General features: G+C 38.1%; 2 protein-coding genes across 10 annotated transcripts; one reads left to right on the top strand and one right to left on the bottom strand.

Annotated features, from left to right (window-relative positions):
* Positions 1–28,664: 28,664 nt before the first annotated feature.
* Positions 28,665–49,440, top strand: LOC116166503 (fat-like cadherin-related tumor suppressor homolog). 7 transcript variants are annotated; one of them, XM_031481469.1, is made up of 14 exons: positions 28,665–28,800; positions 32,858–33,170; positions 33,219–33,758; positions 33,807–34,223; positions 34,272–34,873; positions 39,668–39,949; positions 40,001–41,401; positions 43,680–44,940; positions 46,363–46,518; positions 46,566–46,673; positions 46,721–47,026; positions 47,284–47,307; positions 48,437–48,625; positions 48,674–49,440. In XM_031481469.1, the coding sequence occupies exons 2-14, from the start codon at positions 32,876–32,878 to the stop codon at positions 48,808–48,810; spliced, it is 5,718 nt and encodes a 1,905-aa protein (XP_031337329.1). In that variant the 5' UTR covers positions 28,665–28,800; positions 32,858–32,875; the 3' UTR covers positions 48,811–49,440. The 7 variants fall into 7 exon arrangements, with proteins under 7 accessions (XP_031337329.1, XP_031337328.1, XP_031337330.1 ...); XM_031481468.1 differs by having other exon boundaries at positions 46,566–46,676; XM_031481470.1 differs by having other exon boundaries at positions 46,566–46,676; positions 46,730–47,026; positions 48,674–49,439.
* Positions 49,441–56,738: 7,298 nt separating this feature from the next.
* Positions 56,739–59,501, bottom strand: LOC116166888 (heat shock protein beta-1). Of its 3 annotated transcripts, XM_031482079.1 has the most exons (4): positions 59,177–59,501; positions 57,890–57,940; positions 57,209–57,410; positions 56,739–57,159 (listed from the first exon to the last, which is right to left on the bottom strand). In XM_031482079.1, exons 1-4 carry the CDS (start codon positions 59,356–59,358, stop codon positions 56,968–56,970), a joined length of 627 nt encoding a protein of 208 aa, XP_031337939.1. In that variant the 5' UTR covers positions 59,359–59,501; the 3' UTR covers positions 56,739–56,967. The 3 variants fall into 3 exon arrangements, with proteins under 3 accessions (XP_031337939.1, XP_031337941.1, XP_031337940.1); XM_031482081.1 differs by lacking the exon at positions 57,890–57,940 and having other exon boundaries at positions 57,209–57,407; positions 59,177–59,500; XM_031482080.1 differs by lacking the exon at positions 57,890–57,940 and having other exon boundaries at positions 59,177–59,494.
* Between the last annotated feature and the right edge of the window lie 12,588 nt (positions 59,502–72,089).

Below are 72,089 nucleotides of genomic sequence, written 5' to 3'. Positions count from 1 at the left end.
CAGTTCTATAACTATAATCAATATCAAATTGCGAATTCAACGTGTATCGTTAAGATTAATTGTTCAAATAGGACAAGGATACAAGACGCTCCTGGAAAACACTTCAATTGTCACAAAAATTACTGTTTTCAACTAAATGAAAATAAATTAGCAATGTTCTTTTGCAAGACTATATGGACAATTAGATAACTCGTTATCAGGTATAATTAACGATTTTCCTTGTCATTTGCTCAAGGTGAATGCCCAATGGAAAACCCTAATATAAATTGATGTTTTCATGGACCTCCGTGAATTTGAGTTTCAAATTGTATTGTTCGACTAGTATTCCATAAGGGCAAGGTAGCTTTAAGGTTTAAAACATAATTCTAGTTAAATGCACTCAGTCAAATACTGAGTGGCAACACAAGAGGGTGTTATTTAAAATTATATCACGCCGCATCTGACTAAACTAAAACAACTAAGGCACAATTTAGTAGACGAGTATGTTTCGAACAAGCGCCAAAATTAACAAAACAAAATCACCGCGTAAAAGCAGACTTACTGTTCAGGAACTGGAGTTGTTTGCGCATAAATCGCAATTGTATGTATGAAAGGCATAACTTTCAAAGAAAATCAAAAGAATAAACTTATGACACGGACGAAAAACGAAAATTCTAAACAAGAATCGATGGATTTCTAACAAAATGTCCTTTACGTTTTTTAGTAGCTACAAACTGCCTCCACAATCAACGTATGCTTTTTTTGTAAATTTTGATAAGACGTGCTCATCTTTTATTGTGTTTATTTGTTGTTTTTGTTGCAGTTGTTTTTTACTTCAACATAGGTGCCTTGATTCCAATTACGTTCTAAGCATTATTCAATGGTTCTAAGCATTGAATAAAAACACTATAAGAAGCCTAACCCCGCGGAAATAAAGCGCGACAGAGATTGAACTGAGAATATAATGGGAACACTGTCAATAGTGTCGATTCTTGAACTGAGAAGAATGAGAATTTGCTTTCCTCCTATTTACCGCAAAGAGAGGTGGTCACAACCAATGCGGGTGCAAGGGGATTTGTCGCGCTTTCTTCCATAAGCGTTAGGCTTCTTATAGTGTTTTTATTCAATGGTTCTAAGTCACTTTGAGAGGTTTTAACTCACTCATACAATGGAATTAAGTTACAATTGAATTAATGTGTTGGGAATTTTATGCAATTGCATGTGCTCCATAATTCAAGAATGGAAAATGTGAAAACGTATGCAATGTCAATCAGTGTCAATCTTTGACGCGGGAATGCGTCCAAATTTATACGTCGGTCGCTTTGATTTTCGGAAATTTGATTGACCCAATGAATCTAAACGTGGCTGGTGCACAGTCACTACTTACTTGTTGAAAAAAAAATGTCTGCCCAGACATCGTTTGCCAAGTAAGCCTTTTTTCTTACAAGTCTCTGACGGCCCAAATGTTACTCAAATTGCAGTCGTAAACAGGTTAAGCCAACTGCGGTGCTAGTAAGAGGTTATGGTAACATTCGTGGGATGTATCGTGGTGCATCTCATCAATAATGTGACATGAATATCAATGTTGGCCAGTGATTATACTTCCTATCGACATTAATTCATATTGACTGACAACGTCTTCATTACCTATTTTGTTGTATAACACTGTAAAACTTATTGATTACAATGTTTTTTACCAGTTTCCACTCTAATTCCTAAACCCATATTTTTTTCACTATTTTTGTCACGGCAAGCAGAGATAAATGATTCAGAAAATTGAGTAAAGACTTTGATTAACTTACCTACCATCGTCACCTGCTTGCAACATCGCGATTCTTCACCTACATGTACCTGCTATAGTCATGGTCTTCTAATCCTAGTATATGGGAGGAGTTGGTAGATTTGATTACGTCCGATATTCTCATTACTTCTACAGGCTTAGTAGTTGGTAGTTTCATAGGGTTGCGCTTTATATTAATTAAATTGCACTAAACCACTATTAGAAATAAAATTACAAGACCATGTTTGTATATTTCATCACCCTCAGTATTCAAGCCTGCGTACAATATAATATACAATATAAACGTAAATTATACAAATTTTAATACAACGTTCACTACACTGCACAGAAAATTACAAAATTGTGTACTACACTAACAACACATATCACAGTACTTACTTAAAGTAACTAGGATAAAGTTTTTTTTTATAAAATTAACATGTTGCGTTTGTCCATATAAATTTAACTGACATTAAACTCTACACACAGGTTGAAACTGCACATTTCGATGTACAAGCTGTACAGTATCATTAAAGAAACTCTAAGGTACTATAGCAGTAGTAGTAGTATATAATATGATTTTATAATATGTATACGTTTCATTTTACGAAATATGATTACACACAAATTATTCGCTAATATATATGGAGACAGGTATTCAATTCCTTGTAACTGTTTAATTGATTCAATTTACGCATCAAACTCATGTGGATCAGACAGTGTACTATACAAGGAATATTTTGCATTAACCTATCCCATCGTTTGTTAAAGCCTGGACCGCGCATAAAAAGCTGTTATCTAAAAACAGCTTTAATACTAAATTGTTACTCAAACTATATTTACGACAAACAAATTACATATAGACACACTTAGTGACAGACAATCTAAATCTATAAATAATATTTTGATTGAAATGCTATAATTCTATTTCATATAAATTTTTTAACCAGTGTTATATGAAAACGCCAATAAAATTTCTATCATTCTTAATTAACATTCTCTCACGCCCTTAGGAAAGGGCATAGTGTTCCCAAATCAACCCTGTGTTCTTGACCTTCAATTTTCGCATATTATGCATAATGAACTGATTGTAAAAGCATGTTTTTAATAAAGTGAAGTTTTAAATCACCGATACTGATACAAATTTTGGGGCACTTTCTTTCACTTGGTCATTCCAATGTTGCAAAGAATTCTTAATGCACTTTTAACAACTAGTATATTGGAAGCTTCGTTTGTACAACCATGATTCTATCACCCTAGAATTGATTACACGAAATTGTTCCCCATTTACTAACAGATCTACATGCGTCTACTTATTAAATACAATTTTATAGTAACCCGTGTTGCGAACCTCTGTGTTAAACATTGTTTGTATATTTGATCATAAAGTCGCTTGGTTACCTCGCTAAGCGGCGTGTTAAACGAATACTGTTTTTCAAGTAGTGCAATTTCTGAATTTCCATTGTCACATTCCAACGTCAACTCTTCCATTCGTGATATGAGAATGAATTAAAACAGCATTTGTTCTTGTTCAGGTCCCCGTTTTTCAGTGCACGTTAAGATAACATATCTGTGCCTTAAATACAGTTATTATTAATTGACATTTTCGACTTACGTTTACTAAGAAACGGGATAGGTATTGGTGTTTTTTGCTACTTGCTAGCATACATTACGAAAATTCTAAGTATTGTCGCTTGATAAAACTTACCAGCGGTGTTCACATACTCGTACTGATTTTCGATTTTAAAGTAAGCAAATACTTGAAATGTATGGAACCGTTATATTTTGCTTTCGTCAATCGAAAGCACTACCACCCCTATAGTAAGTAAATTCGCGGAAAGGGCTTAAATCCATAGATAAACGTATAATATCGAAAATAAATAAAACCAGAGAGAACCATATTGACTAAAATAATATCTAGTGTACTCGCCCCTCCGTTTTCATTTCGGTAGGTACTGATTTGATATTTCACTACTCTGGCAATGTTAATCGTCTTATGTCTTACTTTTAAATTAATTTTCTGGAAGCAATCAACACGTAAAGCGTCTTAACGATTTAAATTTACATGTTTACAAAATATATTATAGCACAAAGCGGAATATTGAGACCACTGCATTTAGTAGTAAGTTCGAGGTACATCCCACAATTCAAAATAATTCGGGGTATTTTGCTATTTATAAGTGTTTGGTCCGAGCCACGGGCTTCCAAATAGTTGACAGCCCGCTAGTGTTATTATCAAAACGAACATTAAACCAATCACCGAATATAGTACGCACAAATGCACTAAAGAAAACACGTACAATGTACGATGACACCACCGATTCGGTTCAAATAGGGTCGGTGAATAATCGGGCCACTTGATCCTTAGTATCCAGTAGTTTCCAAGAGCAAACCAGGCAATCAGAAATATTGTAAGACCGAGTGAGGCAACTTTCGATCCTATAGAGCCGGCGTTCAAAGCACTCTCTTCCACGCGTCGTATCCGTAGCTGTCTCCAAAGAATCCAAGCCATTTTTATACAGCCGACACTACCGCCCACCACCATATACACGGGAATGCGTGGCTCTCGTGGACAATCTCGCAGAAATTGGATACCTAAGCTCAGAACATTGAAATAAAACGTGAAATATGAAATGCTTACACGTGTCCAGATATTGTATGCATGCAAAGAAGCGCAGAACAAAGAATTTGCTTAACAAATAGGCAATGAAATAATAATACAAACGTGCATGAACATTCAAAACGAATCCGAATACCACGAGCCATTTTGCGATGTCTTATGAATTTTATGTTTTAATGTCATATCTAATGTGTCTCTAAAGACGCAAAGAATTGACATGAAAGGTATATTCTTCCCTTCCCTTTTGAAATATTAAACCGTTCTTCAGTTGAGAACTTTTTGCGTTCTCATAGGAAACGTTACACTAAATAAGTTTTCCTTCATATCTGCAGGAGTTACAGATACAAGGGACTAGGTTACACGATACAGCTACATTTGACGTTTAGAATACCTACAAAAATACCGGCTAACGGTTTTTGTCCAGTGCTTTCACAATTTCGTTTACTATTTACAATTACTTTGACTTCTATGTTTTATGCATTCATAATCTGATATACAGGGCGCCGCGAGTTTAAAGTGTAACGTGTTGATTAATTTTTTTGGTGTAACACTGCATATTTTAGCAATTCTAGGATAATTCTGAATAGTTCTGTATGACAAGCATACGCTCAAAGTCGTTGGTTTCCAAATATGACGTAATATACTTATGAAACGTACTATATGAAAACATTGTAACGGGTTGTCGCTATAGAAATAGTTATTTGTACAATTAGTTTTGAAAGTCATACTTTCTTTCATGAATTTTCCGAAGCAAATTCATAAAATAAGACACTTTCAACACGCGTTGTACACGCCTTTTTTTGCATAGGGATCCTTAATAACCCATAATTGAATAATACCATTGACATTAGTGATATGTGTCACTCAAAATCTGAGCTATTGCTCATAGGCAGGACTAAACGCTGTGGAGATGCAAAGTAAAAATCGCGAAAAAAAGTACCACTTTCCATACGATTTTTTGACAAAAATTTTTTTCCAACATAGGAAAATGTACACTTCTACCTCTTCATAGCAAACGTGAACGAAAGTATGTCTGGCGATAACAAGAAACGTATTGCAGAAAGCGAGCGCGAATTCCACGATTTTTTCGGACCGAAAAGTGTTTTGCCTTCTGTGAAAAGCCGAGCACATGAGGGAAATGCGGTTTTTCTATTCGTTTACGCGAGTTGAAATTGTTTCATTTAGAAAATTGGTCCCGCTTCAGAGGTTCTAACGGGCAAGATTTAAATAGCCATTTGAAATCTGTCGTATTTAAAACGCAACCGGCGAACATAGAGGAACTAAGACAGAGAATAATTCAAGAATGTCGAAATATTGCAAAACCAACATTTGAGAAGGTTCGCCAAGAGTTTGAGAATAGATTATGCTACTGTCTTACCAATAACGGAAACCATTTTGAACATTTATTGAAATAAAAGCCAACTTTAGAAAACGTATCATATTAGTTTATTTTTTGATTTGCACGATAATTACTAACCTAAATGTAATGCTATTTGGTATGGTTGGAAAGCATTTTTTCAGAGCTTTCCAACGACGTATCACACATGGGGGGTCACTATTTAAGATTTAAAAGTTGGGGTGGCTGGGGCGCAGGGGGTTGGAGGGCGTGCGTCGCCAACTATGTCATTGTGATTCCCCCTCCGAATTACCGAAACGGATTTTGATTTTTTTAAATATCTCGTTTATTTACTAAAACATGGGGGGTGGTAAGTTTTCAAATTGTCACCCTGTATATATACCACAGGTGACTCGTCCGTAACCTCGGTCCGTAAGCTCGTCCGCTATTTTGGAGCCCGCCCACAAACAATTAACGCTTGCAAAATGTTGCATGTCCTGCATGTATTGTCTTATCATTTAAAGAAAAACTATTGATTTTTTGAACGTTTATTAATGCATACAGATATTTAAGGTAAAATTTTACACACTGAACAGTTTTACCGTGCACAAATTTGGACTGTCAGTAGGCTTCAAAATGACAGACGAGTCTGCTACCTTAATCAGGTACTGTATGTCCATGTATAACGTCATATAAGCTGTTTCAAGAATATAGAGTTTGTTCCATCACGTATTAATTAACTGAATTGCCTTTGCGCTCCTCTGAACAATCGTTTATGTCGTTGGTAAGATGTTGGGGTAAACATAATTCAATTTATCATTGGAGTATTCGTCCAAAATGTTGTGTATTAAATTCGAGATAGCTTTTTCAGCCACGATTCGGAAGTTACATTGAATTCTTTAATTTGTTTAATAACGTTTGCATCATAAATAAATCAGACTATGTATTACCTGCATTTGACAGTATTTCTTGATTTAAAGGTATAATCTAGGTAACGTATCGATTTTGATCTTGATGGGATATATAAATTTGGCGCTTTATCTGAGCACAATCGCCCAAATTAAGTTTTGGATACACCAATACCACATTATTTATTAGCCATATAAGATATAACAGATATTTACATAGGCAAAGCAGAAAAGTTTTATACGAGTTTATAACATAAGCAACTACAAGTCAACGAGTTAATAAGTAAAATCAACAAACAGTGGCGTACCGATGCGGAGGTAACATTTTCTACTCTATACAGCGTGAAACATCACATCCTCGAAGTCTAAGAGTTTTGAACAAAGAGCCACCACTCCTTCTTCCAAAAAAATGTTCGTAACGGTAAAGTTCCTAGTAAAGAAAAGTCGTATGCTTTACGGTAAACAACGTGGCAAACGACAAAGGTTGGTTAATACTGATACTGTGAGTACACAAGGTCTCAACACCCAAAGTCGCCTCTGAATTAGAAAGACACAATGTAGACATAGCGGTTTATTAGATACCAAAAAGAAGCAGATATAGAGGCAATTACAAGTCACGCCAATATATACAACAGAATCATGATCAGTAAAAAACTTAAACGCAACATAAGAGATACAGTAGGTAACAGAAAGGAGCTGTTGGAGTTATGAGCCATTTTAACTATGGAACAGGAATTGCCAAAGGCGAGATTCTGGAGAGGTTTGATGAAGATAAACGAAACGACTGCGGAGAAAGGCTTATAGACACACGTCTCGTGTAGCTAAAAGATATGAATTGGAGTCACAAATATGCCTGAACTCAATAATAGATTATGTCGTGACCAAAAAGCGCATAGACTAATACTTGAAGATGCAAAGGTATACACGGGAGCTGAATGTGGCTCGGCGTGGCAGACTCTCCAGTATGATATCGAGAGTCCTATATGTCTCTTGTCTTTTGTTTTATACACTTATAAATGTTTTATATACTTATATGTTACGTTTGTCACTAACTAATTGTTTGTATACGATTTACTCTCCTGACGACCCTATATTACTAATGTAATCTGAAAGGGAAATAAATAAATATGAATATGAATATCCCCATCGGTGAAGAACAAAGGTCTATTTTCCATATAACATTGAAAACAAAACCGGCGCACTGTGAAAGAGTAGAAGTTTCTATCGAGTCAAAAATGGAATCCCACAGAGGATGATTGATACAACAATATAATAAATCCCTGCAGCGATATAGGTAATAGGTTATGCGAAATTATGAGCTGCTTGCTTAGGATTAATATTTTTCCAAAAAATTTTAAGGTTGGGACTTCCTACATTTTCCCATTGAAATTAGCAATAAGTAACGATTTTGAAATATTCTTATCTTATTTTGGAGAATAGATCATCCTTCAAAATAAAAGAAATATGTATTTGAACTCTCAACCAAAAGGCCGATTTTACCACACCCATATTGTTATAGGCTGTCAGTGAAATATTTTTGACCTTTGACCTTTTTGACACCGTATGAGACATGCGATCGCGCTCTAAATGGGAGTTGTACATTCTCAATAGGCGCACCACAAGAAAGAAAAAATTGGTGGAATGATTCCCTAGCACTGAACAATTGATTTAGATCGTAGAATAGTATAATAAATTTGTAAACAGACATAGCAAACGAGCTCCTGAGTATACCGCTATAGAAAGCTCAGAACCAAATTTTAAAATTGGTGTTAGATTTGCTTTTATTCCAAACGCATATGTATCAAATTTCATTTAAATGCTTTCAGAAAGTTGGCATTGCGCATGCGTAAAACCAAATTTTAAAATTGGTGTTAGATTTTCTTTTATTTCAAGTGTCTATGTATCAAACAGACACAGCAAAATTATAAACTCGCTAGGAGCTCGTTAATAATGTGTTACAATACCTTCAGCGAGTCTCCAAATCGAGACCATCGTGGACAATAAATTGATTTCGATTGAACTCTTATTCATTTCGAACAGTACTAGTCCAGTCAAATTAGCTCCAAAAGTAGTTTAAACTGGATCTTGTCACTTCACTCAACGACACCAAGTGTATTCTATGTAAAAACAACTCCGATGAATCTGAAAATCATAGTTCTCCTGACCGAACCCCCGGAACATAAATATATATAAACAAAAAACGAGAAAATGTCCGGGAGTTTCCGACCAGGGGGACTATGATATTCGGATTCAGCGGATTTTTTTACATAGGTTACACTTTGTTATGTTGAGTTAAGTGACAACATCCAAGCCCAAACCGTATGCTAGACTATACATGTGACTGTGTTCCCCAAGGAAGCTTGATTTACAAGTTTTTATTATATAAAATAGCTATTTATATATCAAGTACATAAACTGGGTTTTTATGGACGCGCCGGTTATTTAGCAGAGCGAGCTTGCGAGCGTGGAACAAATAAACAAGACGTGTCCCCATAAAGCCTATTTATGGACGCGATATATACAAAGCTTTATGTATGACTGCAACAACCCTTAAAAATTAAAATTTCATGGAATTCAATAAACGATAAAATCTATATATCATTGACAACAGATGGCAAGCATTAGTCAAGTATTTCTAAAATACTTGAATTTACCTTGGATTGACACCTAAGTACGACTGTCACATTGACAGGCGGCCGTTTTACTACTTTATCATTATGGACTAGGCCATAATATTGCAAATTATGACCACTTATTGCGACTGTAATCACCGCATTATCAAGCAGTCGTACATAAAAACATTTATGACATTAAGTTTATATTTTAATGATGGGTAATTAACTAGACCATTTAAAAAGAGAACGATTATTTTTCAAATTCTCTAGGGCCGTCCACCTTCTATGTAGGTTAAAACTTCCTTAGTGTTGAATAAAGTTCGATTGTGAGGAGAATTTTAAATCCTTTTTTCCCAGTACAAGGCTTCCATCGAATAAATGAGTGTTCGGCAGGTAAAAAAAAGTAAGGATACAGGCGCACCAGAGAATGATAAACATACATTTGTGTTTAAAATCACTTTCTTTACGAACATACAATAAGAACAGACGCGGCTCTCGGGTTGTGCTAGCCTAACTAAATAATAAACAAGCCTGTAATTTATAATTTTCTATTAGGAACTCAAACTAATTTTTTTTTTATGAGAGATATAGGAGTTAGTTGTTATAATAATTAGTCTTTATATGCAGGACTGTAGCGGCTAACTATATAAAACTAAGATGCCTTCGACGCATACCATGGACAGAAAAATTTCTGCTATTTCATCAAATAATGAGCACCAATTTTTAGCGCATTATTTAAGTTAATGTGCTATTCTCTGCGTTTTGTCTGTCCGTCTGTTCGTCCCTGTCCTCTTCTGAGATTTTGAACTACTTTTAAGGGAAGAATTCCGAAATAGGTAGCGAATACCTTAAGGTAGGCGTACAATTAAAGCATTGGAAATGTTTATGGTTTCGTCTCGGGTTTCGTATATAGGTACAAAGTTATGAGCTTCGTTCAAAGTGAAAAGACAAGGGTGTCGCATCAAATGACGATTGTACAGTACTCGACCGTGATCGGTAGGTGAACGAAAAGTCTCGGATACTGTCGATACAGTACTTACGTAATAGTGCTTTGTTTCGCTAATTCCAATCCAAAATTCTCGCACATTTCCTTTGATACTATTACGAGCATGTTACGACACTTATTTTTCAGAAGGACGGCGACACGAGCGAGCTTGCGAGCGAGTGTAGCAAGTGATCTAATTGAATAAGAATTATTTGTGTTATACATGACGTTATATGGTTATAACATTACCAATGTCTCCGATGGTTGCATGGATTACGATATTTGTAAATGGGGGGGGGGGGGGGGGTTAATGGGGATTTATGCTGGAGGTACCCACTATAAAACGTGAATAACTTTCACATACGGTCACTGGTTTGTGCCAAATTTTGCATACGTAGGCATTTGAATTTTTTGTATTGGGGATATAGTGCGGGTGGGGGGTAAACACTCGGATCTACCCTTCCCAGTAAACTAATGAAACCTCTATATAATGGTACGATCTACCGTCCTCCTCCACGACCGCCTATTGGGATCGGTTATAATCATTCATATCTCAACAACCGCGTGGCAGACTCACAAAAAGAAAATGGAACATATAAACGACATGTAACTATTGATATGGCTCAAGTGCTTTTGCTGATAGGAACCATTATGCTGATTTAAGTACATAAATATCTTTTGCATAAATAAATAAATAATAAGGAGCAAAACAAACAAACAAACATTTTTTTAAACCGTTCGTATCGAAATGCGATTTTCGTATAGTGTTCTTAAAAATACCAAGAAATGGAGAAATCGTTACTTGGGGGTTTTTGGGGAGCGCAGCATAACCTTCACCAAACAACTCTCTGTCACATTTAATATTTCACTCCAGAAGGTCTTCCTTACAAGCACCACCTCTATAATTTTCACATATAGTTTTATAAATGAACTCATATACGAGAAGGGAACTGCCAGTTATTATAATTCGTCTTAAACATTCAAGTTAAATTAACCACGTCCACGTTAATAACAAATGAACCGAATTAAGGCAATTAAGAATAATACAGATAGCAAATAAAATTTGCATTTAAATAGCGTGCGTCAATGTTAAATTCAAATTAAGTTAATCTAGATCCGAAAAAATATACGATTGCGTCAAATAGGAAAATTCATTAAAGCTCGCATCAAGATTGTCGGAAATAAGACATTTCTCAAAGGCAAAATTTCCACTATAAAATCGATAAGATGAGATAATGGAAAAACACCCCTATCGTGCAGTAAAACGTTAACTTAAGTTTCCGACAAGTTCCACTTCTGAATCCGCGAAACTGGAAACTTTTGCATTACACATTTCAAATCTCGGACGCCTAAACTCGACGAAGTAAAGTTTCAGATTTAATCTAAACATTTGCGACACAAATTACGCATGTTCCGCGATCATGGAATTAAAATAACGATCTAAGAGAGAGAGGGGCGGCTGATTACTTAATCGGCATATCTAATAATGGCCACACGAGTTGAATGTTAAAGAAAGTAATTGAAAGTTGTGGGTCGATTTGGAAATGTTTGTTCTTTAAACCTAAATTTCATTACCAATTATTGGCGGAAGAGATTAATCGACTAAGGATAATCTGACGTTACCTATCGTTCAGGTTAATTGAATTCCTTATTTTTTTCAAGGGCGCGATGTTACGGTCACTCTATGAGTCTATTGGCTTTGCGAGAGTACCCAAAGTAAGAGATCCAACGCCATAAAGAATAGTATTGTATATGTAGTGTGTGTTGCCCCGTGCGGTTAGGCACCCATCGGGCGCGTTCCCAGGTGGCGGATAGGGGAACGCCCACGCAAGCCCTGAATGATCGTAAGGTGACAAGTGTCTCTGTGTGGGTAGTAGCGATTATAAGTTGCTCGTCGGGGCTGAAACCCAGACTGGCAGCAACGAAGGTCGCTACCGCGGACCAACCTCCCAAGTCAAGGTGTTAGCTACCGTGCTGAGGACTGCGTGACACTGGGGTGCAGTGTCGATAACGGTGCCCCTCGGATACCGGGCGACCTCCGAGTGGTATTGTAGCCAAGCCCTGCGCAAGCGGCTCTGCGCAGGTGATACCGCTCTTCCGCATTACTCGTGGGAACAATATGGATACAAGTAAACATAATTTTCCTTTACAGGGCTCCTCGTCAGGGGGGACCAATGAACCAGGGCCACAACAGGGGTCCTGTGTAGGGGCAGGCTCCTTGAAAGAGGGGACAGCCCCAAAGCAGGGCTCCACCCAAGGACCTGGACCAGCTCCGTCCCGTAAGAAGAACAGGACGGGGGCGCAAAAGGCGTTGGCCAGGAAGCGGCGGCTCGAGGGTAAAACCTCGGGTCAGGTGCTAAAATCGAAGGTTGCGACTGGGTCGGTGGCTCAGGAAGGCGAACCGACGTCTGGGACCAAGCGTCTCAGATCGGAGGGTAGCACTCCAGGGTCTGGCTCGGTGCAACCTCAAAAGAAGTCCAAAGGTCCTGGGGCACCCACGGGTGCACCGCGGACCTATGGGCAAGTCGCTGCGGCGGGCCTCAAGGTGGCTATCCTACCGGTGTCGTACCCGGAGGTGAACCTCACTGAGGCTCAGTCGAGGTGCATTATGGCTGCACTAAATGTGGCTGTAGACGAGTTGGAGGTCGGGCCTTTTCCGAGGCTGGCCGGGTTCCGCTGGAACTCGCATGGGGTCGTTGTGGCTGAGTGCGAGGACCAGTGGACTCTGGACTGGCTGGAGAGGACCGTCTCTCTAATCAAGCCTTGGGAAGGTGCGTCTCTGAAAGTACAGAGGCACGTCCCAAAGGTGGTAAAGGTGATGGCAGTGTTGCACGGGCTCCCGGATGACACGGCCATCATTTTAAAGCGCCTCCATAGGCAAAATCCTGGGCTCAGGACGAACTTATGGAGGACGTTCTTCCGCAGGGAGGAGCCTGGTAGGGTGCTTCTCGCATTTGGTGTGGATGAGGCATCCTACAGGGCACTCCAGCGGCAGAACCTTAAGGCGCACGAGGGGGTCTCCCACGTCACTTTCGTGACGAAGGCGAGTGCTCCGGCTGCGCAAGCAAAGGGAGAGGGCTCCGCCGGAGCAGCGGGACCCAGTTCCGCTGCAATGGAGGGGGTCCAACCCTTAGGTGGAGACCTCGAGGCGTTGGAATTAGAACTGGCGCCCTCGCAGGTCGACGAGCTGTTGGCTCGTGTGGCGGTCCTTGGCTCCGAGATGGGGTCAGAGCCGTCGGCATCTTTAGAGGAGGGGGGAGCCTAAGTACATCGGTGATGGACAAGGTAACCTTCTTACAGAGCAATTTGCAACACAGTAAGGGGGCGACCTGCTTAATAGGCCGCCAACTTTCTGTAAAGCAGACAGGCGTTTGCCTCATACAAGAACCTTGGGTTTACAAGGGACGAGTAAGAGGCTTAAGTCAGGTTGAGGGCTCACTTTATTATAAGAGGGACAGTCAACTGAGTACCAGGACTTGCATAATATATGTCGACAGACGCATCGAGTCTTATTTAATGGCTGATTTCTGTTTTAGGGATCTTGTGGCTCTAAGACTTCAGCTGAAAGATGGAAAGGGACGGAGCAGGCAATTAGTAGTCTGCTCAGCGTATCTACCATATGACTCGGAAGAAGCTCCACCTCCCAGGGAGCTAGCTGAGTTGATAGAGCACTGTCGGAGTGAAAGGCTCCCTCTTGTGGTTGGCTGTGATGCAAATGCACATCACGTTGTGTGGGGCAGCACGGACACGAACTCGAGGGGCGAACACATTCTGGAGTACTTGCAGACAACTGATTTGAATGTTTTAAATCAGGGAGAAACCCCCACCTTCGTTACGTCGCGGAGGCAGGAGGTCATTGATCTAACGTTGGGCTCTTTCTCTATAGCTCACATGATCTCAAACTGGAGAGTGTCTGATGAACCGTCTCTTTCGGATCACAGGCACATTCTTTTCCAACTAAACCTGTCATTCAATGGTGGGCCCTGTAGGTTTCGGAATCCCCGAACCACCAACTGGGACTGCTATGTTGAAAAACTGACAGAACGGTTGGATAAACCACCTTTGCTCTGCCGGAAAGCAGGGCAGGTGGAAGAGGCGGCGGCAATGATAAGCGACGCTATAACGGCGTCGTTTGAAGACAGCTGCAAGCTGCGAACTGTTCGGGGAATGAAGAGAACACCTTGGTGGAACTCGGACCTTGAAAAAGTTCGTAAAGAGGTTCGAAGGCTCTTTAACAGGGCCATGCGTACTAAGTTACCTGCGGACTGGGAGGATCACAAACTCGCACAGCGCAGGTATAAAGACCACATTCGACGGTCTAAACGGGGATCGTGGAGGACTTTCTGTGGCAACATGGAAGGGCTTCCCGAAGTTCAAAAACTTCGTAAGATCCTTTTGAAAGATCCAGGGCAAAAAGTGGGGACGCTGAGGCTTCCATGCGGCAGATTTACATCTAACGCGGGTGAGGCCCTCACATGTCTCCTGGAAACACACTTTCCAGGCTCTGGAGACTATGTAACTTCGGAACCGCCAGAAGGTGCTACCCGGGTCGGTGCAAGGCCGATCGACTGGAGAGTAGCTGCCGGGGTTGTTACCGAGGGATCCCTGAGATGGGCTATCAATACGTTTAGCCCATTTAAGAGCGCAGGACCTGATGGGATATTTCCGGCTCTTTTGCAAAAGGGCCTGGAACCATTACTTCTGCACTTGTTGCACCTCTTTAGGGCCTCTGTGGCTTTGGGGTACATCCCATAAGCTGGAGAAGGGTCAGAGTTGTGTATTTACCTAAGCCGGGTCGTACTAAGTACGACACAGCAAAGGATTATAGGCCCATCAGTCTATCATCGTTTCTTTTAAAAGCGGTAGAAAAACTGGTGGATGCATACATAAGAAACGGGGCGCTGGTCCTTAGACCACTACACCCGTTTCAACACGCTTACAGAGCTGGCATGTCCACGGAGACGGCTCTTCACAGTCTCGTGTGTAGACTGGAGAGGGGAATGTCTGCTGGAGGGGTAGCTCTGGGAGCCTTTTTGGACATCGAAGGTGCGTTTAACAACACCACGTTCGATTCCATTAGTGAGGCTGCTGAAAGCTTTGGCATTGACGGGTCAATCGTAAGATGGATCCGGGCCATGCTTGGAGGCAGGGTCATCATAACCTCGATCGGAACTACGGAGATGAGCTCATCGGTCACTAGAGGATGTCCGCAGGGTGGAGTACTGTCTCCACTACTGTGGTGCCTGGTGATAGACGGGCTCCTTCGTACACTAAACGAGGATGGAGCGTATACACAGGGATACGCAGACGACCTCGCAATTGTCATTGTGGGGAAGTTTCCGAGCACCGTAAAAGAGCTCATGCAGAGGGCTCTTGGACAGGTGGATAGATGGTGCAGTAGCCACGGTCTCTCTGTCAACCCGGAAAAGACCGAAATTGTTCCATTTACGAGGAGACGGAATGTGGACCTTAACGGTCTCATCCTTCGAGGACGCCAATTGTGTCTGACCAGGGCAGTTAAATATTTGGGGGTCACTATAGACTCCCGTCTGTCCTGGAAAGGGCACATTGAGCGAATTAGCAAGAAGGCCACTGCATGTCTATGGGCATGCAGGAGAGCTTTCGGCTGCACATGGGGATTAAATCCTCGATTAGTATATTGGCTTTACACTTCGGTGATAAGGCCGATAATATTGTACGGCGCACTTGTATGGTGGCCTGCAACGCGCAGGGTAACATACAAGAAGCAGCTGAGTAAGGTACAGCGACTCGCTTGTTTGGGAATCACTGGAGCCATGAAAACCACGCCAACGTTGGCTGTGGAGGCTCTTCTGGGACTTGAACCTCTACACTTATCGGTAGAGGCCGAGGCCCGGAGGGCTTCCATAAGACTAAATGATTGGGGTGAGTGGAAGGATAGAGGCAGTCTCGGACACGGGCGGATCTGGGAGGAAACTCTTAGGTCCGACCCCTTCCTCGCAAGAAGGGACGTGATTCGAGCTACCCTACTTGAACCGAAGAGGTATAAAGTCATTCTCCCGGACAGGGAGCAGTGGCTGAACCCAGATCGTCCGTTCCTCAAACCTGAGGGGCTCGTGTGGTTTACCGATGGGTCCCTAACGGAAAAGGGAACGGGCATGGGTATACACGGTGACCGGCCGAGAGTAGGCATCAGCCTCTCCCTTGGCCAGCACAGTACTGTGTTTCAGGCAGAGGTGCTAGCCATCACGACCTGTGCGCAAGAAAACCTCCGTAGAGGTTATCGTAACCAGCATATATACATATGTAGTGATAGTCAGGCGGCGTTAAAGGCTCTGTCAGCTGACAGGGTCCGCTCGAATACGATGCTTGACTGTAGGCGAACCCTAGATAGATTAGGTGAGTCTAATAGGGTAAGCTTGATATGGGTGCCGGGGCACTCTGGAATAGGGGGCAACGAAAGGGCGGACGAGTTGGCTCGCGAAGGCAGTAGTGGGGTCCTTGTCGGGCCTGAGCCCACCCTTGGAATTGCTCCCTCAGTTGTCAGGGTCAGGATTAAGAACTGGGCGACCAGTCAATTCCAGGCTCAATGGCAACAGGCAGCTGGACTCAGACAGTCCAAGACCTTTTTAACAGGGCCTCTTGGCAAATCTGAGTCTTCTAAGCTTCTAAACCTAAACAGAAGTCAGATTAGGAAGATCGTCGGTGTCTTCACGGGACACTGGATGGTCAACTATCACCTGCACAATATTGGGCTTGTGGAAGACCCTGCGTGCAGGTTTTGTGGCGAGGTAGAGGAAACTACCGAGCATGTAGTCTGTTACTGTGACGCTCTGATCAGGGACAGACATAAACTCCTCGGTGACAGTTACTTGGAACCGAGGGAGGTGAGGAAACTAAGGCTAAACAGGGTCTTATCCTTCATTGAAGGGAACGGGCTCTAAGCTTTGGTTGTTTAGAGAGGGGGTTAGCACAATGGGCCTTTGATGAGCCTAAGTGCTGCCTGTAAAGGCTCCCCTGATAGAATAGAATAGAATAGTGTGTGTTGCCTAACAAATTTTATTGCTTTTTCTCAATTTGTTGGGGCTATTTCAAGGCAACTACTTGTAGTACAGTCAACTTACGGTTTGGGCTGGATGTTGTCACTTCACTCAACGACACCAAGCGAATTCTATGTAAAAAAATTCGCTGAATCCGAAAATCATAGTCCCCCTGGCCGGAAACGCCCGGAACATATTGTTATAAACAAAAAACGAAGAAAAAATGGGAAAATGTCGTGTTTTTTCACATTTGACTGCCAATATCTCGTTAACTATTGCTCTGAGGGAAAAAATGAGTAGACATGAATTGGTTTAGAATAAAATTTTCTATAAGATACAGTCCGGAACGCTCATCTTCAACTGTTATTGTTATTGAAAAATGTAAAAAAGTAATATCGAAAATTAACACTTTGTTATTACTAAGTAAAATTCATCCGATCTTTTTGAAAATCCGTATTTAGTAACTTCTTTTGATAACAAAACAATATGACAAACCAGATCACCGTAAGTTTCATACTCATTGATTAATTAAATAAACAAGTAGAAAAAGTGATGCTTTGTCTTTCAAACTGGGGGATTACAAGAACGTTCCCAATTGTTTTATACATAGTGGAACCGTAAAACAATCTTTGTCCCAATCATTTTTGCAAATCAACGGATTGAGGAATTTTTTTAGTTAACTAACAAATCGAATAGCTTCCGAGATTTAACAAGAAAAGTCACTCTATAATCGGCCCTTGGCGTTCGGATTAATAAAAATCATTCATTTTGCTGAAATAGAAGCATGAAAAAGTTCACGCTGTAAAGAATCGATCGGTGCGACCCGATTTGCAAAATCATTTTTGGTTGTTTCGAAAACTGTCTCCAAATTCAAAAGCTGATTTCTCGTGAACTATTAATCGGATTTGGACGTATTTTTTTAAATGTACGGCTTTACTAGAGCTTTACATTCGCCTATTATTATAGAGTTATTTATTTTTGTTATATTTCGAGAGTTTCGAAAATTTTGAACACAATTCGAAGACCTACTTTGGTGGCGGTCGGAAATTATTATGAAGATATAACCACAGATTCAAACTTCTGATGTGTTTCAGTTAATCAACACCTCCGTTTGATATTTACCCACAAAACGCGATAATTGGCGGCAGTAGTTGACAGAAACCTTCTTTTTAGGGCATTTCCACAAAAATAAAAAATAAATGCGCTATTGTGGCCACTTTGTCCGTCCGTCCGTCCGTCCGTCCGCTAACTTTGCGACGCTACTAGTTTTTTATCTTAAGAGCTATTGTTCTACTTTTTTCGCTATTTGGTTCGTTATGGTGTCGAGTCTTGTACCAAGGAAGGAATTTTTTCTGTGCCGCTTACAAAAAAGTTATTGTAAAAAAAACAAAAAACCGTTTTTTACATGTTCCATAATTTTACCCTTTTGCCGTTTATTAACGATCCTAGAGATCGTTTATAATTTTGCATTGCTATCTGTCGTCTGCCTGTTGGTCTGTCCGTCTGTTCCTTTGTCTGTCTGTCCATCTATATGTCCGTGTGAACGATAACTTTGTTTAGAAATGTTCGATCGCTTTTACATCTCCGTTAGTTATGAACTGAATTGCATGAAATTCAATATGGGCATAGCTTTAACCATATAATACGCAAAGCCAAAAGTTGAATCGAATCGATTCAAAATTCACAGTGCCCTTTTCGCATCTCGACCATTTATAAACCGAATTGCAAACTTTTTTACTTATAAAAGTATTTAAATGAAATTTGATACATAGGCACTTGGAATAAAGGAAAATCAAACGCCAATTTCAAAATTTGGTTTTGCGCATGCGCAGTGCCAACTTTTTTATTTATGGAAGAATTTAAACGAAATTTGATACATAGGCACTTGGGATAAAGGAAAATCAAACGCCAATTTCAAAATTTGGTTTTGCGCATGCGCAGTGCCAACTTTTTTATTTATGGAAGAATTTAAACGAAATTTGATACATAGGCACTTGGGATAAAGGAAAATCAAACGCCAATTTCAAAATTTGGTTTTGCGCATGCGCAGTGCCAACTTTTTTATTTATGGAAGAATTTAAACGAAATTTGATACATAGGCACTTGGGATAAAGGAAAATCAAACGCCAATTTCAAAATTTGGTTTTGCGCATGCGCAGTGCCAACTTTTTTATTTATGGAAGAATTTAAACGAAATTTGATACATAGGCACTTGGGATAAAGGAAAATCAAACGCCAATTTCAAAATTTGGTTTTGCGCATGCGCAGTGCCAACTTTTTTATTTATGGAAGAATTTAAACGAAATTTGATACATAGGCACTTGGGATAAAGGAAAATCAAACGCCAATTTCAAAATTTGGTTTTGCGCATGCGCAGTGCCAACTTTTTTATTTATGGAAGAATTTAAACGAAATTTGATACATAGGCACTTGGGATAAAGGAAAATCAAACGCCAATTTCAAAATTTGGTTTTGCGCATGCGCAGTGCCAACTTTTTTATTTATGGAAGAATTTAAACGAAATTTGATACATAGGCACTTGGGATAAAGGAAAATCAAACGCCAATTTCAAAATTTGGTTTTGCGCATGCGCAGTGCCAACTTTTTTATTTATGGAAGAATTTAAACGAAATTTGATACATAGGCACTTGGGATAAAGGAAAATCAAACGCCAATTTCAAAATTTGGTTTTGCGCATGCGCAGTGCCAACTTTTTTATTTATGGAAGAATTTAAACGAAATTTGATACATAGGCACTTGGGATAAAGGAAAATCAAACGCCAATTTCAAAATTTGGTTTTGCGCATGCGCAGTGCCAACTTTTTTATTTATGGAAGAATTTAAACGAAATTTGATACATAGGCACTTGGGATAAAGGAAAATCAAACGCCAATTTCAAAATTTGGTTTTGCGCATGCGCAGTGCCAACTTTTTTATTTATGGAAGAATTTAAACGAAATTTGATACATAGGCACTTGGGATAAAGGAAAATCAAACGCCAATTTCAAAATTTGGTTTTGCGCATGCGCAGTGCCAACTTTTTTATTTATGGAAGAATTTAAACGAAATTTGATACATAGGCACTTGGGATAAAGGAAAATCAAACGCCAATTTCAAAATTTGGTTTTGCGCATGCGCAGTGCCAACTTTTTTATTTATGGAAGAATTTAAACGAAATTTGATACATAGGCACTTGGGATAAAGGAAAATCAAACGCCAATTTCAAAATTTGGTTTTGCGCATGCGCAGTGCCAACTTTTTTATTTATGGAAGAATTTAAACGAAATTTGATACATAGGCACTTGGGATAAAGGAAAATCAAACGCCAATTTCAAAATTTGGTTTTGCGCATGCGCAGTGCCAACTTTTTTATTTATGGAAGAATTTAAACGAAATTTGATACATAGGCACTTGGGATAAAGGAAAATCAAACGCCAATTTCAAAATTTGGTTTTGCGCATGCGCAGTGCCAACTTTTTTATTTATGGAAGAATTTAAACGAAATTTGATACATAGGCACTTGGGATAAAGGAAAATCAAACGCCAANCCCTGTGGGTTCGGGGATAGAATAGGCCCACTCTCGCCCTAGAGATCGTAAAAGGCGATCAATGGGCACTAAAGGTGACCAGTCCAACCACCTTTAGTACTTACCTACCCACTTTACTTTCCAACTCCCACGTCCATGTTCCCTACTTTCCTACATTATACACAACACGCAGGTGGATATTTGCTTACGCGAATATCTTGAAGAGTGACGCCTTCACGTGTTCCTAGTCACCCCATATTCTTATGAAAATGGAGTTTAAACAAAGCCTCGGAAAAATGCCGCTACCTGAGGAGCGTCAGGGCACGTCTGGAGCTATCGCTGGGCGTTGCAGCATGCGAGCCGATAGTGACGAGTTGGTGAACAGGCGGCCGCTCGTCGGGATACCCGAAACCTCTACAGCCGAAAGAAGACTACGAAGAGGACAACGACCACCTGAAGAGGACCGCCATGAAGAGACCTTTGTGCCTGCTTCTCAACCGCTTGTGGATGGGACCAGCGCAAAGGATACCTCCAAAAGACGTATGAAATGGGACGAAGGGATGAATCGCTTCATTTTCGGTACGTATCTGGAGATCACGAAGATGGAAACGGACAGGACAGCATACAGAGGTAAACTATATCACGCGTTCATTACACAATACCCACATTTAGCACACTTGACAGAACAACGCATTGCAGACCAACGTAGAGTTATCATTAAAAATACACTCCTTACATTAGACACACAGGAACAAATCAGGCACGAAATTGAAGCACTACTCAACACAAACAACACACTCATCGTACAAGATAATACACCCGTTCTAAACAACACTGAAATACAGATATTTGCGACACCCCAGCAATCGATAGATACAAATAATCACATAAACCAAACACTCACATCCCTTCAAAAAGAATTTGACAATGCATTGTTAGAATTCTCAAACACTGACCCAACACAAAGAGCACGAATACCTAAACAAAGTCACACTACAAAATTACGCACACTTTCAAAAACACTAAATGATCACATTTTACCAAATTACATTAACGATAACACAAGCTTACATCAACTACACTTTGTTGTGTATTGCGGTGCGGTTGCAGTTTCTAGATGTAACGGTTCAAGAATAACAACAAACAAAGAACACCACACAACAAAAAAGCGCTCACCCCCGGCTTGGGAAAAACGCCTGATTAATCGCATCGATGACATCAGACGTGACTTGGGTCGAATTACACAATACATACAAGGAACTCGTTCTTCAAAACTAACACGACAAGTACAACACATAACTACAAAACTAAACAATCACACCACACGAGAACAAAATACAAACTATAACGAACATAGAGATACACTGACACAAAAACTATCAATATACACAAACCGTCTAAAACGCTATAGGGAAACTGCAGATAGAAAGCGCCATAACACACAATTTAAACATAACGAAAAACTATTTTACAGATCACTAACACAAAACAGCACTAATGAAAAACTCATTCCACCATCTCTACACTCACTTCAGCAATACTGGTTTGACTTATGGACCAAAGACATTAAACACAATCCACACGCCCCGTGGATTACCACAGAAACCACACGCACTGAATACATTACCCCTATGAATAACACAAACATCACTACAACAGACATCATTCAAACTATTAATCACTTACATAACTGGAAAAGTCCAGGCATTGATAACATTCACAACTTTTGGTGGAAATATTTTACCTACACTCACTCTTACCTTGCGCAACAATTTACTGAACTTCTTAATTCACCAGATCGCACTCCTGCATTCTTTACACAAGGTATCACTTACATGCTCCCAAAAGACAACAATACACAAGACCCATCTAAATATAGACCAATTACATGCCTTCCTACAATATACAAAATCCTTACATCATGCATTACAAACAAAATATACCAACACTGTACTGATAACAACATTCTATACGAAGAACAAAAAGGGTGTACCAAGTATTCCAGAGGCTGTAAAGAGCAACTCATTATAGACTCTGTTATACTTGAACAATCCAGACATAACAAACGAAACATACACACTGCATACATTGATTACAAAAAAGCATTCGATTCAGTACCACACTCTTGGTTACAACAAGTACTCTCAATATACAAAGTCAGCAACAATATTACACAATTCCTCAATTACATAATGTCATGTTGGAACACTACGTTAACACTTACACTAAACGACACAAAACTTATTACTGACCCAATACAAATTAAAAGAGGCATTTTTCAAGGCGATTCTTTAAGTCCGCTTTGGTTTTGTCTTGCTCTTAATCCACTTTCATATTTGTTAAACACTACTAACTTTGGTTACAATATTAAGCACAACCACGAAATACATCACAACATTACACACCTGTTTTACATGGACGATCTTAAATTATACTCTTCCACAAGCATAAAACTTAATCACCTTCTACACATTACCGAAACATTCTCACGTGACATACAAATGGACTTTGGAATTGATAATGATAAATGTAAAACACAACACATCACAGCTGGTAAAAGACAACTTTTAGATTATGAGCTAGAACAGGGTAATTTAATAAATTCCATGGACGAGAATGAAACTTATAAGTATCTTGGTTTTCAGCAAAATACACATATTAAACATACGAGTATAAAACAAACACTTATCACACAATACCTACAAAGAATACGCAGTATACTTAAAACAAAATTACACGGTAGAAATACAATCAAAGCTATTAACACTTATGCCATACCAGTGCTTACATACTCTTTCGGGATTATACGTTGGACAAATACAGATTTAGAACAAATACAGAGAAACACACGTACACTATTAACAAAACACCATATACATCACCCTCACTCCTCCACTATACGACTTTACCTTCCTTGTTCGGAAGGAGGTAGAGGACTTACAGATATAAAACTATTACACCAAACACAAATACACAATTTACGACAATACTTTTATAACAAATCAGATACTTCAGTCTTACACAAAACAGTATCATATGCAGACAAATCTTACACACCACTTAACCTACACGAAACTAATGTACTCCCACCCACATCCAAACTTACATACATCACAAATAACATACAGACATGGAACCAAAAGCCTTTACATGGACGATTTCCACAAGAGGTTGGCCAGGATTGTGTTGACTCTATAGCAACGCACAGTTGGTTGTCTGAATGTGATGTCTTCCCGGAGACTGAGGGTTTCATGTTAGCAATACAAGACCAGGTCATTAACACACGCAACTATAAAAAAACACATACATAAAGATAAAACAGTGACAAATGATTCTTGTCGACTTTGTTCACAAACATCAGAAACAATCCAACATATAATATCGGCATGCACACGACTTGCACAAACTGAATACAAACATTGACACGATCAGGTAGCTAAAATCATACATCAAAAATTAGCACTTAAACACAATCTCATAACAGATACGACACCATACTACAAATACACGCCACAGATTATACTTGAAAACAACACACACAAATTATATTGGGACAGGACACTACTCACAGACAAAACTATCCACAATAATAGACCAGACATTACACTTATAGATAAAACACAAAAATCCATTTGCATTATAGACATTGCCATCCCCAACACTAACAACTTAACTAAAACACATGCAGAAAAACACCGCAAATACACCGATATAGCTATCGAGCTTAAGACGCAATGGAGAATGAAATCTACTGTTATAGGTCCCATTATTCTTAGTGCTACCGGAGTTATACCAAAGACAATACACCACAATTTACAACTATTAGGTTTGGACAAAAACACATACAAACATTTACAAAAAGCAGTCATTATCAACACATGCCATATTGTTCGTAAATTTCTAAACATAACACAAGATACTACATACACAAATGATCAACAACGTATACATGTAAACAACAGTACTCGCTCACAACACGGTACACAACATACTGTAATATCTCCACCTCTAACCCAAACAAACACACAAATACAACTTACCGAACAAACAAGTACAACAAATGATACAACATATACTACAATCAGAGATTCACTTCTGAAGCAAACCACATTATCACCACCCATTAGTATTCAACCCAGACGCAAAAGCCTAAACAGCACTTTAGACTCACAACATGACACACAACATACTGTAATATTTCTTCTTCTTCTTCTTAACTCCACCAACCACACAAACACAACTTCCTGAACAAACAAACGCAATAAATACAAGTAACGCAACACGCACTACAAAGACGCCCTCACCCACACGGCCTAGCACAGCTAAAAAACACAATACTCTTTCTTCTCAGAAACTCACCACGTTATCACAAACACAACCCACTCGTACTCAACCCAAACGCAACAACCTTAACAGCACTACAGGCTCACAAAATACTGTAATGTCTCCACCAATAACCCATGCAACAGCAGAAATACAACTTCAAGAACAAAGAAACACCATAAATACAAGTAACGCAACATGCACTACAAAGACAGGTCCATCCAATAAAGTTACACGCCCTAGCACATTTAAAAAACACAAAACCCCTTCTTCACAGAAACACACCACATTTTCACAACCCACTCGTATTCAACCGAAACGCAAAAACCTTAACAGAACTACAGGCTCACAACATACTAAAATATCTCCAGCAAAAACCCAAGCAACCTCTCAAATACAACCTCAAGAACAAAGAAACATCATAAATACAAGTAACGCAACATGCACTACAAAGACAGGTCCACCCAATAAAGTTACACGCCCTAGCACAATTAAAAAAAACATAACTCCTTCTTCACCGAATCACACCACATTATCACAACCCACTCGTATTCAACCGCAACGCAAAAACCTTAACAGAACTACAGGCTCACAACATACTAAAATATCTCCACCAAAAACCCAAGCAATTTCACAAATACAACCTCAAGAACAAAGAAACATCATAAACACAAGTAACGCAACATGTACTACAAAGACAGGTCCATCCAATAAAGTTACACGCCCTAGCACAGTTAAAAAACACAATACTCCTTCTTCTCAGAAACAACCCACTCGTATACAACCGAAACGCAAAAACCTTAACAGCACCACAGGCTCACAAAATACTGCAATATCTCCACCAAAAACCCAAGCAACCTCACAAACACGACCTCAGGAACAAAGAAACACCATAAATACAATTAAAAAACACAAAACTCCTTCTTCACAGAAACACACCACGTTATCACAACCCACTCGTATTCAACCCAAACGCAAAGCCAAAGAAACACTTACACAATAAACTCCATTTAATAAAATTACAGGAATTATTATAATGATTTTTTTTTTTTGTTTTGTTTTCCTCTTTCCTGATAGCGTTGGCTATTGTGCCCATCAATAGGTATGTTGGTAAGTACGAATTACATACTATCCCTAGATGTCCAATGTACGTGTGTGATTTTTTATTTTTTTTTTTTTTTTTAAGGACCCTACATAACTTCACCAGACACAGACACAGACACTAATCGTTACTTGATTTTAATCCGTGCGATTAGTTAACCAGGCTAGACCTGAGTTCTCACAAGAAACACCGACCATAATAATAATAATATATATTTATTCTGTAAATTGCAAAAACACAATTAAGTATAGAAACGTCAAAATAATACAGCACAATATAACATTTTTGAATAGCATATAGACACAATAGACTAGCGAGAACAGGTACAATTTGTAAATATAAAATTCTATACTGCACTCATAGAGCCCATTCCTGAAGATATCGAATGCTATGTGGGTTAGATGAGAAAAAAATCTTCTTTCGATTGGTGTAATTATAAACCCTCATAAGTTAACATGGGAAGCAACAATCTGCAAAAAATATTTGTCCCATGATAATTGCTTAAAATACGGGGTGTTCTATTTAAAAGAAACGGAAGTTTTTCTCATACTTACATTTTTTCACGATATCTATCATACTTAAGTAATTATGATCCGAGGGGGGTGCTACATCCTGTATAAAGTACATATGTACAAGGGCTATTTGCTTACTTACAATTTACAAGGGAAAAAATGGATTGAATTTGTTGTTGAATGTAATTTCCTACGATTTAACATTCCATCTCTGGTAAAAGTGCGTAAACATTCACAACGTAACGTAAATTCTCAAAGAGGCCTTCGTAATCATCCACTTTCTACAATCCATTCTGTTTTAATTGAACCTTGGTTTTGCGGTTGTTTCATTATTCGCAATAAACATCTCTTTTTATTTCCCATTAGGGTGAATCAAAAGAAATTTCTGCAACAAAGACTTGGGATTGAGGTAAAGAGAATCATAGCAGGAGCGTAACCGTGAGCGACTGTTGCAAATCCGCGAAGCAAACTGAAACAAACACATTGTTTGGCATAGTTTCATAGTGGTCAATAATTTCTTTTTTCAATAGGTGTAATATCCGTAGTCGACGAGTTAGACTTTGAGCAGCAGCAGCAATACGAACTCTTAATTCGTGCCACCGACTCAGTATCTGGAGTTTATGCCGAAGTCCCAGTATCGATTGTGGTTCAAGATGTTAACGATTGTCCCCCAGAATTTTCGGAAGAAAGCTACAATGTGTCCGTGTCCGAAGCGGCATCGTTTGGCACCACGGTACTAACGATATTTGCGAAGGATAACGACACTGGAATTAACCAAAAGATTAAATACTCAATCGAAAAAGACAGCGGAAACGCCACTGATTACTTTCACATAGACGAAGCGGATGGAAATATTTACTTGAAGCAATCTTTGGACCATGAACAATCGCGTTCGCACCACTTTGTTGTTGTGGCCACCGACCAAGGCATACCACACTTATCCAGTACAGCGCATGTGTGGCTTTCGGGTAATCATTTATTGATGAACGACCAATTTCTCACATAAACTTACAGTGCTGGACATGAACGACAACCCACCCAAGTTTGAACAACCCTCATACTCATGTGGCCTTTCTGTTCACGCGAAACGTGATCAATTTGTTACGATTGTTACCGGAAGTGATCCAGATGAAAGCGATCAGGGCCGTTTACGTTACAGTATAGTCGCGGGAAACGAGCAACAAACTTTTCACATGGACCCCAATTCCGGTATTATCACACTGTTAAATTTGGCGAACTTCGGTGGAGATCGTAGTATGATCTTGAATGTCTCAGTCTCGGACGGTGTCTACACCAATTTCGCAAGATTAAAGGTGGAATTGCTACCGGCGAACTTACATTCGCCAGTTTTCCCAGACATTCTTGTAAACGTCCACGTAGCCGAAAATAAACCAGCCGGAACCGTCGTGGTCACCGTAAAAGCGACCGATGCCGACTTTGGAGAATTTGGAACCATCACTTACTCGATTCATTCCGATTTGTTAAGTGAAACGTTTAACATTGATCGTAATTCGGGCAAGATAACCACAAAGGAGAAGTTGGACCGAGAAAAACAGAAACTTTACGAAATTCCAGTGATGGCAACGGATGGGGGTGCCAGATCTGGGTTTTTGACAGTTCGAGTATACGTGGACGACGAAAATGATAACGCACCCAAATTTCTTTTGAAGGAATATAAAGGCTGCATACACTCCAATTATAGTGTATTCGCACCGTTTCTCAAGGTACGCGCCGTTGACGCCGACGAGGGTTTGGCCGCGCAAATTGAGTTCTCGATTTATGATAAGAAATCTTCGGGCGTGAAAGATCTGTTCGCAATTAATTCGAGGAGCGGGGGCATTTCACTATTGAAAAGTGCACTACCTTGGGGTAAGTATTGACACGTGACCGTGTCGCCGGTTTTTTAATAATATAATCTCTTACAGAGGGGCAAGTGTTTCAGTTCTTTATAAGGGCGACTGATTTGGGACAACCGCCTAAACATACAGACGTGCCGATTAACATTTTAATTATGGGACCAAAAGATCAACCTCCAGTTTTTGATATCAAGGATGAGACTTATTTCATTCCTGAAAATTCACCAACAGGTAAACTTGGAGTGTTTTTGTTAATATAAATTGAATTTATTGTAATGTACAAGTAGAAAACGTTATTTCCCCATATTAAATAACGCAAAAGCATGTTAAGGACGCTCGCGCACTAGCGGACAAGTTGCGCGGCTAGGTGGCGCACGTGACTAGGCATGGGAATTTTTTTCGATATATCGATAGGTATCGATAGTTATCGATATATCGAATAACAATAGGTAGAGCTAAAAAATCGATATATCGATATGTCGATAACTATTGGTACGATAAAATTATGTTATTGTTGAAATTTCAACGAGCGCTAATTAATAAAATCCATTTTCGGGTTTACTCTCGTGTAAATTTACTATTTTTAGTTGCTCGACGTTTCGGAAACTTAACTTTGCTCCCTTTCTCAAGAGAAGCGCTACGTCACATCATCATCCATGCCAAATAAACGCAGTAATAAAATCTTTAGAAAATAGATCTTTTCGTCTTACTGACGATTGCTCAAAAAAAGAAGCACTTCAAAAACTTGAACAAAATGTTGCATCAAAATGGCTATACTCTTTAGATAAAATAAAGAAGACAATCAAAGGGTGTAATCATGGCCTATGTATCGGTATCTGATTGATGGTTACAGAGGACCAGTCACAAAAAAACAGAAAAAGCTAAGAACACTTCAAATTTAGATATACAGTTTCAATTGATTGACATTTACGAAATCTAACAAAAAACTCTTGATAAAGGTAGCAAAGAAACGGCGAGTAACTATTAATAGTCACTTTACACGAGAATAAACCGGAAAATGGATTTTATTAATAAAACTCGATAAGATAACTATCCCTGTCAATAACTATCGATACGTCGAATATTTCTCTCAAATGAGGCGTGTAATTACCGCTTAATTACAGCGGTAATTGCATTGTAGAAAGCTAAAGAGCCCTGCGATAATTGCACAGTTAATATGGTAACTCCAATAAAGTTGCAAGAACTGCATTCGGTTATTTTCATATTTTGTTAAAAGAGCCCTCTTGTCTTGTCGGGCTCTTTCGCCAAAATATAAAAGTAAACTCATGCAGTTTTTAGACACGCTTTCAAAAAAATGATCGGTAATATTATATCAATACCTATATATCAAAAACTATCGCCATAACGAGAACTATCGATATACCGATACTTATCGATATAGCGACAGTTATCGATCTTTCGATAGTTATCGGTGTATCGATAACCATCGATATTTCGATAATTATCGGCATATCGATAAGTAAAATATATCAATAGGTACCTAAGTACCCGATACTTATATCGATAGGTGAAAACAGTTATCGCCCATCCCTAGCGATAACTATCGACATATCGATATATCGACATATCGATATATCGATAGTTCGATATATCGATAGTTCGATATATCGATAACTATCGAAATATCGATAACTATCGATATATCGATAACTAACGATATATAGATAACTATCGACATAATCGATACATCGATAACTATCGACATATCGATATTTCGATAGTTATCGATAGGTATCGATATATCGATAACCATCGATATTTCGATAATTATCGGCATATCAATAAGTAAAATATATCGATAGGTAAGTACCCGATACTTATCGATTGGTGAAAACAGTTATCGCCCATCCCTACACGTGACTGTCAATGGCAATGACGGCCAGAAAGTCGTGACTCCCAACGATATATTAGGCGACACGCAGGTGGCCCAACGGCAGTGCTCAATTGGCAGACATGTACTTTAAGTAGCGCGATCGGGTGGGTTCCACTGGCCCGCACTACTAGGCCGGTAGTGTGCGGGCGCCCTAAGTTTTTGTAAAATACTCGTCCCCAAAAGTGCATTTGATTTTTTATCTAAGATGTCTGAAGCACGTCTTCGATAGGCTATTGGGCCTATCCCAAGATGGTGACCCCTAAACGAGGGCGAGAAAAAAACATTAACATGAAATTGCCGTATTTGCAACTAGTTTTTAAAAACCCCAAACATGGTTGGCATAAATAAAGCGTTGTGCCCTGTTTCCCCAGGGATGAAGTGGACACCATCATGGTGTCACCATGCCGTATATCGATATTGCCACGGGGCCTTTCTCTCTAGCGCCCACCGCAAATGGTGTTATAACATTTACCTACAATAATATAATCAGATCAAGTGAAGGAATACATGACATAGATTAAATATTGACACGTTTGCTAATTTAACCCTCGAAGGATTTATACGGGCCACTGTAATGGGTGGTCACTTAGCCGTTCGTTTTGAATTTGTATTTTCTTGAACATAGGGAAACTTCCACATGTACCGCTTCATACTAGAACTAAAGTTAGTCTGACGATAATATGCGATAAAAATCGGATTGGAAATACCGATCCGGCTGAAAAAACCGAAATAAAGGTTTTCTGTTGGTTGCACGCCAGGCGAGGTCATTGCCCATTTCGGTTTTTCTAACGGGCGATTTTCAAATAGCGAAAGAAGTGGGGGAGCGGGCATTCTAAGCTAATGTTCGCGAGTGAGCACGTTCTGATTTGGTTAAACTAATTATTATTATTCTTGGTTTGTTTCACGTAAAAACGAAAGGTTTTCGTTTAACTTGAACGGTGGTCACGCACAAATTCCGGTTTGTGATTGATCGCGGTCGACATTTTTAGCTGCGTTACGAGAAATATTCTCGCGTATGTGCGAAGATTTCCGGTTAGAATTCGGGAACCGGAATCTGCAATTAGTATGTGAAATCTATCCTAATGGTAGTAGAGGATTACCAGTTTGACTTGGCATAAAAAACATATTAAGGCCCAGTTGTACAATGTCATTTTAAACTTCAGTTTATATATATATATTTTTTTTTTATTGCCTTTATTCTATAGTGGGCGGAGTGTTAGCAATTTGTTATAGTTAAATTGTGGGTTAAAGGATTTGATTAGCTACTATTTCATAAGTTGACCAATCGTGCTTCTGAAACTAATCTGAAGTTTAAACTGACATTGTACAGAGTGTCCCATTAATGAAGGTCACAGGCCATATCTGTGGAACCGTTAATTGGACAGCTTCGGGAAAAAGATTTTGTTAACAAAAGAGGTCAAGAGAAGTCGCTGGAAATTATTTTCAAGTTTCTAGACTTGCCACGGATATTTCCAATTTTTCATCTTATTTGATAATGTCATGTAATAATGATATAGTTCCATTTAAGATTTTAAAGAAAGCCTGCAAAGTTTATGTCAAACCGCGCCCTCTACGGCTCTACCATTCATCACGTTTACTAAAAAATACTCTATTCATGCAAAACATGATTACACGAGGAGAGCTCTTTCGAGCAGGACCAATTGTGTGAAAATCTGTTAATTCAATTCCTTAAAGAAATGTTCCCCTTCCCCCACCCCTTATATTTTATGAGCTAGAGCAATATGTGCTGCATCAAAAATACGCAAAATTCATACATGTATTTTTTATGCATGTTTGTTGGGTATATTTTAGGAAAAAAATCATTTTTCTACTTAACCATGAACCGTGCGCCCTCTAGCGGGAAAGCTAAAAACTTGAAAATAATTTCCAGCGATTTTCTTGGCCCCTTTTGTTAATTAAACTTTTTCGCCAAGCTGTGTAATTATGGGTTCCATTGTGACCTTTATTAATAGGACACCCTGTACAACCGGGCCTAAGTGACGAGAGCTCGTGATATTCGAGTAGGTCATGGGCAAACATTTAATCAAATTCGGATGTGTGACAAAGTGGGGATTACCTGCAATTTTATACGTGGGCGAATAGAGGAAACGATGAAAAACTTTTAGCAGCCTGATTCGCAGCAAGCAAGAGTGGCAAAATTTACACGAAGGAACATTTTCGAGTCGGAAATGCGCTTTTCAAATAAAAACAGGATTAATTAAGTTGTGCTCGATTGACGGCCTTGAACTTTAAGTAGCGCGATCGAGTCGACTCCACCGGCCCGCGTGACTAGGCCGGTAGTGCACGTGCGCCCTAAGTTTGATGTTTCTGATACATCACAGGCTGAATATCAATAGCTTTATACCCTAATGCCAAAGTATTTCTTTCAGGATTCTTTTCAGTAATTGCCCATTTGAAAATGGCATCGAAGGTTCCAGTATCATACAAGATCTTATCAGATAACGAGGAGAATCCACAATTTTTCGTTGATAGCATCGGCCAACTCACTTTAGCGCGCCCGTTGGATTACGAATCGGTAACTTCGTACATTGTTGGCATTTCCGCCGAAACCGATTCCAGTCCTCCTCTCACCAGTTTAACCAACATTATCCTACAAGTACTGGACGAAAACGATCACGCCCCTTTGTTCGAAAGCAGTCCATACATACTCAGTCTAGCAGAAAATACAGACGAGGGCACTTCCATCCTAAAAGGTACAGTAACAAAAACTCCGTAATGCTCATACTGAATGAGAGTTACAGTCATAGCGCACGACGCTGACCAGGCCAGTAGAGAATTGCGTTACAGTTTTGGAAGCGACGCCGGTGATGTACTAAACATATTTGCAATTGATGCACATACAGGGTGGATCACGACACTTACCCCACTGGACAAGGAAATTAAATCCGAGTACAAATTCCACATAACAGCCACCGATAATGGTACACCTAAACATACAGCTCGAACGACCGTCATCATTCGCTTGAAGGATTACAATGATAGCCCTACCACATTTAAAAAATCATACTACGAAAGCGCAGTTAACGAAGATGCCTTACCTGGCACCGTTGTGCTAACACTGGAGGTGACCGATGCCGACATCGACCTTTCCACTCCCGTTAATTACTTCATCATATCTGGCGATCCCAGTTCACAATTTCAAGTTCGCCAAACTGGCGAAATCTACGTTGCAAAATCATTGGATAGGGAGTCAGTTTCGAAGTACGACTTACAAATAATTGTTACAGATGGTTTATTTACCGACACCACCAAAGTAACTATAAACATTCTGGATGCCAACGGTAAGTGGCGCCCCCCCCCAGCTCCATAACAAAGTAAATGTCTTGCAGATAATCCCCCATATTGCTTACGTCATCGGTACCGGCAGGTACTCTCTGAAGGAATACTCCCGGGTTCATTCATACTGAATATACTCGCATCCGACATGGATGATCGCGAAAATTCAAAGTTGCGCTACATTTTAACCGGTGAGGGATCTGACCAATTTTCCTTGGATAAAGAAACGGGCTTCCTGAAGACTGTCACTACTTTAGACAGAGAACAGTGTCCGAAATATATCCTAGTTGCGCATGTACAAGACAAGGATCACTCGGGTTGGGAATGTTCCTCACAAATCGAGCTTATTATTTCCGATTTAAATGATAATGCTCCCCAGTTTACCCTTCCCTATTATTCAGTTGCGTTACCTGAGGATGTCGAAGTGGGTACACTTGTCACGAAAGTTCATGCAACGGATGCTGATATAGGTACAGTATGCTTCGTTGCTTTACAATTGTCTCACAGGTAATTTACAGGCATTAATAGAAAAATCAAATACTCGTTCATTGATTCTTTTAAGAATCACTTTAAAATGGCCCCCGATAGTGGAATTGTCACCTTGGCAAAGCCTCTGGACAGAGAAATTCGTGCAATATACAACTTGACGGTGCAAGCAATCGATCAGGGCACCCCGCGCATGTCGTCGGTCGCCACTTTAATAGTTAACGTCCAAGACATCAACGATAATCCGCCGGAATTCGCTTCCAAATATTACTTTGCCGTTGTCCCAGAAATAAACGCAATAGGCACGGAGGTAGTTCGAGTGCTGGCGACGTCTAAAGATACCGGAGTCAACGCGGAAATTTATTATTCCATAATCGGTGGCAATGAACATAAGAAATTTTCCATGGACAAGAAAACCGGTGTCCTCACAATTTCGGAAATGCTCGATTATGAAAGGGCTAAAGATTATTTTCTAACCATTCAAGCGGTCGACGGAGGAACGCCACCTTTGAGTAATATGGCTACTGTGAATATTACAGTTACAGATTGCAATGATAACGCGCCGATTTTCTCGCAAGTCTCCTACGGCACGAGAATAAGGGAGGATGCTCAAATTGGTGACAAGATTTTGCAGGTATGTAATAATAAATGACTTATGCAATCGTTTATCTATTACACAGATTTTTAAGCTTTGATTTTTTATTTTAGTCCAGTAAAATTAGACTGTAAAGGGGTGGGGGGCGTCCTCAAAGTGGCCTGGATAAACCTAAAACGTTAAAGAGTTCAGGCCCACTTTTGGTCAAAATCCCATGTCATTTTCCATAAGAAATTCTAAGGTCCATTTCAATCACTTTTGGATCCCTCCTGTCATGTGCGTATTAAGCGCCCCAGATTAACAGGTAAAAACAGGATTTGTGGCTCACTCCACTCAAATTCACTTTTTGCGATTGTGGCCGATCCAGCAGTGTCTTGATCTTAATGCATTGGTAAGGGATGCATAAATTTCTTTAAAAATTGTTTTACAATTATAGAAGCGTCAGGTACAATACATATCACAGATTAAATAGGTTAAATAGGATCAAATGAGTTATGGAACTCTTGTGTAAATTCCTTAATACTGTAAAATGCCCTCTTTTGTAAGGAACACTTGACTAGTTTTTTAAATTTTTGTATTCCACTTCTCGTAATATTTAATGGAAGTAGATTAAATAACTTAGTTCCCATATAATAGGGCGATTTTTCAAAGAAGGCATGGCAATGCTTCATCGGCAGAATCTTGTGCTTTTCTCTTGTATCGTGGCTATGTGTATCGCCGCATTTTGGCAAGTTATGTTTGAACTGGTGCATAAAGCATAGAATTTTGTATATGTAAATACATGGTAGTGGCAAGATTTTATTTACAATAAAGATATTTCTACATGACTCTGTTGGTTTGAGTTTAAAAATTAAACGTATAACTCGTTTTTTCAAAACAAAGAGTCTGTGGGTCTTCGAGCTCGTTCCCCAGCAGATGATATTATAGCTTAAATGGGAATACACCATAGCATAGTAAATGTTAAGCAGGTTTTTTGCATCGAAACGATTCCTAAGTTGGGCTATTAGATAGTATGATTTATTTAGCTTTGAACAAGTGTATTCAATGTGTTCATCCCAGCGCAAATGATAATCTAATTTCACTCCTAGGTATGTAGTCTATCTTGAGCCGAAAATGTCATTATTGCCAACCTTTAGGGTAAAGATATCCTGTCCGTTTTCGGTGGGTTTCATATTCATAACAATGGTCTTATCTGAATTGATGTGCAACTTGTTATTGTTACACCATTCTAGAAATTCTTGGATCACAAGCCTTAATTTTTCTTGCGCTTGATTGTAGTTCTTTGCGTTAACAACAATAGCCGTGTCATCCGCGTACATGAAAGTTACTCCACTTTTAATATACCTGGGCAAGTCATTAATAAATAAAAGGAAAACGATAGGCCCTAGATTACTGCCTTGGGGTGTTCCAATATTGAGCGTATATTCATTGGAGTACGTATTGTTGAATTTAACGACAGACTTCTGATTTGACAAGAAAGAAAGTAGAAGATCATGAATGGGATTTCGTATAGCAAATTGTTTCAATTTTTCTGATAATAAATTTAGATTAATGCAGTCAAATGCTTTTCTAATATTGAAGTATACCACAAAGCATTCTTCGTTTTGATGTAGTTTATTGTTGATATGTTGTACTAGCTGTATTGTGGCTAATTCGGTTGACGATGCTGATCGAAACCCATACTGTTTGTTATATTTATATATCATATCATATTTTTCTAGGAATGTAGTTAGTCTGTTACAGATGCACTTTTCAAATATTTTGGAAAATGAACTAAGTAACGAGATTCCTCTATAGTTTGACACCTGTTTCTTGTCCCCTTTTTTGTGGATTGGTATCACACAAGACTTTTTTAGTTTTTCAGGGAATGTACCCTTAGATGCACAATAGTTAAACAATCTAGATATTATCGGAGCGATAATATTCGAACAGGACTTCATTAACTTGTTAGGAATTTCATCAATACCCGGGGCTTTCCCAATTTGTAATGAATGAATGATATTATACACCTCAGTGACGGTGCATGGATAAAAAAAGAAAGTGTTTCTACTTCCAGGAAAAGGATATTCTATTCTAGAGTAGGTGAAACATGGTAGGGCTGCAACTGACTCTTTAAAGTAATTTGCAAAATCATTCGCGTTAAGAGAACAAGCACTCCTTGAGGCGTCAGTAGCTTTTGGTTTAATTAAGTTCCACAATGCCCTAGGTTTATTTTCAGCATTATTTATAAGATGTGCGGCAAAATTTCTTTTTTCTAAGTTTATTTCTTTAAAAAGAGATTTCCGTATATGCTTTAAGTATTCTTTGAGCTGGCAGCACGCAAAGATGTCATTAATTGCTACTAAATTTTTAAATTTTTCATATTTCAGTTGTAATTGCGTGGAAAACTTTATTTTATTTGTGGAGTATCTATTTTTTCTTACAGTTTTAGTTTTTTTAGGAAATGATGTTTCAAAACACCAATTAAACACTGATCGTAAAATGTATTAAATCGATAATCTACATCCTCAATCAATTCAATATAATTTAAGTCTTGTTTATTAAGTAAGTGTAGGAATGTGTTTAGATTTTCATTTGTGAAATCACGTTTCAAAAATCTATCTATACGCTTCATTCGATTTGGACACTGACGTCCTGCAATGTTTATAGTAATATACATTGTGCAAAATGACCTGAGAAACCTACATTAAGATTGGTGCTTTCTTTAATGGCTTCAGGTTTGTCAGTAATAATGTAATCAATAGCCGATTGGCTTGTCTGTGCTACATGAGCATATTGTTGTATTCTAGTTGCATCCTTGATCACAGAGTGCATATTGTGCGCATTAAGAATGTCATTAAGAGATTCCAATGTTTTATCTTTATGCAATTGATTTATGTTCAGATCACCACAGACATATACATATTCAAAATTGTTATGCAATTTATTCAACAAGGCATTGAATTGTTCTAAAAATATTTTTATGCATTTATTATCATTCGTGTATGGACGATACAAAGCAATAACACAAATTTGATTGCCGATGGATATTCCGCAGCATTCAAAAATGTATTCAATCGAGTGCTCCTTTACAAATTTGAGAGCTTTACTTACTTTTAATATGCAATTCTTAACAAGAATAGCCGGCCCTCCTCCTTTTTTACTTTCTCTTTCATAACTCGACAATAATGTATAATCATTTATTCTTACCGCGTCAACTTGATCCTTATTTAGCCATGTTTCACTGAAACAGAGTACAGTGTAATTGTAAATATCACATAATAATTCAACATAGACTGTTTTATTGAATAATGATCGAATATTCAAATGAAATATCTTATGGTTGAAATATTCTGAATCATATGTTATTTTTCCGATAGTGTGGTCCTCTTGGAGTGAAAAAACCGATTGATACACGTGCCTCTGGGCCAGATTGATGGGTCCATCGCCTTACTTCGATTTTCTTCATTTATGGTAATTTTGAATGACGAATAGTATTGCGGGTACGCAGATTTCATACTTTCGCAAATAGCTTCCGAGAAAGTTGGTCTCAGAAATTCCGTTACTTGATCCTCGGTGGTATCAGGGTGTAATTTATATACATGTAAAAAGGCTAGTTTTGGAATAGCCCGTAATGGTAGGGTAGTATTTACAAGTTCGCCCACGATTGGTGCATTGCCTGATCGTTTGGAGCGCTTTCTGCTAGTTACCAGTGTGAACGGTTCTTCAGCAGCCGAGTCTTTACATCCGTTTGGATTGACTGTTGTTTGATTTATATTAGAGGCCGTTTTAGCGGTAGAAATAGCTGTTGCAACTTGCTTCATTGTAAATTTGGGTTCATTGCCATTAGCATTGTTTGTTGTTGTACTAGAAGCGATAGGACTCGCATTGTTACATTTGGAGCTATTATCAGCTTTACTCGATAACTTCGAGGCGTCACTTTTTGATTGTTTAACATTTTTGCCAACAGATGCCGCATAGGTATTATTTTGGTTATTTAACTTATTTAACAATCTAATTTGTTCACGTAAAGCCTCGATTGCGGTTTTTTGATTGTCAATTATTGTATCTTTGTGAGCTAATAGCTCTTTTAAGTGGTAATTTCTGTAGAATGGATAGGAGTCTCACCGTTTGAGCTTTTTGCACTTGCGCCTTTAGAATCTTGATCATTTTCATCAGAGCAACAATTAATAAGCTTGTCGTCAACTTTCTTAACGTGTTTTAATAGTTTTACACAGCTCACATGCGACACTGTTTCACATTTAATACATTTTAATCCACTTTGGGCAATATTTTTGCATTTCCGACACGGTTTACTGGCATTATTTGGGCCAGCACTTTCTCCGTACGCCATCTTAACTTATCTCTTCACTCCTTTGAGATGAAAGAACTCATCTTCTACCTCTCCGGCCACTTCCAAATCCATTAGGATCATGCGATTCATTTCCGTCCACCGAAAATGACAGTGAATCTCTTTCTTTTCAAATCCAAGCTCCTCAGTTGGACTTTGCTCCATAATTGTAGTGATTGGGCCATCATCAAGCATGGCCATTGTTTTTCTTTTGCTTTTTCCCCATGAAGGAAGTGCGCGATCTATAATCTCCATCCTTCTCCTTCCTTCACTCCCCTTTCCGTCCACAGTTAATCCTTCCATCATGTCGGGAGTAAAACTTCTCAGGTTGTGTAGAGTAGAGGGCAAATTTTATTTAATAGCAAGACATATTTAACCAAGGCGAGGTTTATTTTTACCTTTTTCCCCCTCCCTTTTGCAGGTAAATAATCATCCCTTATTATAGTAGGTTCTATACAATACTATAGTTGCAGTACATGCATTAAAACATTGCACTATTGCAGGTGGTCGCAACTGATTTAGATAGTGACAATAATGGTCGCATCACATACTCAATTTTGCGAGGCGACAACCACGAACAGTTTACTATTGATCAAGACACTGGATACATATCAGTAGCGGCTCCTTTAGATCGCGAGTCAATATCAAGCTATGTACTGGAAGTTTTAGCTAAGGACAATGGATTACCGGTGCTCTCGCGGCAAGTTATGGTCACCATTGATATTTCCGACGCCAACGATAATCCTCCGTTATTCACCCAAGCAAATTATACCGCGGTTGTGCAGGTTTGTGCGTGTTGATTTGAAAACGTTTACACCATTTGTACAATTTTATAGGAAGACAAACCCATCGGATATCCCATACTAAAATTCCTGATCACCGACGAAGACGCGCCTCCAAACACGTCACCCTACACGTTCGACTTCCGTTCTGGAAACGAGGCTAACATCTTCCGCCTGGAACAAGACGGCATCCTGCGAACGGCCATGAAATTCAACCACAAAATCCAAAACTCCTACTTGCTGCAAATACGCGTTTTTGACAATGGTACTCCGCCGCTATTTTCCGATACCTGGGTCATAGTAAAGGTAATAGAAGAGTCACAGTATCCCCCCATCATCACGCCGTTAGAAATCAACATCAATTCATTCCTGGACGAATATCCCGGAGGAGTCATTGGAAAGGTATTTGCGAACGACCAAGACCGCTATGACACCTTGACCTACTCTCTATCGCCCACAATGGGAATTCCCTATCCGACACACGAGCTATTTCGGATCGATCGGACCGACGGTACACTGACCGCTTTACCACGGTTAGATGTCGGCGACTATCGCCTGAATGTTACCGTTACCGATGGCAAATACTACGCCCATACCATTGTAAAGGTTAATGTCGAAATTTTATCGGAAGATATGTTGGAAAATGCGGTGGTGGTGAGATTTCGGGAAGTAAGTCCGGAGGCGTTTATACTTAGCCATAGGAAGGGTTTTGTACGAGCAGTGCGTAACGCGATGAATTCGCGATTGAAAGATGTTATTATTATAAGCGTACAGCCGTCGAGTGACGATCTTAACTTGAGGGCGCGGCGGCAAGTCGTCATGAATAAAGACTTGGACGTGCTGTTCACTGTGCGCAAGCCCGCCGACGGTTTCTACCCAACGGATTCCGTCCGTAAGGCTCTCAATGACAATTTGGAAGAGTTGGAGGAGAGCACGAAGTTGGTCGTCGAGGAGATCGTGCATTTGAAGTGCACAAATTCATATTGCGACTACGGTTTCTGTCAGGACCATTACTACCTGGTACCACTTATCGAGCCGATTTCGACTGACGTTACCAGCTTTGTTTCCCCGCGACACAGTCAAAAGCTGGAATGCATCTGTAAGGAGGGATACGGCGGGGAGCGATGTGACACGATCGTCAACGAGTGCGCGAAACAGCCGTGCCCAGTTTACAAATTGTGTATACCTGACGCGTCCGTGCAAGGATATTCTTGCCAATGTCCTGAAGGTTTCGCCGGAAATATGTGCGATGTTGATATATCAAAGTGTCACGATGAGACCTGTTACATTGCGAGAAATCCCATTTCGTTTACCGGCAAGAGCTACTCGCAGTATCGGATTATAAACAAGAAGTCTATTGAGGATCAACTTAGTCTCAGTTTACGAGTTCGGACTGTCCAGCCAACGGGTAATCTAATGTATGCCTCGGGAAAAGTTGATTATAATATACTAGAGGTATGTATCTTACTGGAGTTGGAAATTTGGGTCACATTAGATAGTTGAGGGGCCACATATAGATTTTTGACTCTGAAATCGGAGCCCAAGCTTTAAATTAGTGTCTTAATCATATTAAGTCCTAATTCAGATTTGAGATTTGAGTATATTTTACACACTAATGAGATTTTGCAGTGTTTCTTTTAATTATTCGCAATGAGTTTAGGCCATAAAACCCTTACACCCTTACCTGTGAGTAAGCTTCTACGTATTATCTAATATGTTGTACCTAAAAATTACAGTTTATGAAAGGAAAGATGTTAATAACAAAATACAAGGGTGTTTTTCATATTCCATAAAAAAAACATTGACACCAAGGGACAAGTTGGGTAGTTCGCACAACATCCGTGACTTTAAAATGAAATCAGAGCTGGGCAGTATTCGATGTAAATACTTTTTAGTATTCTAATCCTTTAAAGTATTCAAATACATTGTAATTAAATACTTTTATGGAAGCAGTATTTGGATAATTCGTAAAGTATTCGAATACTTCGCATAGTACTTGAATACTTAACCTTCCTTTTTTACCAAAAATCGACTACACCAAAATTTCTCGGGAAAACACTTTTTCTTCTTAATTTTAGTGCGTAGAATCCAAAACAATTCGTACTTTTTCGATTAGACTTCTCATTCAAAAGTTATGGGGACTAGAAACCAATTTCGAAAGAAAATTCAAAGGGCTGTAACTTTTGAACTTTTTTTTTGGAACTGTTTGAAATTATAGATTCTACAGGCCACATTCTATAAGAAAATTTTTTCCGGGTCGATCTGAGACAATTTTTTTTTTCGGGCCTCTACAACAAAAGGCAGTGCGTAGAATAACAGACTTCTCAATCAAAGTTATGGGCTAGAAACCAATTTCGAAAGAAAACTTAAAAGGGCTGTAACTTTTGAACTAGTAGCCCAATCTTGGAACTGTTTGAAATTATGGATTCTACAGGCCACATTCTATAAGGAAATGTTTTTTTCCGGTCGTTCTGAGACAATTTTTTTTTTCGGGCCTCAAAAAAGGCAGTGTGTAACACTTTTTCTTATTAATTTTGGTGCGCAGAATCCAAAACAATTCATACTTTTTCGATTAGACCTCTCAATAAAAAGTTATGGACAAAAAACAAATTTCGAAAAAAAATTCAAAGGACTGTAACTTTTATCTAGTAGCCTAATCTTCAAACTGTTTGAAATTATGGATTCTACGGGACAAAATATATAAGAAAATGTATTTTCCCGGTCGATCCCAGACAATTTTTTTTTCCGGCCTCAAAAAAAGGCAGTGCTTTTAAGGTATTCAAATATTTGAGAACAATTTAGAAATGTTTAGGGAAAGTTTCCATTGTCACAAAATCAAATATAAAAATCCCATGCAACTGAATACCGAACGATCCTGGAGTGAAACTTTTTGACTCGATAGTCTACGTAACTTAAAAACAATAGGGACCTTTCTTATATCCTTAAGACCATGTGTACCAATTTTCAAAGCGATCGCACGTTTCTAAACCAACTATCATGCACACGGACAAACGGATGGTCAAAAATGGATCTGTTCCAAAATCGCTAGGATTAATTTCAGAAAGGCGTACGTATCATCATTGTATTTACCTTTGAAAGTATCCGAATGCTTTTGAAAGTATTCGAATATATTCTAAAGTATTTGAATACTTATTTTTTAAAGTATTTGAATACTTTTCAATGTATCTGTATCTAGTTTTCGCTTGTGCTGGATGTAAAAGTATTTAGCATTCAAATACCTTTGATTTGTGTAAAGTATTTACTATTTAGTATTCAAATACTTTTTGAAAGTATTCTGCCCAGCTCTGAATGAAATACACATTCACAAATTGAAGGTAACCATGAACCACTAGCTGGCGGCACGGGACGGTAGCCTCGAGCGCCACCAGGAGAATGCAGCCTTGCCCCTGGACAAGGATTCAGAATGGTTGTCAAAAGTTGCCACAGATAATACATCCGGGAAACAATCCCCAAAGATCTTGCGGCGGTTGGCTTCTGCCAAGTGATCTAAAAACAGATTTACGGGACATGGCAACAGCAATAATTTTTTTAAAGTGTAACGGAAGCACAAATTAATTAACGGTATCTACCGGAAAACAAAATGCAGGACAGCAGAACACAATTGCAGGGTGCGAAATGTAAACTCTCATTCTACTGGTATTTAATGTGACACAAAGTTTTCCTGATCGACTCTACTGCCTTTCAGATAATATTTATGCTTGTTTTCTTGTAGATAATTAATGGAGTGGTCCAGTACAGATTCGAGTTAGGCAACGGAGAGGGGGTGGTTCGCGTCGATACTATTTTTGTATCCGACGGTCGGTGGCACGAGATCAAACTGGAACGGGAGCGGAACTCCGCCAAAATTATTGTGGATGGCATTCACATGGCGCAGGGGTCGACGCCGGGAGTCAGTGACATTTTAAATCTTCAAAGTGATGAAATGTATCTTGGAGCGGAGGTGCATCAGCACCCTTCCATTCTTGGATTTGAGGACATTCAGCGTGGCTTTATCGGTTGCATGGACGATGTGCGAATTGCGCGCATCTCGGTACCGTTGCATAAATCTGGAGATAACTCGATTGCGGTACTGAAACGATTTGCGAATGTGGAATTCAGTTGCGATACGTCTGTAATTTTGGTACCGCCCGGACCATGTGGATCGCAGCCTTGCATGAATGGTGGCACTTGTAAAGATACTGGTACCGGGTATGAATGCCAATGTCATTCGCGATTCACTGGAGTAATGTGCGAAATTGATACCGATCCGTGCGCCTCCGGTCCATGTTTGTATGGTGGAAAGTGTATCGTGAATCTGGTAGGCGACTATACGTGTAATTGTGTTTTGAAATTATCTGGGAAACGATGCGAGTATGGCAGATTTTGCATGCCAAACCCGTGCAAACACGGTGGTGTGTGCGAAGAAGGCGATGACATGCCTTTATGTAAATGCCGAAACTTTATGGGTGAGTTCTGTGAGTTTGATGTAAACGAGTGCGAATCGTCTCCTTGCCAAAATGGTGGCACTTGCAGAAATGAAATTGGTAGCTTCCATTGCATCTGTCCACCGAATACGACGGGTCCTTACTGTGCTAATTCTATTTATTCGACACCAATAACCTCTAACATTTATAGTATTACATGGGAAGAGCTGATTGGAATCGTGATTGCTGTCGCTGTTATTGTTGTTCTAGTTGTTATATTTGTAATTTACCGCTGCTGTCGAGCAAGACGTTCTCGTCAGCGTGGTAACATGATCAACAACGACACTAGGAAAGATCAGGTTGTTTTAAACTCGACGCGTCCACATGAAATGACAGAATTTAAGCGAGGATCTAAGCTGAGCAACTTGGAAATCAATCAACGTGATGTACCATTACGTTCTGCACGACCTCTATCTTATACTCCAACAACTCAAAATGATTTACTGTATAACTGCAATAATACAGTGTTGTTTAACAACTTGGATACTCTCCAAAGTTATGGTTCAGCAGGTAAGCTTTACTTTCTTACTTTCGTCAAAGATTTTTGGTACTATCACGCCTATAGCAGAACACACATAATTGCCCATATTTATGGTGCCAAAACTTGTGAAGTTGGGGACCCTTCATTTTATAATAATAATAATAATAATTATTTTATTAATGTTAATCGTAGAACAGCCTACTTACATCCATCAGAGCTCTATTATAATAACTAAAGTATACCTACTAAACTAAAAAGTTTACATATTTTGCAAGTTGGTGCAGAGAAATTCACTGTATGAATAAAATGCGTTTTTTGACAAAAATAATTTTGTCCTGTTTTTAAATGAATTGTAAGGTAAACATTTAATATTCGGTGGAATACAATTATAAAATTTTTTTGTTATGAAATCAAAACTGTTTTGGGTTTTAGTTAATCTACAATAAGGTATAGATATAAAATGTTTGTTGCGAGTATCATATTCATGAATATCCATTTTTTTTTACAAATTTCTGCTCATTACGTTTAGCATAACAGAGGCATATGTATGTAAAAAAATACAGGGCAATGTGAGAATTTTATAACTAATGAATGCCTGCCGACAATCTGCTTGAAATAGAAGATGAGCAATGATTCTTACACTTTTGCGTTGAAGTTTGAATAGTGGTTTCCAACATGCATAGTAACCCCATACATTAATGTAATATGATAAGTGACTGTGTATAAGAGCAAAGTATGCAATCCTTAAAATTTGAGCAGTAACGTTTTCCGCTAATCTGCGTAAAATGAAAAGGTTCCTGCATATTTTTGCTCGAATAACTTCCGCGTATCAAAATTTAGTCGACATCCAATAGAAATTCCTAAAAAGGTGACATGGTTTAATGTTGGTAAGTTATGAGAACGTAATGATAATATCATTGTTGCTGTTTTAGTGCTATTCATAGTTAACATGTTTGTTTCGCACCAAGTACTTGCCCGTTGAACCAATAAATCGGACTGATGAATTACCTGATCAATATGTTTCAACCCCACAAGCAATGTGGCGTCGTCAGCATAAAGTAGGCAATTGTCGCTGCTTGAAATATATCCCGGCATATCATTAATGCAAATTAAAAACAAGAGTGGCCCGAGAATACTCCCTTGTGGCACACCTTTAGTAATGCAAAGTTTTTCAGATAAAGTATTGTTAATTCTTAGACACTGGAATCTATTTGTTAAGTATGATTGGATTAATTATTTGCTGGTCAAATACTACTTCTGATCACTATTACTCGGTCAGTTTCTGATATTTTTTGGCAATGGTACCAATATTTGGCTTTATGCTAATTTTTTTCGAAGTAAAAGCAATCTTTTTTTATCATTTTTTTGTAAAACAGAGGGCGTGACGTATCCAAATATCTGTCTTAAGAATCTTTTGGTGTTAACTAAGCTAATGGTGCCTGTTCGTTTAGGCGATGAGCTCGAAAATGTTCCTCCGGATTATGTTCGCAATTTGAACGTCAACACTCAACAAACTGGATTAGGCAATCATTGTGACTCGGAGAAAAGTACATGGGCGGAGCAAATGCAGCTAGCGTCAACGTACGACAAACCAAGAATTAAAAATGGTAAATACACACAGTATCAGAGTGGTATTTAAGTACACTTATTTTAGATTTAAAATTGTCAAGTCCAGTTAACTGCGATGTGCCAAACCGTCTCTATGGTGGAAGGAGTAACCCCATATCAAACAGAAACACTGACGACGATCCGCGCTCAATTGGTAGTAAGTACTTACACGGTACTTAGGTAATAAAACTTCTTGGCTAGCGTTTGCAGGTTATCACTGGGATTGCTCCGACTGGGCGCGCCATAGTCAGACGCTTCCAAACATTACTGAAGTACCGGGTAGTGAGGTTCCTGATTCTTCCAGCTTCCACAGTAACGAAAGTAACGAATCGCGTTGCCATCACATGCCGCCGGTTCTCGGCCCGATTGATCCGCGCAGAGATATCGAGACTTTAAATGAGGATTTAGAATCTGAATGTCTAGCAGACAGTGAATGCGAACCGCATACCATTAGCCCAAGCTTAAATGCCTTAGATAGCGGAAATGAAGAATTTCGATTCACCACAGGTGCGTATCCATTTATTTTGTTTTACCGTTAAATCTGCTCTGTGTAAACATAAAGACGATATTATTCACCCGAACCTCCTCAGAATAAATTGACGGTAATTTTTGCTTGCATTATAGGATGGAGAGAGACACAGTTGTAGTTCTTCCAAATTTTTATATTCAGTAAGTCTGTTAGAACGTGAATGTATTAAGTAAACCGTTAACACTAACCGAATGCTCCCTATAACAATTCTAACGTGTTTGTTTTTTCAATGCAGTGCCTTTAAAAATTAATAAACCAAGTAAGTGTCATTGTGAGTGTATTACTTTCGGAAAGTTAGACTAAGTCATGAGAAGTCCAGTATCCTCTCACAGTAGCGAGAGCAAATTTTTTAAAAATCTCATTAATCTAATTTTCATATTTTCTCACATATTAAATGTGTTCAAACAAAAGAAAATGTAAGTATGTAGACGAAAATTTAAGTGTAATGTGAACAAATTGATGACCAACTTGAATGACAACGTATCGCTGATGAAAAATTTGGTTCCAATTGCCTCGCAAAGGGAATCCGCTCTTACATGATTTTAATTTTATTTAACCAAGACATGCAGTTGAATCCCCACACATAGAAACCATTCTTTAACTAATTTCCAATAAAAGGTAGATATTACTGAGTGAATTTTATACACCCTTCAATTTCACTGTTGCACTGCTGTATCCGAGATGCCAGTCTGTGGGCAACCAAAACAATGGATTTCCGATTTGAAGTTTTGTCGAAAATCCTTTCATTTCGAACCTGTTACGTCTCTTACTACTTCTCCAGTCCTGGGCCTAATAACCTGTTAACTGTACTCTTAGTGAAATTGGAGAGTGTATAGAACGACATCAGTAAAAAAACATTTTTTATAATAAACATAATTCGTTCAATGGTACCGCTGGGTGTTCAGAATCACATAATAATCCTGGCCCGTCAAAATTCAAATATCTGATGTATTCACGTAGTGGGAATAATCGAATTATTCATGAATATGCAATTGACTGTTTGAACATTTCAACTGAATAAATTTCCAAGCCTCGATAATTGATTTGGAACTATTGCTTTCGCTACTTATTGCCCTTCTAGTATAAAAACAGTCGCAGATAGCCGCCTACTGCAAAACATGGTCGTCTGTGGAGTATTTTCATCTCTGTCTAGCCCATGCGAAGAAAAAGACATGTTTTGCAGTGGGCGGCTACCTGCGACCGTTTTTATACTAAACGACTATTGACGTGTATTTTACATGCAATGCAATTTGTGTAGATTATAGTCTAATTTTCTATGCCTGAGTTTGTTTCTATTTTTTGAATTTGCTACCATGCACAGGATTTGAATGTAGCACTTATTTACGCATACGAACCGTACGCACACTAACGTGATTGGCATTTAACAGATAGTTATATACGGCATCCCAATTCGTATTTACCGACGCACGGGTACAATATTCCTAGCGAAACGGAAGGAGACTGCGTTCACAGCCCGGGTGCCGAATCCGACGATGTGGAACCGTACGGTTTTCCCAGCATTCGTAACCGAAGACCTTGCGATGATGACGATATCGGATCTGTCATTACAACTTTAGGCAAGGCTACCTTATTATTACATCGTTCAATTTATTTGTACTTTGTAGAAGAACGACATTCGTTGTTAGGAGGGTTTCCCAGCAATAGTGACATCTCTACAAATCTCTGCGAAATAGAAGATTCCGAATGTGAGGGGGAACAAAAACCCTTAAATTATCTATCTATCCATCAAACCGAAGTCTGACAAATGATCACGAAGGGTTCCACATTCAAGATTCGACTTCCCGGATAACGTGGGTGCCCACTTGTGAACAATAGACAAAGTTAAGTTGACCATTAATGGAATTGACCGTAATTATCACCATAGATTTTGCATATCATGACGAACGTTAATCGGCGATGTATATAAATTATAAATATTAGAAACTATTTTTTTATGAATGATTGAGTGCGCTTTTAAATATATATAGTTTAAGTGAATAAAAATCACAGTTCCTGTGGTTTCCCCTAACTATTGTTATTTGATCGAAAGTTTGAGAATTAAAAAAAATCGACGCATGTATCAACGGAAATAAGTGTAGACGTATACTAAAAAAATTTTGTAAGTTTTATAAATGTTACGTGTTTTTTATTTATAAAATTTCTATGGATAAATGATGTGCCTAAAGAGCAGCTATAATTTAAGGCAGCTCTAATTAACCGTAAATGGTTAAAATTATTTAACTATTCACTACTTTCTTTTGTAAGTTAATGTTTGGTACCATCTTTAGTCCTATTTTGCATGTGATAATTTGTTTGTAATGTCGTAGGTTAATTTATTTAGGTTAATTTTTTTAATAATTTGTACTGTATTTTAATTCCTTTGGAAAATAAATTCAAACAACACTAATTTAGGTGCCTATTTATGTATTGGGCATCATAAATAGAAAGCGTACTGACTATGGCCGCGTCAGTTATGCTCTGATAAAAATGTCCTCCCCTTACCATCGAACTTTTGCTCCCTTGGCTTGTGAACGCAGCCTCAATAAACATATTACTCTACCATAACTTGGTTTTAGGTCCATTAATTACACATTAATCGATTTTAGTTTTCTAATGGTACCTTTTCAGCATTACACAGGCCGTGCAATGGAAAATATCAACGTGAAAACAGATTACGCCGTTTGATCTCACATTCCAAGGAACAAAAGGGACTGCCGAATTTGGCGATTTCATTCAGACTATTTGGATAAGTATAATTAAGCGAAATTTTTTGAATGGGTTACAGAGTAAAACAGCCGGCCTTAAAATCTTGAATTTTGACACGAGTCCCGCATTTTTAAGACGTCTGGGAAGCACGAAATTATTTAAGCCACCAGACAATTATTGTTCCATAGCAGAGTATAGGTCTTATCACGACAGTGTACAACCACAAGACCGCCTTCGGAAATTGTCCCCAAAGTCTCCCAAATTGCGCGGCGACTACGCCAGAAAGCCCTATTTGATTTTCGACTTTGAGCTTACTAAATATTCCACTGACTGAAAATTGTAGGTGTTTTTGGAATATCAGGGGAGTTCGCAGACCCTCTACCTTTTTTTTTCCGGTGAAGAGAACTGGAAAAGGAGTGTTCCCTACAAAGTAGCCTCAAACTTGCCTGTTATTAGTATGGTCCGCATACGCTCATCAGTGTATAGTAGCCACTATTATTGAGGTGACATAAGGAGGCTGTTTACAGTTCAGTATGATTTTTAGGTGTAGAGAAATCACCTTTGTATAACTCTCACTAGGTAGATGACAATCATCGAGTCCCCATTGCAAAAGGGCTAGTATTATGTCGTCCAATCCTGGTGATTTGTAAGCTGAGAACGATTTCAACGCCCAGGTCACCTTCGCCACACCCGCTAGATGTTCAGTCAGATGGCTGGCAATCGGCCAATCATACTCCGTGGGAATGAATGGGATTACCACTGGCAAGTTGGGGTATGGCGCTGTGGTAGCTCCGGGAAAGTGGGCGTCTTTTCATTTAGATAGTCCGTTTTGATATCAGCTAGTCCCTCCCCTTGTGAGTTCAGGGGTAGAATTGACCCACTCGCGCCCTGGAGATCGCAATGGGCATGGGAGGCGCAGAGTCCAAACGCCTTCCATATAATCTTATCTAATTTACCCTTTCCACGTGTTTCAATTCGTAAAAACAATCCCGTTGGCCTTTCCTCTTTTCCCCCGCTGGCAGTAGCGCAAACAATACAATTTAAAAACACGTTTACTGTTCAGGAGTTCGGATTGTCCCCAGAGCTGGCAGGCGAGCACTCGGTCGTTCTCGACGTCGGTAGTGGACGACCAGACCGTGGCGTACACCCGAAAGAAATATGGGCAAAGAGCTCTGTTTCTTAGAAACAATCAAGCAGATTGTTAGAAGTAAAATGTCTCGTAGACTTTGATGTTATTATGCAGGCAGATGCCACTTTCAATAATATGTCTAATAAGGGATGTTAGGGGAATAAGAACAAAACGCGATGGAATATTTAACGATAGGTACAGCTAACCACGTTCTCACTTTTAATACCCGAACACTCGCAAAAGCGATGCAGGCAGCTTTTTATCTTTTGAAGGCTCGGTCTTATATTTTATATTATACCGAACGCATTGCGTTGCTTTAATTGTCAGCGATTTGGTCATGCATCCAGCATATGTAAATATATCCACAACGGTGTATTTGTGGAAAAGAAATTCACCAAGAAACTGTTATAAATTTGTAATACCTATTGAATGTCTAAATTGTGATGGAGCCCATAGGTCAATTCAAATTCGGTCCGATCTATAAAGAACAGGCAAATCTACAAGAAATTAAGGTCATTTACAAGGTAACATATTGCGAGGCAAAGAACTTTGGCGATACCGTTGCCGTCGTCTCGACAAGTTGCCGCGCCGCGTCAGCGACTCCACGTTCATCAGCGTGCTCAGCTACACGTAGGTACTTACGGGTGTTTATTTTCAGTATTCTTTCATCTGAAACAGTCATCCGACGCCATATATATTTGAAAAGCTTTCAGAACTCTTGCGGAATAGTCATGAACTCTTAATTATATCAACAATTCAAATCAAAATTTTAATGAAAAATCTCTGAATCCACCGTTTCTATTAATTATACACAATTTATCACCAACTTGGTATTTTATAAATCAATTAAGATAGAAATAATTGTTACTAATATTCTGTACGAATATAGACGACGAGTTTGAAGAGTATTTACCAACATTTAATCAGTTAGTCCCTTGACCATTGTTTACCGAGTACTGAAAACATAATTGGAAAATTCGAAACCGTTTGCGACAGACGGACGGACGGAAAAAAGTTCAAAACCAAAAACAATTTCACAATCCTTGTTTTATATTTATTGGGGAGTTTTAGCTTAGCGTTAACCTGCGGTAAATGGTGTAAATATTTTCAATTACAAATAAACCCATAAAGAGCGTCTAAAAAGCGGCAGAGCACCTCGTTGTGACCCCACGGAGTCATTGGATTTAACCCATTTTCAATAGGATTATTACTTGTGGCATATAGGTCAACTGTGCAAAGTTTGAACAAAATCGGTCCAAGCGTTTGATAGTTATCGTGTTCACTGACGGACAGACGGACACTATATCGACTTCTCTATAAAGTTTGCTCTTGCAACGCTTTGCTCTGCCGCTTAATAATGCTTTTTGGCCTGGGCGTGAAGGAATAAATTTTTTTAATTAGCTGTAGATAATGTATATTGAATTTTGTAGACGTATCATTTGTTGTAAGTTTAAATTTAGATAGATATCAGCCGTCAGTAACGAGTTAATCGGTAAGCAATGTACGTGGGCGAAATTAAAGATAGCAGTGCGGAGAGAGAGACGCGAATTTATTAGCGGATATTCATATGAGGTTGGACTCGCGTTTGAGAAAGTACAGTACATAGCGCATCATTTTTAACGGTACCAAATAAATTAAATGCGCAATAATATATAAAAGTAAAAAGTGTGAAGTAAATCAGTAGTTCGAATTCGTATTAGTGGCAAATAATCGTGTCGTTAAGCATGGAAGAAATTGCATCAATGAAGACATCAAATTCAACCGCTCTTTTCCATTGACTTAAGGAAGTTTCAGCGGAAAGTTCCCGATTCCAGGCGACAGTATGCATCTACCTCAACACCATTAGTGAGTTAGGGGTAGCATCCCAAGGTTCAGCATCAACCCATTCATTGAGTTCAGCGGCATCGACGGCGTCAAATTCCAGAGTAAAAAGGTACATGATATTCTTTATTTATCATCGGCATAAAATCCAACGTACACGTTCTAAACCCGGGGTCATATTTCGATAAAACTAAGGACAATTTATTTGTGAATTTTGAAGTTAACCCTTCGACAGAATCATTATAGTGTTTTAGTAAACTAGATCCTTTTATATAGGTAGTTAATTAATTAAAATAATTTGGGGCTAGATTTTTAGGTTTGACATAACTGTAAATATATACTTTCTTTGTATTTCAATAAAGTAAATGTATTCTAATTAACGTAATCTTTTGCAATCGTAATTACAATGGCTACTCTTTAAGACCAATTCACATTATCGGTCAGATCACGGTCCGCTCTCGGTCCGGTCAATTAATGTGGCGTGTAGGTATTTCTATGAACATGTTCTGACTGTGACCTGACCGTCAAATGTGAATATTCCTTTACTAACAGGAGCAAAAGGTTTTAAATTCAGAGGTACAGCGAATTTCTGAAACATTTGGTCTAAATTTTGATTATAAGTTATTGGCATTAACTAAATACATATGAAAACGAAATTATCTAAATTATTCCGTATTATTAACCTATTTACCTGAGCTGGCTGGAAGTAAAAAAAGTATAGTTAAGGTAACCAGCGACGCTGAGAAAAGGACAAGAAGGATATACACAGCGAACCATCGGTATTTGTAACCATCTGTTACAAATTGTCACCCAAGGGTAGGACTGTAGCGTGAGGACCGTTACAACCTGGCATCCCATGTATGTACCATTACATTTAACAAAATTGGATGATAAGTTAACGGACATAACTGAGGAAGTTTTCTGCTTTTCGTAAGGAAAAATATGTTGAGGTTGAAAACATTTTCCATAGAGATTTTGAGTTCTGGGTTGAGTGCAAGATCGCCCTAGTAACCATATTCATTATAAGAATAAATTGTTACTTCAAAATTTGGGAATGTCTTTTATAAAAAATCTGATACAACTGAATACCGAATGATCTTTGAGATCGTTTTCTCGCTGCATCTTTGTGGCCCGATAGTCCATGCAGCTGAAAATAGCGACCTTTATTCGTATCCTTAAGATCATGTGTACCAATTTTCTAAGCGATCGGACGTTTCTAAACAAAGGTATAGTGCACACGGACCGATTGGCAAACAGACAAACAGCAATACAAAATAATAAACGATCACGAGTACCTATCGTTGATAACACGGAAATGGTAAAAGACTTCATTTTCGCGTGCATCACGATTCACGAATGCATAGTATTTTTATTGGTTACTTCTTTATTATATTAAATATTCGGATAGTCGGCCGAAAAATTTAAAATACATGCACGCAAAAATAGAAATTTGTGGCCAACAAAATCCGCCAATGTTGCGTAGCATTTGGTTTGGTAGTACAAAAGAGGCACACCAAAGGAACGAATTTGCACTTTTTACCACCCACAGTGGATGATTTACAAATTTGCCGCCAGTAGGCTATTCTATTTTTGCCGCCCCTACTGACTGATGACTGAAATTCGGTACCCTAGTTCCAAATTATTTACATTTATTCTAACAATGAAATTGCAACTTTCTATCGCTTCTTTAAAACAGCCTTTTCCCCTTATTAGCATGATTATTGTGAACTAGACCCTAGGGGATTGTTGTGTGAGTTTCTTGATTATTTTTACAACCCAAGATTTAGTGAAAATTGCACGAGAAATTGATTTTTTGTAACTTATGAGCTAAAAAAAAGCTCAATCATGTACATACTTATTATAAGGCGTAGTGCATGCTTTAAAAATTCTTACACCAATAGGAACACTGCAGCTTACACAAAACTACTAAATTTCAATTGCAATATTGGATCGCTGCTATTGGAATATTTTAAAAATTCATGATCTTAAAAGTATATTTTACAGAGCGTTTAGTAATTTTTCAGATACAGACGTAGGTAGAGTGGTATACTGTAGTACCAAAATATTGAGATTTTTGTTAAATTTTAGAGACTCGTGTTCTTTATTTATACAGGTTGAGTTTTTTTAGCTTCCTAGCTTGAGCTAGGATGGCTATTAAGATCACCGTTTTTTGGAAATTCAAAATTTAATCATCGACTTTTAGGAATAACATTTTTTTCCAAGATAACCGCTCGAACGTTTAGTTCAAATTAAGCATACGGAAACGAAAACCAACGGACCGAATTTGTGTATGTGACGTTTTATTACTAAACACTAAATTGTTCCCACAGAAACATTTTTGTTGCCCTCTTACAGAATTCAATGTAATTTGGATGTTATGCTTATGACGATTACGGATTACCTATTTCTTAATTACGGTAAATTTTTTATTGATAGGTATATAATTGAAAATTGCTTTGGTTTGGATTCTTTCTATTGTTTTTTCAATATGCTCGATTTTCCGTCGTTTGTCTGTCTGTACGTTCCATAGAATAAGGTCTTTCGAATACCTTAATAAAAATTTTAAATTGTTTTTTGAAAAAAAAGTTCGATGCCGTTGCACGTTCTATTTCTTTTTCAAAAATCCGTCCCATTATTTTTCGTTTCCGTATGCCTAATGGCTAATATATATAATATCCAACATTTGAACCGAATCCGTCGAGCCGTTACCTCGGAAGATTGCAAACGTACTTACGTGTACATATGTAGCCGGAAAAAAATTTATTGTTTAGAAGTCGTCATTAATCAAACTGCAAATTCATGAAAAAAAGTATCACTTTCAAAACTAGTTGTACAAATAACTATTTCGAACTGCAGACTCATACAAAAATTCCTAATGAAACTGGACGGAGTGTGAGTAGGTTTAGGACGTTTTTTTAAAATTTTTTAAAATGAAAACCCATACATTGGGCAGTGTATGAAAGGATCTGGTTTTTCGAACAGTCGGCGTTGTGGTCACGTTCGGCGTAGTGTTCGTCCGCAAAGTGGGCATTGTCGGTGTTGTGCCCCTTGCACACTTGTCGACGATGTGGGCACTGTTGGCGATATGGACCATCAAAATACCGTGTCGGCGTTGTGGGCATTCGGCGAAGTGTCCTAGACCCCGAATCAAACAAATTTTCTATGATATCGGTTCGTTTGTGTTCTCATTTCTGGTTAAACACCACCGAACCGATTGAAACCAAATTTGGTACACATATTCTTAGACATAAAAGGAAGAACAGAGAAGGTTTTGGGGAGAATCGCACATGCGCTAGTGTGCCAAACCTCTCATTTCCGGCTGTACCGATTGGAATCAAATTTGGTACTCATATTCTTTGACATAAAAGGACAAAATCGCGTATGTGCTGGTGGTATCTTCGTACCTGTGTTAGCTGCATTAACATTTATGGTGCGAAACTTATTTAATTTTCGATAGTTTAAAAACGATGCTCCATATATACAGTACAGCATACAATACTTTATGAATGTACGAGAATAAAAGACGCCAGCAATACGAAAGCAAAATAGCATAAGAAAGCCAATTGCTTTTTTTAAAAATGATTGTTCAGCGATTTAAAAAGTATAGGCGAATGATCAAAGACCGATGCAGTCAAAACCCTGTAAAAAGAAGCTACGCCCCTTTCAATTTACAACAGCCTGATCTACACTTGTAACTCAAAAACATAAATCAATCCATTTTGTTAATTGTTATTCATTCTCCTAAATCGTAGTCGGTTAGCCGCCTACATACAATACAAATTGACGCCTCCCGTACGTGGTACAGGCACAGTTTGAGCAAAGTGAAAAGCAACCCACGGTCCTGCTCTGCACATGTTCAGATGGTAAAGGTGAAAGGAGATACCAGAAAACTACGTAAGTATAATATAAGTGGTAGTGCTTGGCCAACATGCGCTTAAGACTCAAAGCGCATTCGGCATTATACATATGAAGATTATCGCAAACCATGAACATTTTAAACTATTACAATAGACAATAAATAATATTGTATCTAATAATGCTTACATATTTCTTTATTGACTATAAATAAGTTACAAAAAGTTTGATTTTCTGCTTAGAAACTACACGACATAAAGGCATGCTATTTTGGATGTTTTTTAAACATTATTAGCACAGTGCTTTAGACATAAACAGCTAGCTAACAATAATATAATAAACCGTTACATTGCAAATGTAGGTAACTAAAAATTTTGTAAAAAGCAAATGGTAGAAATAGAATGTAATTTAATGCTGAATTGGAATTAACGTTTCCCCATGAGTGAGGGCAGGTAGGGGCGCTTCTACGGTCAAAACGCCGTCTTTACTCAGAGAGCTTTTGATGCTTTCCGGATTTGTTCCTTTGGGTAGGAGAAACTCCCTGTTGTACTCTCGGTAGACCGATTTACTGTCGGTTTTTTCCTCGTGTTTGGCGTGGACCTGCAAAATGAAACGTTGAGGTTACGCGATTTTGGTAGCCACATCTTACCAGTAGTTTGTTATCGACAGTTTTGACGACGATTTCTTCAGGAGCGTACTGGCTGACGTCGAATCGCAATTTAAGGCATTTGGAGTCGCCGTCTCCTTGGATTAAGGGGGAGTTCAGGTCGTCTAACCATGTTCTCACTTCTCCTGATGGTCGCGCGCTTATATCGCCAGAGGTGTTGTGTGATGATTGTGTGGTTGTACTGCTGCAAAGTAATTGTAAATTAATAGGACAAGTGCGAGCTATTTCGTGCAAAAGTGCGTGCAGACATACACATGCGATGATTTGCCTGGTTTTTGAACTTCTATAACGAGTAGAATACCGAAATCTTTGGCAAAGTGCTCATTGCGAGCTAGAGACAGTAGAGGAAACTGGATTCAAACTCAATAATTGTATAAGATTGTGGTAGGTAACACTTCAGTTGTGTGCCAGCCACCACCGAAGATTAAAACAGTGCCCATTTGATCTTGTATGCCCATGCATTTTGTGGATGAATAAAGAGGGATGGTATGTACGAAATAGTGACAACACTTCTGAACTAGATGGCGGTGAAAATAGGCGCGAAAATGTGCCGGTTGTATTTCTAATTTGCGAAAACGGTCATTTTCTAATAATAAAGATGATCCCCGTGCATATAGAAAAGCGGTGCGAGGTACTATCGCGTTTTTTGATACACATACAAACCTCGTGGACGTTGTTGAATTCCCTCCGGATACTTTTTCGTACTCGTAAGACATGCAAATTGAAATGCATTTGTTAGTCTATTGTAAGTACTAAAAATAGAAATGAAAAATTTAATACTAGTATGGGTGTGGTTCGCCTCTCCACGGCTTGCTATTTAAAAATACTCATCGCCAACTGTTGTAAAAATCTTAGTTTACGCAAACTACAGAGATTATGTTTCCAAAATAATGACGCTAAGTAATTGTTTTTGGCATTAGGTAAGGAAACGGTCAATAAGTAACCGACGAAAGTGAAGTTCTAGGCGATTTATTTATATAAACCGACGCCAGTTGCATTCCATTTTAATCTTGCCAACTTTCTAGAAGCTTCCAAGCGGAGATATTAAAGACAAAAGGTCACCGGGTAATCTTCTGATGTATCAAGTAAAGGAGGGTTGAAAGTAGGCACCTATTTAAGGACTGTGACATCATCGCTATGTTCTTAAATGGTAAAAGTCAACGTCTGCATGTGTTGTACTCGTACCAGTCCCAGACAGGATGTACATTAATGGCGCCCGAGATGGCTCCCCGTTTCCACTTATAAAACTAACATATCCGGCGAAATCTAAAGGGAAAAAAGCAATAAATTGCGCACCTACTAATTACGTGCAAAATTTATTGTGTAACTGACCTTCACACATGATTCACACTCATTACGTGGGTAATTTGTGATGTTTGCTTGGAGCTTATCTATATTTTTCGGCATTTCAATAACTTACGATAGGACTCGTACCAAAACGTACAAAGTCACTCGCAGGTAAAATTGCATTAATAACTGGATTGTGTAGAGAAGAAAGAGGGAGCCAGGCCAGGTAACGTTAGTTTACCATTATGTAATGTTGGCCTACCTACATGACAACAGAAGACCGTTACCTTTTTCTGAAACAATTTCCCAAGGGGAATCGATGTAACCTTAACAATTGTCGATACAAACTGAAAACCTTGCGTGTCATCTTTTAAAGTCAGACGGATTATTTGGGTCTTCGAACTTTGCCGCACGCGAGAATATCGTTTTTTTCCGGCGAGACATAATGCAATTACAAACGAAATTGGTGGCATTTTCGTGGAAGCAATTACAACTAAACTTGTTGAACTGTACAAAGTGCGACTTTTATAATCTTATTGGGGAGGGTGCGGGCTTGTGCACAAATTCCAAGTTGAAAAGCAAATAAGGGCGGGCATTATACGATAATTAGTTTAATCAAATATTTAGACTGTTATCCAACCAAAGGCTTACAAAAATCAATACCTGGTGGTCGACTTGAAGAAATTGTTGGCCTCCCTGTTCATCAACTCCGACCGAAATTTGTTCATTTCTTCTTCCATCCTTCGCATTTCGGCGTCGAATTTATCTCGAATGCCGACAAATTCACTATCGACCACACTGAAATCGTTGCGCATTTTGATGGGTATGTTACAATTTGATGCCATTTTGTCGGAAAGGATGCACTGTACGATAACACAAGCAAAACACGATTACTATAGTGACACTCGGATGTTTTGTACTTTGTACTGACGATGAGTACGACTCGTAAGTATTTAGAATTATCTGCGGTAGCTAGCTGCTGGGGTTTCGATTTAAATATAGAAGTTGAGATGTGGGGGAGCTTGCGCAACACGAACTCCTTTTCGATGGAAGCCGACGGTGACGCCGCCGCCGATGAGTTGCATTGTAATTTAATAGACATAAATGATAAATGGCCATACAAAATTTGTGACGAGCGCATCCCACACACCGACGCTTCGGAAAATTTTCTGGAACAATAAGATTGCCATTTAAAGAAGTAAACAAGGTGTTTCCTATTTAATTTTCTAGAGCGAATTCCATTAGAAAGGTGACTTCATTCATTAGTTGTGAAGAGGTAGATGTTTTTTGCCCAAGTCCGACGCCCACAATATTTAAAGGGAATGTTCTAGAAAAATTATTGCTTCTGGGTTAATATTAACTATAAACGTAAGAGTTGCATCCCATCCCATTCACCTTAAATACATGGAGATGCTTATGGTTTTGGGGTAGGTAACACATCAAATGGCAGTTCAAACGAAGGCATTTATTCAAAACGAACCAAAATGACACCCTGGGCCTGTAAATTTCCATTTAAAATGGAAATATTTGCACTGGAAATGGAAAATTGACCTATTCCCAAAACGTTAAAACTCCATAGGATCGTTGCTGCTCTGACAATATACTTCCATCATCCCCATTTGCATCTTAGTTTATAGTTTTTACCGCCCGCACGTTTTTAGTAATAGAGGGAGGTAAGTACTGCAATGGGGTAAAAAACTGACTCCCAACTTCTTTTTTTACGGAAATACACGTTTTGAAGGCCCAGGAATCCGAGTCGAACAAAATGTCGGTTCGTCTGTACCCTCATTTCTGGCTAAACGGCTGAACCGATTGGAATCAAATTTTGTAACCTACACGTATTCTTAGACATAGAAGACAGAAAAAAACGCTTTTGGGCAGAATCGCATAGGTATGCTAGCCCTTGAAGATACAAAAATTAAAACAAAAATACCAATAAGCACACCCGGTGGATTTACCAGCAGGCTGAGTTACCTGGGGCCTAGAGCGGCAGATTTTAGGGGGCGGCAAATTTGGCCCACAGAAAAAAATATATTGTAGGTAGTAAGGGTGATTTTTTTTTCATTTTGACTATGGATATCTCGTAAACCGTGAGAGATACAAAGTCGCTTAAATGGGCAAACTTATGCAGAATTGTATGCTGATTAATTTTCCCTTTCTCTTGTAGCTTTACAAATAGCGTAGTTATGGCGAAAAAGATAAATACCTTTTTGAAGTTCCCTTACAATCTGCTAACGACTCTTTGCTCGCTTTTGGTGTTGGAGGCCTTTGAAAATTTGTAATTCTTAAAGACTTTTAGGTTCCATAAAAAGCACTTTAAAAGAGTAACTGAATTTCTTTAGGGCTGCTCAAGGGGCATCTCTTGAACACTATTAAAACGTATTACGAATTTTTAAAGGCTTTTAATAGACCTCTTTATATGCTCTTATAAAATCAAAAATCAATTTAAAGCCCGCAAAACCTGAAACTAAATTTGAAGTCTCTTAGGGGCCCTTAAAATCTTTTGGAAAAACATGAAAGGCCTTGACAACCCTCAAAGCTATCTAAATTTAAGACTATTGTAGACTCTTGAATAATCCCTTAGAAAATTGTTCAAGTCTCTTTGAAAGACCCGTGTAAAGACCGTAAATAGTTCTAAAGGCCCTTCAAGGATTCAAAGTAAAGATAAAATGCTGTTGAGGATTATTAAAAGTTCATTATGGGGCTCTAAAAATTACAGGGAGGCCGTATAGACATTGAAGGGTATATGTTTGGTGACTTATGAAGGTTCTATACCAAGAAAATCCTTAAAATATCTCAAGAGCACTTAAGGGGGTTTTTAAAGGGCACTAAATTCCATTAAAGCTAATGAAGGCGTGATTAATGTGAACCACCTTGGTGTAGCCTACACGTGACTCCTGTTTTGGATGCTCTCAAGGTTACTTAAGCACTTTAAGAGCATAATAATCATGTTCTAGAAAACTTTAGAAGTGTGTTACTGACTTTTGGAAAGGTCCTTCCAAACTGTTAAATTTTTAAGTCTCTAAAATGCACTTCTAGAGAACCATATAAACGTCATACATAGTCTTAAAGGCTCTTAAAGGTTTGATTATAAAGTGCTCTTGAAATTTATCAAAAGTTTTAAAATCTATTAAACATTTTCAAAAGTTCGTAAAAGGTTATTGAGGTTCCAAAGGCTAGAAGAAGGCCGCGAACACCGTTGGAGGCATTTGGTAACGTATGAAAACTTTTAGGGGGTTTATACGAACAACGTTTTCCAAAATATCTAAGATAATTTTAACAAACTCTTAGTGATTTTTTTTCAGCATTCTGACGATGTTAAAATCAAAATTTTATGACTTATTGTGGGTTTCGAGTCAACACATCCACTTTCTTATTCCTTATTGTCCTTGGTGCTCAACTAGGTTTCGGGCAACAATCCGCACCCTCGGGATTAAAACACACTCTTTAGTCCCTTGTTATATAATATACCTACTATTAGTGCCAAAGGCGTTTAGCGCGTTTCAAAAAAGAAAAAGGTGCTCCGTTTGTTTTGTTTTTGAAGACATATTTATTAAAATACAATAATGCACATTTAACGATTCCACATGCAGTTGACTTTAGCTTCAACAAAGGGAGCGTTGACATCATAAAAGAGTCCTCAATGCCTGTTTATAAACACAAATTAATTAAAATGTGGGAATCTTCACAAACTCGCCAGATTTTCCCAAAGCATTTAATATATAATAAAATGAAAATGACAAACCTAATAAATTTTTAAACAACAAAATGAAAGTATTTTCCTGATCAGTTATTTTCCTCAATGTAATGGAGTTATGCAGTAGTTCAGTAGTATGCAGTTATGCATACTACATACTACATTATTCAGTTATGCAGTAGTAGTTCCTAATTCCTAGTAGATACGATTATTCTTTCCTATCATCATTCCCATCATCCCAAAAACACCGTAACTATATAGTGACTAAATCAGTGTGGGACATCTTCCAGACTGATATTGATGATTCATTGTTTAGTTGATTGAATGAAATTGCATACACGACAAACAGTGTTCTAAAAAATACTCCCACGGATTTTGGCAACGACTGCACCTGTATATCACACCGAACAATTATTTATAAAAACTAGGTGGTTTCAAAAATTTTGATTGAGTGTGGGTTATTATATTATCTGGAATAAACCCAAAAGTGCGTACTAAATTACGTCTATAACCAGAAGGAAGGCCATTCCTGCCCTCCTGCAATTATACCTTCAATGAAATTCGACACATTAAACGCTGGATATTGTTGGAATGTTGTAGGCAATAAAATTGGCGATTGCAGTGCAAAATAGATAAAAATAGAATTGTGACGTTAATTCTAGAATGTGCTATTTCAACCTTCTTCCTATTCTACCTACAAGTATGTACATTTTTAGCTTACATCGTACACTCATTGACTGATTGAAGTATTGTTCTCCTTTTAAAGACTAATATGTGTTTTGTTGACTTTTTGTCACGTATGTTAATTATAGTCCAATTACTCACAAATATTAATATTAATAGGTAAGTATGGAAATTGTCTTCTTACCGGTTAACCACGAAACCGGCCTACTGCAGATCACACCTTACCATATTAGGATTCCTTTTCGGAACTGCTGTCCTCGTAATATTTTCAAAGTCGTTGGCAATTTCGTGACTTTCCCCTTTCAATCTCGAACTATATAATAGAGTAATAAAACGTTTGGAAAAATTGGACTATTTTATGTACAAGTTTCATCAATCATTTGGCAATCTTGGAAATGATAAATTACACCCCAATTAAATATAAAATGTAGTTCGAATGTCCAATCAAAATGGCACAAAGAAATGAATGCGACCACCTTTATCCTATCAACGAAGGCATTTATTTATCCTTCTTGAATGTATATTTAGCTGAGAATATATTGTCGAATCAAGGCAGTATTTCTAATCAGATTGCGTGGGATGGTAAATTTGCAAGTGGGAAATGTCACAGGAAATGTTTTACTAAAATTGTGTGCGTTTACTACGGACAATTCTTTATTTGAACCAAATAAAAGTAAATTCGCCGATATGGCAGATTTCTTAAGAGTAAACCCTATTATTTTGGTTATTTTTTAAACAAATTTATAGCGCTTGAACATCCTTAATAACTGTCTGCTTTTTAGAGCATTTTCCGTCCGTCTGTCCGTCCGTCAGAGGTCTTAACTGCTCCTATACAGTTTTCAATATATTCAGTTTGTTCTTTTTGATTCTGTAGCTTATGCTTTGGCACCTGAGAAAAATCTTGACGATTCATTTGCACATGCGCGGGTTACGCAATATCAACTGTCCTATTTATCCAGGTATCTTTTTGAAATTCTAATCACAGATGCTTCTCATATAGATATCTCATAATGTAAACATTAGATTGCGCAGTGCCAACATCAGTATTTATGAAGACATTTCTTTGAGATTTCAACCATAGCTGCTTCTAGTAAAGAAAGACGTGTGTAGTAAAAATCGAAAACTGCAAATATCATCAAAGGCAAACACATCACATATAGAAAAAATCAAATGCGCCCAGAAGGACCAGGAATCCCTGCTATTGCATTTGCTGCACGTCTTCAGAACATCCCTGGCGTTACAGTCGGAAAAATGAACTGTCTTCAATCGACCAGGAATACCGAGACATTTTCTTATAGATTTTGGCGTGTAGAATTCATAATTTCAAACAGTTTGAAGGTTGGGCTACTAGTTCAAAAGTTACACCCCTTTGAATTTTCTTTCGAAATTGGTTTCTAGTCTATAACTTTAGATTGAGAAGTCTAATCGAAAAAGTACGAATTGTTTTGGTTTCTACGCATCAAAATGAATAAGAAAAAGTGTTTTCTCGAGAAATTTTGGTGCAGTCGATTTTTGGAAAAAAAGGAAGGTTGTACACTGCCTTTTTTTGAGGCCGCAAAAAAAGATTGTCTCAGAACGACCGGAAAAAAAAACATTTCCTTATAGAATATGGCTGTAGAATCCATAATTTTAAACAGTTCGAAGATTGGCCTACTAGTTCAAAAGTTACAGCCCTTTGAATTTTCTTTCGAAATTGGTTTCTAGTCTATAACTTTAGATTGAGAAGTCTAATCGAAAAAGTACGAATTGTTTTGGTTTCTACGCATCAAAATGAATAAGAAAAAGTGTTTTCTCGAGAAATTTTGGTGCAGTCGATTTTTGGAAAAAAAGGAAGGTTGTACACTGCCTTTTTTTGAGGCCGCAAAAAAAGATTGTCTCAGAACGACCGGAAAAAAAAACATTTCCTTATAGAATATGGCTGTAGAATCCATAATTTTAAACAGTTCGAAGATTGGCCTACTAGTTCAAAAGTTACAGCCCTTTGAATTTTCTTTCGAAATTGGTTTCTAGTCTATAACTTTAGATTGAGAAGTCTAATCGAACAAGTACGAATTGTTTTGGTTTCTACGCATCAAAATGAATAAGAAAAAGTGTTTTCTCGAGAAATTTTGGTGCAGTCGATTTTTGGAAAAAAAGGAAGGTTGTACACTGCCTTTTTTTGAGGCCGCAAAAAAAGATTGTCTCAGAACGACCGGAAAAAAAAACATTTCCTTATAGAATATGGCTCTAGAATCCATAATTTTAAACAGTTCGAAGATTGGCCTACTAGTTCAAAAGTTACAGCCCTTTGAATTTTCTTTCGAAATTGGTTTCTAGTCTATAACTTTAGATTGAGAAGTCTAATCGAACAAGTACGAATTGTTTTGGTTTCTACGCATCAAAATGAATAAGAAAGAGTGTTTTCTCGAGAAATTTTGGTGCAGTCGATTTTTGGAAAATAAGGAAGGTTGTACACTGCCTTTTTTTGAGGCCGCAAAAAAAGATTGTCTCAGAACGACCGCAAAAAAACATTTACTTATAGAATCTGGCCTGTAGAATCCATAATTTCAAACAGTTTGAAGATTAGGCTACTAGTTCAAAAGTTACAGCCCTTTGAATTTTCTTTCGAAATTGGTTTCTAGTCTTTAACTTTAGATTGAGAAGTCTAATCGAAAAAGTACGAATTGTTTTGGATTCTACGCACCAAAATGAATAAGAAAAAGTGTTTTCCCGAGAAATTTTGGTGCAGTCGAATTTTGGAAAAAAAGGAAGGTTGTACACTGCCTTTTTTTGAGGCCGCAAAAAAAGATTGTCTCAGAACGACCGGAAAAAAACTTTTTCTTATAGAATCTGGCCTGTAGAATCCATAATTTCAAACAGTTTGAAGGCTAGTTCAAAAGTTACAGCCCTTTGAATTTCGAAATTGGTTTCTAGTCTATAACTTTAGATTGAGAAGTCTAATCGAAAAAGTACGAATTGTTTGGATTCTACGCACCAAAATGAATAAGAAAAAGTGTTTTCCCGAGAAATTTTGGTGCAGTCGATTTTTGGAAAAAGAGGAAGGTTATACATTGCTTTTTTTTGAGGCCGCAAAGAAAGATTGTCTCAGAACGACCGGAAAAAAACATTTCCTTATAGAATCTGGCCTGTAGACTCCATAATTTCAAACAGTTTGAAGATTGGGCTACTAGTTCAAAAGTTACAGCCCTTTGAATTTCGAAATTGGTTTCTAGTCTATAACTTTAGATTGAGAAGTCTAATCGAAAAAGTACGAATTGTTTTGGATTCTACGCACCAAAATGAATAAGAAAAAGTGTTTTCCCGAGAAATTTTGGTGCAGTCGAATTTTGGAAAAAAAGGAAGGTTGTACACTGCCTTTTTTTGAGGCCGCAAAAAAAGATTGTCTCAGAACGACCGGAAAAAAACTTTTTCTTATAGAATCTGGCCTGTAGAATCCATAATTTCAAACAGTTTGAAGGCTAGTTCAAAAGTTACAGCCCTTTGAATTTCGAAATTGGTTTCTAGTCTATAACTTTAGATTGAGAACTCTAATCGAAAAAGTACGAATTGTTTTGGATTCTACGCACCAAAATTAATAATAAAAAGTGTTTTCCCGACCGTATAAAATGTGCTTTTCATGTGTACCTACCACAAAATACACATTTGGCAAAATTTTTTAAAATTCAATTTGATAAATTCAAAGACTCCTGCTTTGACAACGAAATGTCACTAGAGTTAAATTTATTATTGTAAAATGTAATTGTGTTGATAAGACATGCAAATAACGAAATGTTTACCTAAACTTATTATTAGTCTCTGATGTAACATTTAATTTTCAAGATGCGAATAAAACGTTGTCTCTTCTCATTAATTACCTACTAAATGAAATAAATTTAACCTTTTTATTAGGGCGACTCGAAAGAAATCCGACCCTCGGGTCTTGTGCGTGATGTAGCATGTGCTTTTCGCAGTGGACTGACTAGGAACCTTAGGAATCCGTTTGAAAGCCATGTCCTAGGACTTATCCCACAAATTGTGAAAATGCGTTCAGCAATTTTCTTATAAATCTTTCTATTCTAGAAACTGCGCAATGTTTTCAACCCCCTAATAATTTTACCGTTCTAAATCGTTTGAGAATTAGAAATTTTCAAAAAGGAACATCGCATCCCGCATTAATTTAAACAATGTCATAGACTATCAACTAATGCCACTGCTGGGCGCTGGCAGTAGCAGTCGTATCATTTTAGGCTAAATAACCTGACACCATTATTTCAAGATTTATAGAATCACGAACGATGTGAAATGAAGAGATTTTCGATGTTGTATTTGAAATTGCTGAACGCCTAAAATTATTGTAGAGGCGTGCTTTAGATTTTTAGAAATATGCCACTAGAGAAAATATTATATTGACAGTAGAAATCTTTATCTCTATATGCCTCCAGGATAGTCTCCCTAATAATCCATAAAAGAATTCTTCAACAGATAACTTGTACTAAAATTGCGACAGGTAGATGGCGCCTATAGTTTTATTTTCCCCCCAAGTCCTACTAGTAATTCACATTTAGCTTACAATAAATTTTTCCCTTACACGCAAAGTCTCTCTTGTCGAGCGGGAACGGTATTATCATACCTCCACCCTTTCTTTTGTACCCTTCTTTTGATTTATGAAATGAACACCTACTAGGTATTTAATTGCCCTTGTTGCCGCTGTATAACGCTAAGGGGATGGAATAAATTTAACAAATTTTCCACATTTTGCAAAACTTCTCCAAGGTTGAACGATATAATACCGGAATATGCAAATTTACAAACTTTTAAAGGTTGAATTATACATGCGAAATCCAAAAAAGTTTTACATCGGTTGCGTGTGTGGTGGTACCTAAACTGAAAGCCCGAACGAGCGCCGTCGACGTCGGGGTGGAAGTTACCTGGCGCACGCCACCCCTTTTCGCTTATTTCGTGTCGTACGCCAGTACGTTTTCGGTGCTCCAAAGGTCATGTTTTGGATCCTGAGGAGAACTCGTCTCACGAGCGCGGCACTTTTAAATGTTATTAACAACAACAGCGGTAAGTACCTACTATTTTTTTGAGTACGCATTTTTTCTATAACTTATAAGGGAAATTATTGTTGTGCGGCGTTTGTTTCAGTTGCGCCAAAATTGCGATTGAAAAAACGGGGACATTACAAGAATTAATTAACCAGGAAAAAGGGATTGTCAAAGTTATCAAGAAAATTGCTTGTCCTACTAACAACGTTTTAATTCTTGTCATAAATTCTTTTACTAAGAGCGGTCGAAGTTTAATAACCATTACTAAGAGTTCTCCACCCTTTACGTTTAAAGGGGAATGAACGCAGAAATTTTTGCTTAAAAATAGATCAGATGTTTTGATGTACTACATATTTATATCGATAAGTTTGTTAACAAGAGTAACAAGTACTGGACTGCCCACTTAATATTTATTTTTAAGACATTCTTCACATATACACGTAAGCCCTCGTTATTTCTACATGTTTCTGACAACTACTCAGTTTAATTATGGACAATCGTGCTACATACGCTATATTTTCAATATTGTTGATCTAGTTCGTTTTAATAGCATAGTTGCAATATTATACATTTTTATTGGATACAAGGTTACGCATTGAATACAAGCAATTTTCGGTTAGATATAGGTACAAGTACCTGAACGTTCGTTCACAGTAAAATTTCATTACCTTCACCCCTTAGCGCTTCGGGCCCAAATCATAGAATTTTTAATTCTGTTACAGAGCGAATAACATATCATTGCATTTGCAAGGAAGATCCTGCTCTGAATATCGGACTGTATTATTCCTTTAGATTTGAATGTTTAATTTCAAAGATTTGCCATGAAATGAAAAATTAAAACGAAATTCCTAAAAGAAAACCTTACAAAGCTTCTTTGGATAAATTACCCCGCACTCAGGCGGTCGATAGTTAAAAATATTAAAAATCTTAAATTACTACAGTTTTTCTCTTTTAATAATCTAACTAATCTGGCCGTACAAACATTTGCGATAACTTAACTTCACACACAAACGCTGACAGGTTCTGTACCTCACTTTTCTTAAACACATAAATTTAACACAATAATAATAGCGTAAAGAAATCTATATCTACTAAACGTTCAAATCTTCGCATGCAAATAGAGAAGTTTATTCAGTATTAACTCCGTTCACTGTATTTCGCAATAAAAAGTAATTACTGCAATTGAAGCAAGTCTCTGACCTCCAAACGGATGGAAATTTTCAACTCCTCACGTATAATTTCTACAGATCGGCTTTCAGGGAGATATTTTGCGTAGTACTCTTGGATTTCGCGATATCTGCACTGTTTTACGCAGTCTCGGCTGTATATATTCTTTATGGAGATCCCGATAGAACAGACAGACACAGACGACGGAAAATCGAGCACATGAAAAAATCACAACACACTATTCAGTTTTAAATAGCGACTTCGTCCCCATTTAATCAACGTTGTGGCCCTTCAAATTACTGAAACCCTCATGGTGAAAGAGCACGATTAAATCCGTAAAGGTTTAGATTGCTTTACTTCAGGGTACCCTATATCACTGTTTCCCATAGAAATCCGTAGATACTGTCTGGAAAGTGCACTATGATTTATGAAACTGACATAGTACATCTCTACAAATCTCCCCCGAATCCATGCTATTAATTAAAGTACGAATACGTAGGTATTAACCACCATTGGCCATATTTCACACAAGCTATCGTTGAAGTGCCTCAGGATACGTATTAATTAATTCTATACTGCGGTAAAACCTAAATTCAATTAAATTTGTTAATGTACCTTTTTGCTCCGTCGACAATTTATTGTGCTTCAAAATGCAGACTGGCGATACTCAAAGCGTAATACGAATGACACATTATAATTAAGCTTGCTCTAGATTGGTTTGTAATGGCTCAAAATCCGATCTAATGAAACTTTATTACATCGCTTACCTTAAGGGTAACCAGAAATTTAATTTATTTGTTAAATACCGAGTGTTCGCATCACACTAGAATGACATTAGAATTACATTTTTTAGATTATTAATGACGAAGCGAAAGTTTTACGACAAAAGCTCAATTGCGTACAGCGGTAACGTTAGAGGTCATCAGATTGGATTGAAATTTTGTACATTTTTCTCGAATTTTCGTTGCAAATGTGTTAGATTCTGAGTTTAAAAGTAAATCCGATTTGGTTTTGGAATATTATTTGAAAGTGTAGGGCGTTGAAATTTAGATAGTTAATTTGTCCGATAAAAAGTCGTTGGTGGTGGAATTTCAGTAATAAAATTTTAAACCGTGTTGGAAATGAAGTCTGCCTTTTGCACATTATTCCAATTTCTTTGGCCTAGTAACGAGTCCCTGAGAAAAGTTCGTAGCATGAAATGTTTTTTTTAATTGTGTGGTTTTGGAAAACACCATGGATTGGTAGAATTAAAAACATTAACCGATGAGAATTAATTAATGATCGCCCTCATTAACAATCCTCCATTTTTGGGCGTGTTTTAATTAGCTAAAGATTAAGTGGGATTTACTTTTCGATAGCTTCTCTTCCTCTTCAGTAACTTTTCTACTCTCGCATCGCAATATTTTTACGTAGAATACAGTGGCATATTCAAAAATATTGTTTAACTACCTTTCCTGAGATTTGACGCAAAGTGGGCATTTTTTAAATGCAACACCCCATACATAGGAGAATTGTTCTCTGTTCCTAAATTCACAACCGAAGCATCGGCTTTTAATTTTAATTTTAATACAAAAGTCTCCACAAATTGATGTTCCGAACACAAATGCGTACAAATATGGCCAAATACAACTAAAATATAAAAAAGGCAACGCTTACCTTCATTTAAAAAGGAATGTCATCCAGAGAAGTGAGCTCGGTTCCCGAATTTTCATAAAATCAAAAGAAAACTCAACTATGCCTGAAGGGCCTCGCCTTACTCGTAGTAAGATTCGGTTACCTAGCCAACGCTGAGAAGCAACGTGAGAAAACTTTACTCATAACTTTACATAGGTCGCAATTTGCAATATAAAATACTAGCCGTAACATAAAGAAGATTACATGCAAATGGCGTACTTACAATGAAGAAGAATATTTAATAATAATCTTTATTGTCCAAACAGGTGTAATACAAAACCCTAGAATAGGACAAAATTATAAAGTGAGAGAGTAAAAATTAATGAAGTAACTAACTCGTAAAAAAAAAATAATAACTAAGTAATATAATTAATATAATATAATATAATATAATATTTCTTTGCAAATGAAGGTTTGGGTTATCGCTAACTAAATTTCTTGCGTTATTTCGGCGCGGACGGGTTATTTTGAGCATCAAGCTTCAAACTTGAAGCCTTTCCGTCATTTGGGTCCCGATTAGCACAAAATATAACCCATCAAGGTTGGCTATAACTTTTGCTATTAGCATTTTTATTATGTACTTTATTGTTGAGCTAGAAAATGGAGAGGATTATAGATACTTTCATAAATATTGTGAGCGAGGAAAAAGGAAGCTTTAGGTATCGCATCAAATCGAACTGTTTAAATGAGACGCGACCGAACTAATCGATCGCCTCAAATCGGTTTAAAACTGAAACAGAGTATCGCCGAGAGTAAACCATTCCAATATCCAGCCCAATTGAATTGTAAGTGGTTTACGGTATCGAGATCTCAGAAGCAAGTTGAATAGAAATAATATTTACAAGTAAGAACATTTATTTAAAAAGAAGTAGTCTCCCTATCTAGGATATAAAACAACTAAAAAACTGCAAGAAAATAAACATGGGGGGGGGGGGAGTTTTCGTTGAGCCTTCCTATAAATAATATCAATTTACATAGTGGTTACAGTGTTCATGTGATTTCATCAAAGTTACTCTGTACCAGGCTAATTGACTGTTTAGGGTGATTTTTCAAGGATAGAATGATGAACTTTCAATTTTATTATTGATATTCCTATGCTGCGAATATGAATTCACCCTAAATGGTAGCCGCCGATTTTTTCGTTGTGAAGTTTATCTTTCGTGGCGATCTTCCTCATTAACTACTTATACACGTAATGCCATCAGTATTAACAGCTTATATGGTATTGCAAGGATGCAAATTCTCGGTGTTTAACAAATAAATTGAATTTCTGGTTACACTTAGGTAAGCGATGTAGTAAAGTTTCATTAGATCGGATTTTCAGTCA

This window comes from Photinus pyralis, unplaced genomic scaffold (genome assembly GCF_008802855.1).
Source record: "Photinus pyralis isolate 1611_PpyrPB1 unplaced genomic scaffold, Ppyr1.3 Ppyr1.4_LG3b, whole genome shotgun sequence".
In the NCBI taxonomy this organism is placed as follows: Eukaryota; Metazoa; Arthropoda; class Insecta; order Coleoptera; family Lampyridae; genus Photinus; species Photinus pyralis.
The sequence above is the reverse complement of the archived record's forward strand: the minus strand, read 5'-3'. Positions and strand labels throughout refer to the sequence as shown.

What these genes read in the sequence shown, in the direction of transcription:
- LOC116166503 (XM_031481468.1), top strand. Translation starts at nt 32,876, where the DNA reads ATGGCATCGAAGGTTCCAGTATCATACAAGATCTTATCAGATAACGAG. An exon ending in CGATCCGCGCTCAATTGGTA is followed by an intron (nt 46,677 to 46,720) that starts GTAAGTACTTAC and finishes CTTCTTGGCTAG; the next exon opens with CGTTTGCAGGTTATCACTGG. An exon ending in TTTAAAAATTAATAAACCAA is followed by an intron (nt 47,308 to 48,436) that starts GTAAGTGTCATT and finishes GGCATTTAACAG; the next exon opens with ATAGTTATATACGGCATCCC.
- LOC116166888 (XM_031482079.1), bottom strand. Translation starts at nt 59,358, where the DNA reads ATGGCATCAAATTGTAACATACCCATCAAAATGCGCAACGATTTCAGT. An exon ending in AATTCAACAACGTCCACGAG is followed by an intron (nt 57,411 to 57,889) that starts GTTTGTATGTGT and finishes ATTACTTTGCAG; the next exon opens with CAGTACAACCACACAATCAT. An exon ending in CTGTCGATAACAAACTACTG is followed by an intron (nt 57,160 to 57,208) that starts GTAAGATGTGGC and finishes TTCATTTTGCAG; the next exon opens with GTCCACGCCAAACACGAGGA.